General features: G+C 36.0%; 2 protein-coding genes across 2 annotated transcripts; both read right to left on the bottom strand.

The window, feature by feature from the left end:
• Window positions 1–4,911: 4,911 nt before the first annotated feature.
• On the bottom strand, window positions 4,912–14,347 carry LOC121415204 (cytochrome c oxidase subunit 5A, mitochondrial-like). The gene is made up of 4 exons (XM_041608368.1): window positions 14,160–14,347; window positions 8,403–8,641; window positions 7,318–7,450; window positions 4,912–5,480 (listed from the first exon to the last, which is right to left on the bottom strand). The coding sequence occupies exons 1-3, from the start codon at window positions 14,236–14,238 to the stop codon at window positions 7,319–7,321; spliced, it is 450 nt and encodes a 149-aa protein (XP_041464302.1). The 5' UTR covers window positions 14,239–14,347; the 3' UTR covers window positions 4,912–5,480; window position 7,318.
• Window positions 14,348–22,864: 8,517 nt separating this feature from the next.
• Window positions 22,865–62,143, bottom strand: LOC121415203 (E3 ubiquitin-protein ligase arih1-like). Its single transcript, XM_041608367.1, has 14 exons — window positions 61,280–62,143; window positions 57,299–57,451; window positions 52,452–52,520; window positions 43,363–43,455; window positions 42,546–42,601; window positions 38,805–38,978; window positions 37,169–37,211; window positions 36,518–36,667; window positions 33,564–33,616; window positions 32,379–32,436; window positions 28,470–28,553; window positions 26,664–26,840; window positions 25,635–25,747; window positions 22,865–23,612 (listed from the first exon to the last, which is right to left on the bottom strand). Exons 1-14 carry the CDS (start codon window positions 61,508–61,510, stop codon window positions 23,528–23,530), a joined length of 1,539 nt encoding a protein of 512 aa, XP_041464301.1. The 5' UTR covers window positions 61,511–62,143; the 3' UTR covers window positions 22,865–23,527.
• Between the last annotated feature and the right edge of the window lie 3,057 nt (window positions 62,144–65,200).

Below are 65,200 nucleotides of genomic sequence, written 5' to 3'. Positions count from 1 at the left end.
AGACCTTCTTTCAATGATTTATCTCTGTTTTCTACTTCACAATGAAAGTTTTAAACTTGTAGTAATGCTTAAAGGACAAGTCCACCCCAACAAAAAGTTGATTTGAATAAAGAGAAAAATCCAACAAGCATAACACTGAAAATTTCATCAAAATCGGCTATAAAATAAGAAAGTTATGACATTTTAAAACTTCGCTTAATTTCACAAAAGTTATATGCACATCGGTATGCAAATGAGGAGACTGATGACGTCATCCACTCACTATTTCTTTTGTATTTTATAATATGAAATATGAAATATTTTAATTTTCTCCTCATTGTCAAGGGAAACAATGATTAATTCCTCCCTGAACATGTAAAATTAGCATTGTTCAATACTATATGGTTCAGTCAAGTAGGTCCTTATTTTCAGGTCTGTAAAAAACAAAATATTGTATATTTCAAACAATAAAAAAAAAATAAATAGCAAGTGACGGACATCATATGCATGTCACTGAGTTGTGCACAGTTTTGTGAAAAATAGGCGAAACTTCAAAATGCTATAACTTTTTTATTTTACACCAGATTTTGATGAAATTTTCAGTGTTATGTTTTATTTTTCTTTATTTATTCAAATCAAAAATTTTCTGGGGTAGACTTGACCTTTAAATATAATTACTTGAGCACTTTATCTCGTGAAGTAAGAAAGTAGAAAATTGGAGGTCGGATGTCAGAATATACAAATAATGTTGATTATTTTGTGGAATTTCTTAGTTTGTAATGCAAAAGTCCAGAATATGATTTGTGATTTGTATACATGTAACAATGATTCTTGGCACTGTTCGAGGACATTGAAATTTGTGAGACATTTCCTATTTTTGAGCAAGCACCATGAGCGCCCCGGCAGTGGTGACTCGGGCGGATACCGGTGCTATACAAGAATCATCATCATCATTAATGACATTCTTAAAGGATGACACGTCAGTTGCTCTTGCGACAATTGCTCCGGGCTTAATTTCACCCTATTAAACCCAGGGATGAAGTTGGTCTTTCGATAAGTGTGTGGAATTAAGAGCGGAAAAATTGATGCCGTAGCAAATGTCATGGAACGGATTTGAACAGCCAATATTTTGGTGTATTTTTTTTTTTTTTTCATGCATGTTGTGCAGTATGATATTTAGGATTTCACTTTTTTTTCCATGAGCAACAGTGGTCAGATATAGAGGAAAAAACTAAGACAATGCTAGAGTAGCAGAAAAGTCTTCAATATTCTGCTCATTACAGTACTATTTTATTTTGTAATTCAACATAGAATACTATGTAAGTTATTTCAATTGAAAGATCCATTCCATAAGGTTATGAATCAAGACTGTTGGTCCTCTTCTCCTGTCTTTCTTGAAGAATATTTATAATTTTGCCTGATTGGAGGAGTGTCGACTGAATTTAATTAAGTCAAATTTTACAACTCTAAGATGTCTAAAAATGCATATTTGCAAGATCAAAATGTGTGTTTTGACCCTTCCATGGAAATATATCTTAAGCTTTAATAGCTTAGTGTTATTTAAAATTGAGTAAATTGTTTAATTTTCGGTCATATCAAAAGGCACCTTACAAATGAAATGTATTATCAAATGTATTTTTGTGGAAAATATTTGTAATTAGGTTGCCTGTGTTTGGGTAACCCGACACTTGTTTTTTATTGAGAACATTTTTTAGTCTTTCTTTCGTGACAACTATTTAAACAATATTACTTCAACAAATAGTAAAATTAACAGAATTCTAGTGCAGTGTTTTGTGACAAAAAGCTTTCCTTAAGTTCAATTCAATATTTTTTTTAATGTTTTACAGAGAAAAAGGAGAATATTCAATTTTTAACAATGAATTACAGTAGACGCTGTCTGAGTTGACCTTCCATGTGTGGAAAGTCTTTAACTTGAAGCATTATTTCAGATGAGAATATGCCAAACATGTAATAATAACAGAGTCATATTTCTCTTAAGTTGATTAGATTTATGTTGTCCAAAGAGAATTGATGTAGCCGGAGTTGCCTGTAATTATTGTAAGCATACATTAAATGAAACATTGTATGCTATGTATGTACATGTTCTTTCCAATACAAATCAGATTTGAAGAAAAAAAATTATTGAATGAAACCACTTTTCCCTAATACTCAAAAACTAATTTGGAAATATTTTCACTTCATAGATGTACATCAATCAGTGTATATGAATGTATTTTCGTCAATAAAATTTGTGAAATTATGAAATGGTAATTAATTTCAATTATGTGTATTTTGTCGAGTTATAATGCAAATATTCAGAGTAAAAAACATGGGTGGTAGTTGTTTTTGTTTTTAAACAAAATTTTGAGAAGAAAATCTCTGAAAGTTTGGACAAATGGTAACAAAGTTAGGTTAAGTCTTACCTTATTAAAACAATTGACTGTGTATACACCAACTAAAGCACTTAGCAGGGGCCGCAGAATGGTTTTCAAAGTGGGGGGCTGACCTTGCAAAAAATCACATTCATTTTTATGTTTTTGTACACAGTTTAGGAAAAAAGTGGGGGGCTTCAGCCCCCCCCCCCCTTCCGCGGCTCCTGCTTAGGTTGGCAGGTGATCATCTTCATCTCACATATTCATTAACTCATACATTAGCCGGTGATAAACTTTTACTGTGTCTGCTTCAAAATATGTCCACTGATCAATTTTCAAAAAGACATTTCGTAGTTTTAAAATATAATTCCTTTCATTGTAAGTGCATTGGGTCCTATGGGAAGAGCGCAGGCAGTATAAGAAATAACAATCTTACAGACCAGTGCTTCTCAATCTTTTTTTACTCGAGGACCACTTTGACTTTCAAATTTTCGAGGCCCATCTACATACCAAAATTTTGAGAGATAAGACTACTTGTCTCGACTCAAAGATGCACAATGATTATAGTGAGCATATTAGTACGTAACTTTATGATCTTCTGCTGCAGTGGCGGAATGAGCCCGAAAATTGAGGGGGGCTCGTTATGTCATATTGCGTACAATTACTTAAAAGTTGCAAGCGAACATCACAAAATTTGGAGTTTTATTACAAAAATCCAAGTTTGTGATAGATTTTGACATAGTCAGAAAACAATATCATACTTTACCCTTATCCCTTTTCTTTTCTTTTTTTTCTTGGTCGTAAATTTTTTTAGGGCAAGAACCCCCCCCCCCGGTACGCAAGTGTTCTGCTGTGAATCCGATCCAGCCTGTTTCCTTTTGAAATACTCTTGTGGCTTTCCTGAAGTCTGCAGATGTTTTGTGTTTAGGTTTCTCTGAAGCTTTGCCGGTTTAAGCGCCTTTTTTGACAATAAGTTCAGCACATTGGACACACTATGATGAATCCAAATTTTAAGTATTCAGGGTCATATTTTCTTACAGTTACCTTCTAAGACTTTACAACACTAGATTTCTTTCCGCCCTCACCCTTTAACTTTAAAACACGGTCCATTTTGATGAAAGTATGTTTCGTGAAATTTGAACATAAAGCTCTGAAGCAAATTCGAAGAAACTGCATTCTTAACCCTATCTAGGCCGAGGTAATTTGGGAGTTCATATGGCCAGGGGGGGGGCCTTCGAGGCCCCCTTTGAGATCTCGGCCGTCGACTGCGCGATCGTGCCGAAAATTGGCATGCGGGTTGCCTGGGACATAATCTACACAATTATATAGTGATTCATTTCATATGAATCGCTATTAAGTGATTGTGCTAATTTATGCATAATTAGTATGCGAAATCATACTTTTTCCTCTAACTCCCAAAATAAAGCTCCAAATTTACTCATATTTGGTATAGGAACTCTTTGTGGTGTTCTCAGCAAGTGTACATGAAAAAAATTGCGAGATCAAATCATTTTCTTATGTATTATATTGTTTTTTGCAATTTCTTATGTATTTCCATGTTTTTTGACCTTTTGTTTTTCATTGTTTTTTGTTGGTGACTCTGCTGAGATCATAAAAAGCATAAAATAAATTCATTTAGACCAGCAAAACTAAATATAATCATACATTTATGAATTTTGGTTGAAAACACAATTTGCATTGAATTTGTACATAAAGCCATTTTTTGTCTGACATGCACTTACATGTTGCGTAATTTTGGAACCGCGTACCTGGGCCACCCAAAATTGGTCTCAAAAGTTGCGCAAGACTTGAAAGTAAAAAGTCAGCGAGCGGCGCGGTCAAAAAATTTTGCACGGCGAAAATATCGCGCGATTCGTGGAGGGGGGGGCCTCTGAGGCCCCCCCCGGCGTAGATAGGGTTAAAGGTCCAGTAAATGGGCGACAATTAACTACATACACAGTATGCATGCACACGAGGTTCACATCAATATTAGATTGATACCATCATACAATGTGCAAGTATATTGCAACATGCATGATCTAAGCGTGCTCTGGCTTTGTTTGACCTACAAAGACCGATCAAACATTTTTCGGACATGAAATAGTGCATGTTAAATATACTATAATTTTTCCCCTAGTTTTTCTTCTATGGAGCTTCTCGCGGCCTGCCTGAGAGAGCTTCGCGACCAACTGGTGGGCCGGGGCCTACCGGTTGAGAAGCGCTTTTATAGACCATTTTCTGAATGCCTTGTCCAGACAACTATGGGGTCAAAAGGTGGAAGGATGATACCGTAGTTTCAAACAAACCGAAAATCAATATAATTCTTTTGATGTTCACGAAGCCGATTTGTGAAATGGCTTCTTTTTTTCTTTTTTTTTTACTTATCTCACTCAGAATTATCACATGTAAATGTTTGCATGCTTTGCTATTGTTTATTCTTCATAACCAGCAATACCAAAATAGAATCATGAAATCTTCAATATATTTGACTTGGGGATAGAAGGGGGGGGAATGTAAATAACCAATTAAAGGCAAAATAAAGACAAGTCCAGACACTAAATTCAAGATGACACCATATAATTTTTCATTTTTCTTCACATTAGACAGTGCTAACAAGACAACTGCACACATAAAATCTTGCACAAACCGATTCAACAGCAATCAAGCAAGAAATATATAAACTTCTGTACAATATGGAAAATATGAATTTAAGATGAAAAGAGACTTTGCTTTTCACTTCGTGTCTGACTGAGAGAGCATTATTGGATTTGTATATTTCATCTTTCCTGGCCTGGATATGTGAAGAATATATGCTCTAACGTGTTAGCATTAGAAGCCGTCACATACGAAGCTTCTTGTCAACACTCGCTTGTATTTAAAAAAAAGATATCATTTCTATTTTCTCACATCATTAGTTCTTTGTCACTGCCACCTTGGGTATTCATTCAAGCCTTGATTCGTGGTTGTTGAGTTCAGTAGATTCGTATACAATTGGGATTAAATTACATTCAAAACACACATAGACATCTATTCACTTTCTTCTGGTATGAAACTCGGTTGTTGCATACTGGATATATGCTGCGAATCTCCTGAGGGGTACAGCACGCTTTGATAGGATCCCTCCTGTACCTGTATCAGAGAGACAGGGAAAGAGCGAGAGAGACAGGAAAAGAGTGGGAGAGAAATGGAGAGAGATAAAAAGAGGGATGGGAAAGAGAGAGACAAAGACATGAAGGGGAGTGAGAAGGAGTGGAAGGGGGAGATAAAGAGTCATTAGCCTTATTGAAATTTCTTTAATATAAATTTGTCCTTATTCTAAAATTCAACCTTCAGCTTTAACCCTAGCATAACTAGGCTATTTAAGACAAGAATATACCGGTACCCAGGCATCACAGATTTGGTCTCAAAAGATGCGGAAGACTTGAAAATAAGTCAGCGAAATTATCCCTTGATAATCACTATTTTTTAAATACAGTTTTGAAACTCCTTAATTTTTTCAAGTTGTAAAAAAAAATCTGGAAAATAAGACAAACCATATGGTTTCATGAAATGCAGATGGGTTTGAAAGAGTAGAACCGCATTTCTTAAAAAAAATATTTTGTGGAATTACAAGTGACAGATATACATTTTATATAAAACAATTATAACATTTTAACCCCATAATTTACACAAAGTTTCATCCATTCATTGTTTTAATAGTGTTTGGAAATCATCAATTAATTCACTAAAATATAACTTCACACAAAACCTCAAGTTTTTCAGCTCGTAAAAATGCTGTGAACACTTGTACATTTCCCATCATGAAAAAAATTATAACATATTGCTCCCGATTGTATATATTGAGGTTATTTAATTATATTGTCCTGAATGACTACTTATTAAAAGATTTTTCATACAAAAGGAAGAATTTAGGGGCAATGCTCCTTCTGATTGATAAAAAGTTCTTTTTTTTATTCAGTCTACCTAGTACAACACGCAAGTGCCTGTACAACACACAAGTGTCCCGTACGACACACAAGTGTCCCGTAAGACAAAGAAGTGTCCTGTACGACACACAAGTGTCCGGTACGACACATTATTTTGTTTATAATAAATTGACAGAAATATTCAGCTAATAGCGGTTTCTAACCTAATGAATGTCTTAGTTTGATAGGATTATCATTATCATCAGCCAAATAATGTGATTGAAGAAGTCAAAGAGACATAAAGTAAGAAAGTTTGGCTTCAATTTAGAGATGTCCCGTACGAAACATTTTGAATGTCCCGTACGCCACAATGTTCTCGAAAATTATAATTTGCTTTATTTATTCATGAATGTTTATTTTGCTTTCTTTTATAGTTTCTATGAAATTTATCTGCCCAACTCACAGACTTTTGAGTACAAACATGAGGTTTCTAAAAAAGCCACTTTTTCTGTGTCCGTACGACACATTACTATTTTAAGTCTGTATTATACAGGATGTGAATTCAAGTCATGTTAAGTCTTGGCTTTTCTTACACTCTGGTAGTACTTGATGATCACCTACAGTTACTGGAATATTTTAAGTTTTTTCTTGTAAAAAAACTGTAAGTGTTCTCTAAATGTCCCGTACGACACATATGGAATCACCCATGTCTACATTTAATGTACAACTTATTTAATAAAAAAAAAAGAAGCTAAACAGGATAGGCTAAAAGCAGCTAATAAAAGTGACTGTGACTCTGGTTATGGTGCATTTACATGTATGGTTTTGGTTACACGACTTGCGCTCCTCTGGCATTTGTTCCGGTCTTACTATCTCAGAGGGCATGGGCCATGGGTAAGAGTTTAATAGGATTGTAATAGAAATTTTGGTTCAGAATAATGTAAAAATAAAGATTAGGATTTATCAATGTTTGGAGGTTAGGTTTCTCTGTTAACATGCAGATTTTTCATCAGAGTATTTGTCACCGGAGCAAACGTCATTGAACCATGGTTTTGACCTACCTTATAAGATCTTGGCAGGCTCTGGATTATCGAATCCCAGTTCTTCCGGTGTGCTGATGCCGAGCTCTTCTAATGTTGGTCTGATCTCCTGAAGGACGTAGGGATAGATGTTTTTGTGGCTGCCAGCCTTGTCCTACATTATTTGCAATAGAAAATAAATAAAATTCCTTTCAAATTTTAAATCCACCCAAAAAATAATTGATTTCGATCAAAAGAGAGAAAAGAACAAACATCAGTAATTTACATCACACTGAAATTTCATCAGAATTTGATGTAAAATACGAAAGCTAAAACATTTCAAGTTAAGTTCAATGTGGGTGATATGCAAATGAGAGATTTGATTTTTCTCTATTCATTCAAATAAACTTCTTGTGTGGGTGGAATTGGCATGTGAAATATTGATTCAAGCTCTTAAAAGCTTATGTTTTGTTTTGTTTTTTGCTATGTGACTATCTCCTTGAAAATGACATTCATACATTCACCAGCATAAGAGTCCACATGTTTAACCCCATCTAGGCCGAGGTATTTTGGGAGATATATATTTCCGAGCTCTTGAGACCCCTGCCATTGACCATGTGATCTAGCCAAAAATTGGCATGCATGTTGTCTGCGACATAATCTACAAAATTGTGTATTAATCTTTTTCATGCAAAATGCTATTAATTATGGTAATTTATGCATAATTAGTAAGCAAAACCATACTTTTTCCTCTTACTCCCTAACTAAAGCTCATAATGTCTTGATTTTTGGTTTAGAAACTCTTTGTGGTGTTTTTAGAAAATGTAAGTGAAAAACATTGTGACGTCAGATCAATTTCTTAAGCATTATATCGCTTTTAGCAATTTCTCATGTATATCCTGTAATTTCAACATTTTGTTTTTCATTGCTCCTTCAATGAACTTTGTCGGGGACTCTTGAGATCATAAACAGCATCAAATAAATCCATTTAGACCTATCAAACCACAAATAATCATATATTCATGATTTTTGGTTGATAACGCTTTTGAGCAATACTGTTGCATGCTTTCTTTAGCATGCAAGTTTAGCAAGTTTAGCAACTTCTGTAAAACCACAAGTGGACAAACCTTTATTGCTTCAAGAACTCTGATGGACATTGCAACGTCATTGAGCCTACGGCACGCTTTCAGTGCTGCTATCACGATCTTGGGTTCAGGCACCAGGTCGTGACCGTGGAGTTCATTGAGTCCCCGTCTGAGTTCCCAGTCATCGATGTCAGGTCGGTTGAAGTATGCCTCCCACCTGGCATCAAACTGTTCATCTGTTTCTTCTACTTTGGCAGAGTATCCCCTGACTTGAGCTGCAGCTGGAAGAGTAATGGAGAAGAACGTCATTGGTCGCAGTCACAGGGGAAAAAAGGAAATCATAACTTTGTCATTCCTATAACCGAGTTCTCTCGCTTAATTTTACATAATAGTTATATGCACATCCCAGTCGGTATGCAAATGAGGGAACTGATGACATCACTCACTCACTTTTTCTTTTGTATTTTATTATATGAAATATGATTTATTCTAATTGTCTCCTCATTGTCCTGTGAAACAAAGTTTTATTTTTCCCTGAACATGAGGAATTACCATTGTTTAACATTATATGGTTCACTCAAGTTGGTCCTTATTGTCAAATCTGTAAAAAATTGAAATATTTTATAATTCAAACAATTAAAAACCAAAGAAATAGTGAGGGACATCATTGATTCTCTCATTTACATGTGACTAAATTGTGTATATAACTATTTTTAGAATAATAAGCAAAACTTTAAAATGTCGTAACTTTCTTATTTTACATCCAATTTCGATGAAATTTTCAGCATAATGCTTGTCTGATTTTTCTCTGTTGCTTCAAATCAACATTTTTATGAGGTGGACTTCCACCTTTAAAAGACAGTTTCAAAATAACAATTTTCCTGTAAAAGGTTTTTTAAAAATATCTTCCTATCCGATTTCCGATCTGACTATTGCTCTAACTTACAACATTAGGATTAAATACCAACAATGTATTCTAGTGTACAAAATTTGGAATGCTTCTGCACCAAAATATTTGAAATCGCTACCAGTATTTGTCATCGACCCATTGTGTATGATACTAGACAAGTAGACATTCCGCCCAAAATCCGCCTACAAATTATACCAACCCTTAATCTGAATACAAAAAAATCTCATTCACTGCAAATTTAATATTCAATAAATTACCATTGTTATTGTTTGTACTAAACTCTTAACTTGACTCCCTAAGTTACTTAAAAAAACTTGTTAAGTTTATGGATCTTAGCAGTTTATGAAATTTGGACATAAGAGCAACCCTGACCATCCCATGCGCATTTCAGATCACAAGACCAAGGTCAAAGAACTTCGGCAGTGCTGGGGTATTTGTTAAATTGGCATCATTCCATGGATCTAGTTCATGAAACATAGACATAAGGTGGTAATCAAGTATTAATGATTGTTTAGCAAAAGTCTTGAATCACATGATCAAGGTCAAAGGTCATTTTGGGTCAATGGACATAGTATTTTATTATCATGTGAATGTTTTCTTTTGTGAATTATCGTAAGTAACGGTGTATTAACCGCACCCGTGTATTAACCGCACCCCCAACTTTGGACTAAAAAAAAAAAAAAAAATCTTCTCACATTTACATGCATATTTGAGGTACGAAGAAACAAAATCTAAGTTTTTTAAGATTTCAAAGTATCCAAAGAGATTACCGGTATGCAGATATATGCTGTTCTTGATCAATTCATCTACAAATGTTAGAAAGAAAGAACGGTCCCGACAATATTGGCAACTTACACACTCGCTCACCTCACAGTCACAGTGTACACACACAGCACTGCCATTACATTATAAACTATGATACAGTACAAGTCATGCCAGTACATCTTATCAAATTATGATCTGTGTCTTTCCCAGGCCCAGCGTAGGAGGAAGAAACATTCACATTTCTTGCATCACAATCTCACAATCACTTTCAGAAATTTAATGTCTTACTCTTAGCATGAATTTTGGATACAGGATTATAGGAAGGTTCAAGAAACAAAGAAATTGGCATTTTTCCATTTGTTTTTTACGGCTTCTTGCCGTCTCTCTCGTGCGTGGTTTACATGGTATCTTGTGAAAAGCAAACAGGAAGGAAAAAAAACAAGCTGGCGCGAAACGGGACTTTGAATAGCGCCAGCTTAAGTCGCACTATAACCACATTACAACGCAATCAGTCAGTCGGCAAGCCCCTGTGTTAATGAGCAAATGGGCCAGATTTATCCAAGTCCTCTCGTGGCTGAATTCATGTCCCTGCAAAATCTCGTGAATTGTGAGACTTTCTTTCTCAAAGAATTTAACCACTTTCTCCTGGAGTAAAATTGATTATTTTTGTACCATTGGGAAGAGTAAATGTTACTCTTTCATATTGGTTATTTCTTTTGAATAAAATATTTTGATAAATAAGTGATTTTTTTACGAGAAAAGATGCATCAAACAGAAATTTCTTCCTCTGTTTTCACTTGCAAATTGTGCAACATTTTGTGTTTTAGGTACCAACATTATTTATATCATCAGAAAGCTCAAACTCTATACTTTCTTACAATGTCACTCTTGATATGTGGCATCTTTTAGATGGGTCAGCAGCCAGCTTTTTCCATCAAGATGCAAGACGAGATTTCTAAAATTTCTGAGTAACATAAAATCCAGAGTTCTGATTGGCTGAATAATGTTTTCACAACAACAGGCGCGGGTTATTTGAAGAGATTACCACATGGTGAGTGTGACCTTGCAGAGGCCCAGTGTGGGGAACATTGGAATTTGCCTGGGTGTGTGGTCTCTGTGACCAATCAGAGTGCAGTATCCTTGTTTTTGAGCTGCTAAATGTACTTGGCCTATGAAAAGCTGGCTGCTGACCCATCTAAGATACATCTTCTTATACAAATTATATCATATTAAAGCGTAGATCTTCAGCTTTATTATGATTTGAAAATCATTTGTACTCAAACAGAAATCAAGTGTGAAAACAACAACATTTGTTGTATGAAAAAAATCATTTTGTTTCATGTTTTATATCAAAAGTTTTCCCTATACTACAACATTTTTTAAAGAATTCCAAACACATGACCTGAAAGAATGATTCTTCTTCTTTACAAAGATACCAAAAACATGAAATTTGGTTAATATTTAGAGCAGCAATGGCAGAATAAAAAGAGGTGTTTTGGTTCGCACCAAGCTCATTAACTATGCAAAAACCCTATAGTCATGAATATCACTTGGATAAAAGAAGCTACCTTTTCAGGGCTTGCCGACTGACTGCAATCTCTAAGCTCACTCAACTCTCGCTCAGCGGTGACAAAATATTACCGAGTATGCTTGGCGTCTCTTTAAATTCGCCAGGGAACTTCACTACTTTGAATCGAGAATAAAGTCAAAATTAGTGTCATGAAGGTGGGTGCGTTTGTTATGGACAACATTTAATTAATATTGCAATAATCGCTTCCCATTACCCGCGGCTCATACCCCTCTAAAAGACATTGCCTGGGCGGCTACGCCCGGCCACTCGATGTGTTGTGAACTGGCAGACATCGTACATGTACGGGAGGGGTTACGGCGGGCTGGCTCAGACCCGTCACCGTGTATAAACCGCACCCCCGACTTTTGCTTCTGCCCCGCCGAGAAAAAGGTGCGGTTAATACACCGTTACTTACGGTATTATTCAATAGTTGTTTTCAAAGTCTGCACAGCTCCTATATCAATTCGCGTAATGCAGGCGAGACTGCCAGAGGCATTCAACACAGAGCCATTTTCAGTTTTCCAAAACCATTCTTTTTTTTTCATGACTCACCACATGGTTTCGCATTGCAATTTGCCCTGCTTGTTTACTTATTCATTTCATGATTAACATTGTTTATAAAAAAATGTAATTGCTATTCCTTTCTTTTTTACTGCTTATAATTGTTAAATGATTGTTTGATTCATTGTAGTTCATTTTATGTTTGTTTGTATCTTGTGTATTAACTTAACTGGACGTTCTAACCATGGCCCTGGAAAGCGGGGTTGCTGCGTGTAATATTTTTCCTATGCAGCACCCCCATGAATTCTGGACAGTGAGACAAAATGGAGAAATGTTACCCAAATTACCCAAAACTTTGCCTAATTAAAGAATATGACAAAAAATGATTGATAATACAATACAAAGGATATAAAAATTGAAAGGCCCCATTCCCAAAAGGCAAGTGAAAATTATTTGCTTGGCTTTTAATTGTATTCTAGTCATGCTAGTCAGAATAGACTTGCCACAGCTGTTAAAATATTTATAATGGCTTCTTAATTTTTCCCCTTCCTCCCCTTTTTCATAATTTTTGTTTTCATTTTGTTTTATTCATTTTTTCTCATTTTTCCTGTTATTATTTTTTCTTTCTTCATTTCTTTTTTAAAATTTTATTTAATTCACTTCTTTTTTTAATCATTTTTGTTTGTGTCCCAATTTTATGCATTGTTCTAAATTTGCAGCATATTTTTCTATGATCTTCTCCTGCTAAACTATGCTGCAAGAGAAAACAAAAATAAACTGGATTTTGGGGCTGCATACTATACACGCAGGTTTGGGGATTCAGTGAGGAAATTTATTGTTTTGTATCTGAGTTTGTTATGCATAATTATTTACTTTACCATTATGAGCGTGTGTCTATATTATGCGTACAAGTAGATCAAAGAAAAAAAGACCACACAACCTGGGAACAATATAATTGACTTATTCTCTCTATCATTTCATATTTACAATGATAAAATAAATATTTTACCACAAATCAATTTGCAAAATATAATAACAGCAAACAAGGTTTACATACAAGAGTAACAAGATACACAAAGTGAATGTACATGTAACTTAGTGGTCGTGGCTGCAGAATTAATATTATAGAAGTTTGTTTTATGAATTTTTAATGTTTTTCTTTATATTTTTCAGGACACCAAACTTTTATATCAGGCCACCCAAAAATATAAAATGAAGGCTTAGGTGGCCCGAACGGGCCATCACCAAAAAAGTAAATGTGGAGCCTTGCCTAGGGAAATCCATATTTGCTTACATGTGTCTCTTATATGTATATGGAAGGGGCTTCAAGGCTAGACAAGGGGCACCACTGTTGTTTTTGTTCAGTCTGAAAATGACTGTGTTTTTCAAAGAAAATTTGATATTTCTTTCAAATTTTCAGATTTTGGCACACTTACCCATTAGAAAATAAGGAACATTATCAGCAGAAAGCTTTTGTGTAATAAGAATAATTCATGCTTAATCTTAAGTTAAAGTTTTAGGTGCACAGACATGGGGCTCCTGGGCCTGGCTTATTAAAGCACTTATTAATTATTGAACTGAACCAGATGACACTGGTCATTTTCTTGACTCGGCGATACAGAAAAAGACCATCAATTTATTGATTGCGTTAAATAAAGCATTCATTATTACAATGTACATGTCAGAGAAAGAGATTGTGAAAAAAATGAAAAAGTACTTCAGTTCAAATTTTAATTTAAATCCTCCGAAACAGCAGCTCCAGCTCCATGCGCTGCGCAAGCAGATTTGCTGTCTACAAGATTATCTGACAATACACTACTTCTTCAAATTTAAAGAACAGAAATAAATCATAATTTCCTTGAAAGAAATTTGTCCAGATAACGCTTTTTTCCACTTGCTGGTTCTTACAGTTAAAATCACGCAATGGCATGAGTGGGACTACACGCAATCATGGCAACGTAGACGTGTGTAGTCAGACAACGCAATACCGGTACCCGGTACCGGCACTAAACTAGTGTCAGGGCTCATAAAAGATTGATTTTAGTACCCTTACCCAGTGGTTGCTGTAAATTTCTTGGGATCACTGTCGACCTCACAGCTCCAGCTACTCTTGTGACTACTTGGCGAAACATATTTCCTCTAAATAATATGGAAATCTCAAGACAAAAACGGTGGAATTTTTCACGACGTGTGAGCCGGTGGAACTCGGATGGCGCTGACCTTTGACCGCCAGTAGTACCGGTTCGATATCGATATCGAGAGTTTGCGCTGCTGAGCTGGGGGGGGGGGGGGGGTCGGACTACTGACAACAGGTTAACATCACGAAGGGCAGCCATTATCTTACATATTTCATTATTATTCCATGGACCATAGACTACCTTTTATTCACCTTCAAACATTTTCAAACAATATAATTTTGTGTTATCTACTATAAACAGAGTCTGTCAAAAACATGCACAGAACATAACAACAAGATTATTTTATCTAATTTATATTAACTTTTATCATTTCTCATAAACCTAATTTCATTAAATTTGATTTTTTATATTTTCTCATTAAACTTTACAATTAACTTTAAAAAATGTTCTTTTCTACTTTATATTCAACATAGGGGACTAAAATGAACAAGAGATAATAGGTGAAAAGAATTAAAGTCATGTCAATAAGTTGTGAAAAGTCATGATCTCTGTATACCTACAGGGTTTCATAATATCCTACCAATTTGAATTTTACGTACTCCAGTAGTCCTAGCGATCTATTTTTATGAAAATATCCATTCCTATCCTAGCTATTCTTGGTCCAATTTCTTTCAAACTTTCAAAAATGCTGTTGTTTCTTATTCACTCAAATCATTTGGATACAAAGGATGGCTTCCACTTAAAATTTACTCAAAGCTTTATACAGTGAACCTCCCTGTATCAGCACAACAGTGCAATTCCAATTTGACAACTGCCCTGAAGCGCAACTCGATCCTTCCGATTTGAATTAGAACGGCATATTTACATTAAAAATTTTGATTATGGCTCTCAATGGGGGGGGGGTTGCATGAGCCGGATATAGCCCCCCCCCCCCGGCCACTGCATACCTCTGTATTTCATGTTATGTAGGGTCCCCAAGTACACAAGATTTTGTAATTACTGATGGAGTTGACCGGTTGAATAAATACAAAATAAATAAATTAATGGATAAATAAAAATTTTCCAATTTCTTGTGTTCAGCCCTTCATGGTCCATGATGCTTGCAAAGATCTATTAAAGAAGTAAACATAATTTTATCAAGGGGTGATAGACATAAAGGTTGTAACTCACACTGTCCATTTTGAGATTATGGTATTAAAATAAAGCCATTTTGAAAGCCATAAAGCCTTCATTCAATTGTACTTTACATTGCCTTAAAAGTAGATTCCAGTTCTGGTAACAATCTTAAAATTAACTTTTTACAGAATCTAATATAATGACCACCCAAGAGTCTGTTTGTATGAATAAAAAATATGTGCCAAAGGATTCTGGAAGAAATTGTGTAATTGCTGAGAAATAAGCAAAATAAGCGTGGATGTGGTCCCTTCCATCGGGTCTTTTTTCCCACGTGTGCCTATCTGTGTTGGTGATCTTCAATGTGAACATTTTTCAGTGTAGATTTTAAGATTTCACAAAGTTTAGTTTATGTAACTGTACCAGATCTAGATCCTCGATGATATACTGACAATTAAGCCTGGTTTTACAGACTTTCTCATGAAATCAGTGTTCTGCAACTACTGGCATTTCTCTTCAAAAGCAAAATAACACATCTCAATAGATTTGATTTAGAAAAAATGATCACACATTGCACTTTTCTCAGAATATCTCCTTTTGACTCTAGACGTTATTTACAATGAACACACAGAAACAATATTGTTTTCATCGGTGTATATTTTCATTGAAATGTCTAAATTTCAATATTTTTAATACAATGCATGGATTTCACAATGAGGCGTAAATATGCGAGGAAAAAACACAAACAAAAACAGTCAATGACTCATTTACCTGGTAAATACCACACACACTCAATTAATTTTGAGTTTTTCAATTACAAAGTTTATTTTCATATGAAGTTGCAGTCCTTATAATATTGAGACCCTGAAATGCAACATCACAGGCTTAGGTCATGTTCTTGTATCCATGGGTGAATTCTGAACAGATTAACTGCACTCGCTCACTTAGTATTCTTAAATTTACCTGTTTTAACTGCAATACAACTACTACACAGCCAAATTTTCTGCGTACATGACATTTTAAAAAATTTTCATGAAGACTCGTAACGAACAAGAGCCTATTTTTTGTGTGATTACATTGTGTCTTTATTCAATTAGTATATGCATATTAGGAAGGCTCAGTGGTATGAAGTAGTGAAATAATACCAACATAAATGGTCACCTTGCATGATTGGTACACTCGTGGCATTGGGGGATCCTGTATAAAGCCTATATAGGACTCACAGAAATAGGCAGTCAACAAATTAAGCTTTATATGTGATACATCACATCAAAAAGAGATACAAGTCAGGATATTTCAAATCCACTTTATTATTAAGATTAAAAAGAACACTCATGGACTTTGAAAAATTTCTGCTAAATAAAAAATTCAAATGTGAGCAGTTTAAGCCAAGTTTATTCCATTTCAGATTGCTATGGCAACCAAGCTAAGAGATAAAACCATTTTAGCATACCATCGTGAAAAGCACTTGTTCTTAATTTATAGTACCTTGACTCCAGGAAAGGATGAATAAGAAAAATGAAACGAATAGTTACTTTTATAACTCAACACCACTGGCATTTCAAGGAGTTCACAAACTTAAAGAAAAAAAAATCTGTGTCAGATTACAGCAGATGCTACACATATTATTTAAAATGATTTATAATACAATATACTTTCTAAGTTATTCTGTCATTTCAAAAACTTAACCGTTGGTTAAGATTTGGTGTAGAGGTTGCCGTTGCCACTATCGGAAAAGCGGCACCTAAAGTCTCACTCTGTTTCGCAGGTGAGACAAAAATTATCTTCATTTTACTTTAGAATGAACCAAATTGAATAAAATAATCTTCTAACAAGCAATTATCATCAAAACTTCAAAAGGTTTTTTTTTTCATATATAAAACTGACATTTAGGATGACTTTCGAGGCTGGTGAACTTTGGGAAATCATGAATCTGAGGATCTTCTTTAACAGGACTATAGATATTTTCTGCCATATTATATGCAAACGTGTACTAGTATATGTCTTATCATCATTCTATACAATGTACACATTTCAGTTGATTGATTCCCACAAATAAAAAAGAAGTACCAATACCAGGATGCCAAAAAGAGCAGATCAAAATAGTTTTAAAGACTGCAACTCCAGTAAGTATCATCAAATATCCTGCATCGATCTAACTGATATAGTTCATACAGTATCAATTTTATACACATATATGTGTGTATCAACCAACAAATATTTTTGCTGCACCTTTTTATACATATTGTATCATTCGTGTGACTCTAATTGACCAGCATTGTTAAGTCAGTAAACGGTATAAAAAATGTTCAACTCTCATCATATCTCGACATGCAAACAAAAAAAATTCAATTAAAAATTTTCTCATTCACACTCTTATCCAGGCTGTAAACTGGATTCCCCAAAAAAACATTTAAATAGACCGAACAAACTTTATACATATTCCTATCATGCTTATCGGCTTATACAAGCATGAGAACGGTAAACATCTCATTGTGGTAACGCTGAAAGAGGTTAAGCGTATTCTATTTAAGCTACATGCTATTAAACGAGCACACACACATATGATTTTCTGCAGACAGATAATGTCTAAAAACTATTATGCATTTATTTTTCAACGTTATTGACTCTTGACTATAAAAAAAAATCATCAATTCACTTCCAGATCTCGCTATAATTGCCCTAATCTAAATTTTGATGCTGAATTTATAACTAGATTCAATCAAAAATTTCAATCATATGTGAAAGTCATATAGGCATGAAATCTACAATTTTCATATTAAAACCTGTATGAATTACATTTGCATGCAAAATTTAAGATTATATTTGTTGCCATGAGATTAATAATAAATAGATCATAGATCATAGAAGAAAAACAAGTGAATCAAATTGTGATAAAGATATTCAAGGAATAGAACATGGAATAGGGGTCAGAGGAATACTGCTCTATTTCAAACAAAAGAAAACTGATTTTTATCTGTTTTCATATTTGAAATTCAAATTCATTCTTCCAAAAATAACTTAAAGGGGAAGTTCACGCCGACAAAAAGATATATATATATATATATATTGGCAACGGATTGAGGAAAAAATCCATTAAAGAATAAAAAAAAAGTTATTCGAATTTTAATTATTTGATTTGTGACATCATATGCAAGAGGCTTTCCTACATATCGTATGGTAAAAAAATGAATGAAATGTAATTTTCACTGAAAATTGAAAATGGGTTTCATTGTACCGTAAGAAAATCAATACACAAATGATTTAACACCACTCCTAAAAAGAAAATAAAGAAAAGTCACAAAAACCATTAAAGATAAATTCCAGTTTTGGTAACGATCTCAAAATGACTTTTTACAGAATCTAATATAATGACCACCCAAGTGTCTGTTTGTATGAATAAAAAACATGTGCCAAAGGATTCTGGGAGAAATTGTGTAATTGCTGAGAAATAAGCAAAATAAGCGCGGATTCGGTCACTTCCGTCGGGTCTTTATTCCAGCAATAATAATACACTGTCCCACGTGTGCCTATCTGTGTTGGTGATCTTCAGTGTGAACGTTTTTCAGCGTAGATTTCAAGATTTCACAAAGTTCAGTTTATGTAACTGTACCAGATCTAGATCCTAGATGATATACTGACAATTAAGCCTTGTTTTACAGACTTTCTCATGAAATCAGCGTTTAATGCAACTACTGGCATTTCTCTTTAAAAAATGAAATTCATGAATTTTATATTACATAACATATGGGGCAGATGCTCGTTAATGACATCACAAATCAAAAACTTGAAATTCTAACTTTTTTTATCTTTAATGGATTTCCTTCAAACCTTCATCAATATTTTCAAATTATTTTTTTTCTGCTATTTTTACAACAAAGTTTTTGTCAGGGTGTAATCCCCCCTGAATGAAAAAAAAAAACTAAAACAAACTAATTCTGATACGAGATATGACTAGTAAACCACTGTGCCAATGCAAGGAAATTTATGCAAATGATAGACACATGCTGTTCCTTTAAAGGAAATAAAATTTTTGTTTCTTGCTTTCTTTTGTAAAAGTGGAGCAAAATAAGACAAGGAATAAATAAAAAAGTAGATCGTGATGAACCAAATTTAAATGAGAACAAGATGGAATGAAAATCAAAAGAGACAGAAGTCGCTCGAGAAGGTGAAGATTGAAGTTGAAGACTTTCCTACAACGGAAGTAAGCGACTAAATCTAATGCTACTATACTACAAGAGCTGCTTTCGTTTTTTTTTCTTTTCTTTTACATATTGCAAGTTTGAAAGAATACAAATCCCATGGTAAATATGAGAGAACAATGCAATCGCAATCTCTTGATTCAGTCACATCCGAACGCTGGGATGAATAGGCAGTAACAGCTATAGAGTCTCGTAAACATTCCACGAGGGTAGCCACTCTTTTGGAGCAAACTGAACGTCAAACAGCTAGACGTCATTCATCCGGCTGTGTTCAGACCCGCGCCCATCCATATACAGATATAGGACAAGACTGTAATGTTTTGGGACTCCATTTCCAAGAAAATCTACGGGTCAATCATCATTATGCTTGGTTATATACATCACCTACCATTAATAGGGCAGAGGGTTCTATTTGATGTTAAATATCTCTTTATTCTTTAGGCTGTGGTTGATTGTAAATCATCGACCTTTTCCTTGTACAAGATGAAACTAAAATGAAAGACAACCCATGACTATCTCTTAAAATCAAAGCAAGTTTGATGAGAGAAGCTGGCCCAGCCGATCAGACAGTAAATGGCGGTCAGATAAACAAGACCCTTTGAGTCCTTGGCTTGAAATTTCACACAGAAGCACTCCCTTCTTGGGTCGTATATTTGCTACAATTGGAACATTAGCACTTTGTGAAGTTCCATCGTTAACAACAATCAGTGTGTACACAGCCTTTTGATAAACTACACTTCATCATAACAGCTTAACATCATCATGTTCATACAATGACATACACATGTACATACTAAGAGTAGTCTAGTCCAGTTCTAAAACTGTTTCATTCATCTTTTTTTGCAACAGATGCTGGATGTTGATCCGACTGTGCACAGGTGCATTGGGATATCACATTATCTTCAAATGCAGTCAGATTGCATTTTCTCTTCATTTCTGATCTGTTCTTTGATAACACTTCATTGTTTAAAGATAAATATCAGTTGATAACAATCTCAACATAAGTTCGAACAGAGCCTTGATTTTTTAAAGACTTTCTCATGAAATAATTATTTGCTGCAACTACTTTCTTTTACCTTTAAAGGCAAATTATCTAGTGTTTTCATTGGGAATCTGACACCATTCTAACATAAATCACCCAGAATAGAATGGCAATCATGACCAGCTGACGTCATGTATACAATGCCATAAAATCATCATCTCACTTTTCACCGGCCTGACAGTTGCCCCGAGGCGACACAGGCTTTGCCGAAAAATTTGTCGCTGTTCACTGGGTTTGCCTTCCCCCAGGATGTCCTCTGTTACAGGCATTTCCAATGCTTTTCACAAAAATTCTGGGATCAGCAAATAATAATCACTCCCCAATGGAAACCGACGCCCATCCGACTTTCAGATACTGCCACATATAGCAATATAACAATATTATTTGCCTCTCGTAACAATTTTCTCTCGTGCAATGTTAAACGGCAGCAAATGGAATTAGAACATATCCAAGTTAAAATTACAGGTAAATTCTGTCATCTATATACCTCTATATAAAGCCAGACGAGTATACATATCAAAGTCATATAAAACTTGTTTTTCTAAAAGATGGTATCCCCTGACAGCGCTTTTGAACAAATGCTTTAATCCTCCGATTCTCAACTGGAAAAGAAGGCAGCGCTTTGACAACATAGAGGTGATTTGAAACTTGAAAGCGTTTCATTTGCTGAGTCTTTAGCTATATAATTAATGTACAAGGGGAAAGATAAATATTGAGATCTCTGTGAGAGGAAGTGTAGTTTAGTATATTTAGTTCAACCTGCCAAAATATCACCAATAAAAAAAAATAACAAGCAATATAATATGAAATATCAACATGACTTCATCTATTCTAGATTATTCAATAATTTGCATTTTTGCGTGTTCTCTTACCTACAACATAAAAATTTGGATTGCTTCAAGTAACTTTACAATGTTAATCATTCCAACAAAACAGTGAAGCCTACTGCAGAAAAGCACCTACCTCATGTATCGTCAGGTACAAAACAAAAATAATGATTGAATGATGATGTCATCAGGGTGTAATTTGGATCTGAAATCAAATTTTATAGGGCTTTATCGGGGGGGGGGGGGGGTAAGGGGGGATATCAGGGTGCCCATAGAAAATTGAAAACAGAATTCCACGACTAAATTGCTGCTTTCCATGACTTCCCGGGAGTTATGTAGAATGTCACAAAACTGGGAAAAATGGAAATCATGAACACCAGTTACAATGGCACAGTATGAGAGACACGAAGAACTGGATAGCTGCCATAGCCAAGAGGTAAATGCAATTCCATGACTTTTCACAAACTTGCCAAATTCCCTGACTTTCCATGACCACAGATTTTTCCAGGATTTTCCATAACTGTGGGAACCTTGGATATCTTAGTAATATCTGTAGGATAGCTATTCCCCTATTTTCATTCATCCCAAAGAACATTTCGTATTGACCAAAATATCATTTTCATGCATATTTTTTGCAACTTACAAGGGCTTTTTAAAAACACATTTTGGGAGTGAATTGCAAATTTCTTGGTTCTTTGCATAGAGTAAACCAGCGGGTGGTCCCTTTTATAAATTGCTATACCAATTATCATGCTTTATGGAACCCCTAAATGTAAAACTATGCCTTTCTTCAAATCAACCAATATGACCTTGACTGGAGGTTTGGTGAAACTATGGTCCCCTCAGTTACACTAATGCAACCACTATTGCTTCGCGGCTGCACCCCTCGGGAAATAGAAGGATTCCGGCATCACTTTGGGAACCATAGTTCCAACCACCTCCCCTGGCGGCCATACACATTTGTACAACATAAGCCCCTACTAGTCAACAACCATTCTTTTCTTTTGCCACACAGTTTAAACATTAACACTGCAGCAGAAAGATCAACGGTTTTCTCCCAAACTGTCACAATCAACCTGATAACCATAAGTGGGTGATTTGAAGTTTGTTGTTAGCAACAGAAACTGGTTTGCCTGACCTAGCTCCAAAACTGTGTGTGGGTGATAAAGAAATGACGCTAATAACATCATAGAAATGTTTTAAACCCCGAATAATGCAAAATCCCTCAACACCAGCCTCGTTTCAAGAGTGTGCTGTCAGAGCTACCAACATAAATAAGAACATTTCAGTATTTCAAAAGCTGAAAATCAGTCATTTTGGTGAGGAAATCTGGGGGCGTTTCATGAAAGGACTTGTCGGACCTTTTATCCAACAAGTACCAGTTTATCCGACAGTTACCATAGGAACAGTGCCTCTCAGCCAATCAGAATCGAGGAAAGTTGTCAGATCTGACAACTTGTCGGATGAAAATATTGATGAAACGCTCCACAGTAGTTTAAAAGAAATACCAAAAGACAACACATACACTGAAACTTTAGAAATCAATATTTGCACGAAACCATGCATATTCTCATTTTCAGTACTAAATACTGAAAATCAGCGCTAGTTGGCAGCACTGTACTGTGGCTGGTGAACAAACTGGCCCAACACCAACAGCCAATGCTGAACTTCTAATTACCCTATACGACTGGGAAAACATGGCAAAGAGGTCAACGATCACCAACAGCTAGATGAAATGACAGATTCTTCTCACAGCTATTGCTCTTTTATTTTTTTTTTCTTCATTTTTTCTTGCTTTTTTTTTTTACATTGCAAAAAAAGTTGTTTATTTTCATGTGCATACAGGTACCTAACAAATTCTTAGGTTTATGAGTATATGAAATCAGAAACGGAAAAGGGTAACTCGGATGGAGTGGGGAACACAAACAAACTGAACGTTACGGATACATGAAGAAAAACATTACAAGTTTGTCTTTATATTAATGATATGCACATGACAAACATGTTTATTTTGGAAAGTATAGATGGAAGTCAATTGCTCTCGATACTCCTCTCTAAACAGGCTAAAATAGTCACTTCCTAGTCCGCTAGTCTGCTATTCAATTATCGTAATACTCCCAGAGATCTTTCTCGTAGCCTTCATGGACGTGTTCTAGTAACACCTTTCTCCTGCTCTCGCAGTACCTGGAATGGAATAGTGAGAAACAATGACCCAAATTATTCATCTCTTACATAATTATGAGAAAGTCTTTTTAATATATATATATATATATATATATATATATACACTTGGTGAATGCTATCCTTGTAAAGAAGAGTGCTCGATGTCTGTGATGAGGCAGAGCATGAAATAAAATAAACAAAGTTACACAGATAACGTGTGGTTCATCAGTACTTTATTGATTTGCTACTCGGAGTTTCACGCAGATGCGATCTTCAGGCAACAATAAAGGCTAGTGGCAATACCATTTGAACATTAACAATTCACTGAAAAAGCGCGCAGAGCGCGCAACCCCATTTCACGCATATGGAGCGCAAGGTACCATGGTAATTTAGCGCGCTGGGATGGTTCCACTGAGAAGAAAGAGAGAGAGAAAGAAAGAGCATTAGAGAGAGAAAGAAAGAAAAAGAAAAAGAGAGAGGGGGGAGAGAAGAGAGGAAGAGAGAGAGCGCGGGGGGGGGGGGGGGGCGGGGGGGCATGAAGCGACAAAGCAATCACTCCTAAATAAGAGACCGGAACTCATTTCTAAATGCCGTCATCAGAATAAGTTTTACTTGTGCAACTTCAAGAAAGAATTTTCGTAATCGCTTTGCATCTTCTTGCCTAACCCAGTTTCACTGGTGCATTGTCGCTTCATGCCCCCCCCCCCCCCCGCTCTCTCTCTTCTCTTTCTCCCCCTCTCTCTTTTTCTTTTTCTTTCTTTCTCTCTCTAATGCTCTTTCTTTCTCTCTCTCTTTCTTCTCAGTGGAACCATCCCAGCGCGCTAAATTACCATGGTACCTTGCGCTCCATATGCGTGAAATGGGGTTGCGCGCTCTGCGCGCTTTTTCAGTGAATTGTTAATGTTCAAATGGTATTGCCACTAGCCTTTATTGTTGCCTGAAGATCGCATCTGCGTGAAACTCCGAGTAGCAAATCAATAAAGTACTGATGAACCACACGTTATCTGTGTAACTTTGTTTATTTTATATATATATATATATATATATATATATAAGGGAAATAGACTGGGTTCCAGAAGAAACTGATCACACTTTACAAGAGCTCTGCACAAATCCCACTCTGTCAAAATGAACAATATTTTTACACAGGCTAGTTTCAATAATTTCTACTAAAGCCCGGATCAATAATTAAGAGATTGCTTCTATGGCAGAGAGGCTATAGCCCCTTACGTAAATTTTCCCCAGTTTATAGAAGAATAGTGATGGCGGTGATCATGGTGGTAGTGATGATGATGGAGGTGGTGATTGTGGTGGTAATGGTGGTGGTAGTAGTGGTGGTGGTAGAGGTGGTGGTAGACATGGTGGTGGTGGTAGTGGTAGAAGTGGTGATGGTGGTAGTGGTGGTGGTAGAGGTGGTGGTTGAGGTGGTGATAATGGTATTGATAGCGGTGGTGGTAGTGGTTGTAGAGGTGGTGATGATGATAATGAAGATGATGATAATGATAATACCGAAGATGATGATGACTATGATGGAGATAATGATGATGTTGACAATTATAATGATGATGATAATAATGACAGTGGTGATAAAGTTGATAAAATACGACAAGTGCTCATGTGACGATTTAAAGAAGAGAATATATTACATTATTGAAGTACCTACAAATATGACCAATACTCCTGATCTGATGTCAAGGGTTCATGAGAATATATGCAACATCAAAGAAAACATAAACCAACAAGTAAGACAGCTTTTCTTTGAAGTTACTTGCCAATTAAAGCTAAGTTTCTGGGAAAGCGCACAACAGCTTTTTGCTGGTATAATGCCAAGCTGGTACACAACCAATCACCTATGAAACATTTTACGTCCAAAGTTAATCAGTCATAGTGGCTGACCATATAGACGACAGAAATTACTCTCGGGTCTTTTTCATCAAAGTGGAGACAATGGCAGCGCAGGGATTCAAACTCACAACCTTACGGTTAAATGAGTCCGATGCTCTAACCACTAGACCACACGACCCTATAGTTTGACTCAAGTACCTTGATTTATCTTGCACTTTTTGCTTGATTTCTGCTAGAGCATCGGAGGTGATATCACGTTCGAGGTACTCTGATAACGTCTCCGTGGCATTCTCTAAGTCCTTCTGATTCTCCTGAAAAACAATACAGAAAGAATAATATTCAAATCATCCCCTTGGCAAGTTAAGTCCTTTGATCATTGAAATTTAATTGGTCATAACTTCATTACAAGTGGTAAGAGAACGGTACAAAGATGGGTAGTATGATTTTTAAAGAAGCATTCATTTTTTAAAAATTATATATATCAAAGAAAAAAAAAAGAGTATGCAATTTTTTAACAACATTCTTGAAGCTTTTAGAAAACATAAGACAGTACATTGACCAAGTAAATTCAACACAATAGGCATTGGCTTTGTTACATTTATGTAGGATGGAAAAATGCCCCGAACGCCCCAAACGGTGAAAAAAAATTGAATTCAAGAAGAAGTATTTGAGCTCAAAACAACCTCCATCAATATAATAATAATTATCATTATTATTATAAAGCACCAAATCCACTCTGTAGAATGCTCAAGGCGCATAAAGAAATTAAGTAAAAAGAAAGGTTTTAAGAATATTTTTGAAAGACTCAACAGAGATACAATTTTTCATGTCTTCAGGAAGTCTGTTTCATAGTATGGGACACGCATGAGCAAAGGATCATCCCCCCCACCAAGTTTGTGAAACTTTTGGAACCACAAGTAAACGAGATGTTGAAGAACGTAGAGAACTGGTGGATATGTAATAATTGATAAAAGGAAGATTGTATTGGGGAGCTGATCCATGAACGCAATGAAAGGCAAGCAACAAAGTCTTAAAAGTCATCTGACCCTTGCTAGGGAGCCAGTGCAGCGAATTCAGAATTGGGGTAATATGTGAGAATTTGTTTGACAATGTAACAATACGAACTGCAGCATTTTAGAGCTTTTGAAGCTGTGATAACCGTTTCTGGGGTAAACTGAACAAGAGGGCATTGCAAACATCAATATCTGGTAGCAAGTCACCATTTACCTCAAATATAAGAGACTGGTTGTTCTTTTTGAGGTAGAATGCAAAGACATAGGTGTACATGAGAGTACTGCGACATTGGCACAGAACGTCTACAGCTTTCTTCAAGAACTGAACCTCTATCCATGACATATTATGCTGCTGCATCTCCTCCATCTTACGTTTGATCTGGGCGTAGAGCTGGAAGAGAGAGAATTTAAATGCAATGTATAATCAACCCTATCTAGGCTGGGGGGGCTCGGAGGCTAACCTCAATGATTCACACAATATTTTCGCCACGTGAAATTATTTGACCGTGCCGCTTGCTGACTTTTTACTTTCAAGTCTTGCACAACTTTTGAGACCAGTTTTGCATCACTGGGGTATGCGGTTCTGAAGTGCATGTCAGATCAAAAATTGCTCAAAAATGTGACTTTGTGTACAAAGTCAATGCAAATTCTGTTTTAAACCAAAAATCGTAAATGTATGATTATTTTTAGTTTTGCTGGTTTTAATGTATTTATTTTATGCTCTTAATGATCTAAGAAGAGTCCCAAACAAATTTCATTGAAAGAATAATGAAAAACAAAAGGTCAAAAAACAGAGAAATTTAAAAAAAATTGAAAAAAACAATACATAAGAAATTGATCTGATATCGCAATTTTTTCATGTACACTTACTAAGAACAAAACTAGCGCTGATTTTCAGTATTTAGTACTGAAAATGAGAATATGCATGGTTTCGTGCAAATATCGATTTCTGAAGTTTCATTGTATGTGTTGTCTTTTGGTATTTTATACAAAAAAATTGAACATTTGGAGCTTTATTTGGGGAGTTAGAGGGAAAAGTATGATTTTGCATACTAGTTACACATAAATTTGCACAATCACTTACTAGCAATAATTTGCATGAAAATTACTATTCAATTTTGTAGATGATGTCAAAGGCAACCTGCGTGCCAATTTTGGTGCGATCGCGTGGTCAATGGCCAAGACTTCAAGGGGGGGCCTGGGAGGCCCCCCGGCCATATGAACTCCCAAAATACCCCAGCCTAGGTAGGGTTAAAGGCCACTGCACACCTTACGACCCGACTGGTCTCCGACTAGCTTGCGACTGAGTGAGGAGAGATGAATCGCAAGGCAGTCATAAGCCTTGACACCACACACCTTGCGATCCGATCTGCGACTCACGCATGCGCTTTTTGGCATAGCATCTGAGATATTGCGCTTACTATTGCATATGCGCGTTGTTTATCATAATACGCGTTATGCAACTCCGCTGTCTGATTGGCTGAAGGTTGGATTGAGCTTGCGATCCAGTCACAAGGATTCGACATGTCAAATCCTCCCGATTTTCCTTGCGACTTGTCTCTGACAGGTCTGCGACTGTGAAGCTGACAAGCGCTGTGACGTCACATCTCCCCTCACTCAGTCGCAAGCCAGTCGGCGACCAGTCGGGTAGTAAGGTGTGCGGTGGCCTTTATGACTGATAAACAATTCCTGCAAAATGTTCATTTTAAACCAATTCTAATTAAAGGGCATCTTAGAGTGATAAACAATATAGAGTGGTGCTAAAAAGTTAGTGAAACCCACCAGAAAATGTGAACATACCTTAAATGGGTTCTTCCATGTTTTTGATATTCAGTCGTGAACTGAGGTGATAAAATACTACATTCAATAACGTTTGTTTTCAAGGCTCGCTGAACACTGAAGCATTGTTGTCTACGTTCAGGAATCGGCACGAAGAAGTGCACTATCTGGTAGGGTTCACTAACTTTTTAGTACCACCGTAGAAGCAGTGGTGACACCACGATGAAATGAATGAACCTACCTTGTTCTCAAATCGTAAACTCTGCATGTGGTTCATGTAGCGATTGCAGTAGAACAGGTACCTCTCTAAAGCTTGCCTCGATCGCTGCGGAGAACAATTACCAACAGTATTTCTTTAGTTCCATTCTCCAACCTCACAGAACACGGCTTTCAAATGCAAGAACATCACCATCAGACTAACAAAAGCACATGTAAACTATCAATTTCAGCAGCAGCATGAAACTCCTGCAAAGGGCTGTCAATATAAAGCAAGCCATTCTTCTTCCAACTTTGTATCACGACTCAGTTACAATATCATTCATTTTAAATAACATTTTAAAAATTGCAATTTTTTTAATGTCAAGTGTACGGTAACAGTTAATTGTACTTTTTTTTATGAATGTTATGTCCAAACAAGTCACCTAAACATGCAAACTGGGCACTGGCCAGTCATTAAATTTTGTGATAAGTCGAATGCAAATCTATGCATTATTTTCAAATAAGTCATTATTCATAATTATATTAGGTGCACAGAATTTAGGAAATGGGCATTCAAGATTGTACATGTACATTATGCTGATGGGCTGGGCAACCTTGCAGGTATAAAAAAAAATGCTGGCATATATATATTTATATATATATATTGAATATTAAGTGCATTGGCAATACTTTCACATCGTCATTTACAACACATTGTCAATAACCAATTATCATTAGATGTCATGGAAAGCTGAGAACAGCAAGCAAAAAAATAAAAAAATAAAAACCAAACAAAAACAAAGAAACACTTATGAAATAGAAATCAAAGATGGCAAAGAAAGAAAACAAATGTGGGCCTAAAATGAAAGAAACATAGTTGTCAAACCATGCTAAAGACACAATTAACACAACCACTTTGTGATTTAATTTTGAATGTACTTTATTTTGTAATTTTATTTTACCAGTGTCTTAATATTATAAGAAATTAAATAAAAGTGAGCAATTCATTTCAGCACTGATGATGGAAGCGCAGTGGGACAGCGGTTCTGACTCTCGCCTTGCAATCAGAAGGCCGTGTTTCGAGTCCCAACATGACCTAGTACCCGTTGCAGAAAAAGTTGCAATCAATCGCAACTCTAAAAATCATGCGCAATATGATTTTCAACCAATCAACAGCGCGCATTTGGGACTTGCGTTTGATTTTTTGACTTGCGTTTAAACGCAACTTTTTCTGCAACGGGCCCCTAGGCCCTAGAGTCCTTTGGCAAGGCGTCAATCCACACTTTGCCACTCTCACCCAGGTGCTAATTGGGTATCGTAAGGAAACAACTTTCATTTTGGTTGGTTTAGCAAGTGTGCGCCTAACAGGTTGCTAAGAGCTGTGAATCCAGTGACCAGGGGGGTGTTTCACAAAGATTTAAGTATGACTTAAGTCGCACTTAAATGCCGACGTGTACAAGATATGCAACGCGTGATCTTATTGATAGATACGCATTAGTGCGTGTCCTCTTGAGACGATCTGACCAATGCGGTCAAGCCTTTCATACCGTACGCAACCCGGCATTTAAGTGCGACTCTAAGTCATACTTAAGTCTTTGTGAAACACCCCCCAGGTAATATTTGCGAAGGGCTTAGAGCAGTTGTGGATTGATAAAGCGCAATATAAAAGCCAATTATTATGATAATAGATACTGGTTGGTATTCTTAGCAATAATTCAGCCAACCCTGAGAAAAAATATGTGTATATATCAAGAGCATGATGCCAGTTTATGTATTCAGCAGGTAGAGATTTATCTTTATTGTGGATTGAAAATTGTATAAAAAAATAATTTTAAAAAGTTAGAAAAGAATTTTGTACATTCTATTTAATCCTTAATATTTTTTAAAGAAAATAAAACCTAGTATTCCTCAGCAACAAAAACCTTTTTCAGTCTTGACATAATCATTGTACGTTTCGTAAGTTTGATATTTGGTGGGGGGGTGGTATGCTTCCGGGCAACAGCTATTCTTTATGCTCTATCATCACCCCTGACTAGCATGTAGCAATGCTCCATTCTGTAGGCCTATCGTTTGTTTTTACCATGTGTAAAAGTCATTTATGTTTGTATTATGATTTGGTCAAATAAATAATAACAATCCTAGGTTAAGTTATTATCTTATTAAAATACCATGCGATGAGCACTGTATTATACTTTCCTGACAAGCATCACGAAAATGTGTTAAAAGTGATGATGATTGGTGTGACTAAGAACTAAGAAATGAGACTCACAAAACTAAAGAAACTCACGTTCTATTCGTATATAATTCATATACACATTAAGGCACCAATAGACAAATTACCGGCAAAAGAAACATAAATATTCTCATTAAAACATATAGAAATGTGGAAACATTAACATATTATGTAGTATTAAATAACAACAAAATATCAAAACTGAAATTAATTGCCCAGATAAATCAGCATTGTTGGTTTCTTGGAATGCTCAAATCCTAATTTCAGTGCACCACTCATAGAACAGTGCTTATTCCCGAACTTAACAATTTATTCATTTACAATTCTCTTGCCCTCAAGATGTATCAAATGCATTGCAAAAATCAGAGTGTGATGGTTTGCGAAACAATTCCCCCATACATTAGTTAAATGAGTAAAATTGAGTGTCTTTGAATACATTCCTTTTCAAAATATCATAAAACAAATCATTATCTCTTGTTTTAATGAAACTCTATCACGTAGAATCACATTAATAAATTGGAGCATGTATTTTGTAAAACTTGGCAGGACAATGAGATAAATATACATTATACTTTCATTCCCTTTTACTTTCATAATTATAATCATCATCACTGCTAGCCAGGGAAAACAATTGTTTGAACAATCTAGATTCCTGCGATTGTGTTGTTTCGATATCGAACCATTTATGGCCATATTTGTCTTGTGCCATTTGTCATGAGTAATAGGAGTGGCTGTGGTCACAAATAATGAGCCAGTTGACTTTAGTCGAGTGTCCCAGTTCAGGACAAACTCACATGCCCATCAACACAGCTGACTGACGATGCGTTGTCACCATCATGTCTTGAAAGAGTTACAATGTTTGGAATTCATTAGATTTCATGATAAAATTTAATTTATCTTGTACTTCGTTTTCAAATAATCAAATATCTCAAATCAGTAATCAACATCTGGCAAACATTAGAGGAGTGTAAAAAGTGGTATTCGGTTGCCAGTTGTTGGTAAACTGATTGAGTGCTTTCATGGTTCCAGATTTGCTCCCAGGCTGAATCATCATCATCATCACCACCATCATCATCACCACCATCACCGTCATCATCATCACCACCATCATCATCACCACCATCATCATCACCACCACCACCGTCATCATCATCATCACCACCATCATCATCACCACCACCACCACCACCATCACCACCACCACCACCATCACCACCACCATCACCACCAACACCATCACCACCACCACCACCATCATCACCATCATCATAATCATCACCTATCAATGTTCTGCAGTGTATACTGCATACAGCCTCAAGATGCAAATTTTGACAAAAGTGACTCCTTAATTGAGATTGAATTAGTCAGGAACCTGCTGACACCAAGGCCCTTATTCTGAAGTCAGGTTTAACTTAAACCATGGCCTACCTCTGTGCTAAACTTATGGAAAGCCAAAGATGTCACAAATTCCTTATTTTTCTCATATTTACTATGTTCTTTTCTAACTCGAGAATGGTGAAGAAAGCTTTCTTATTTATCCTTCCGAAACAGTGAAGAATGATTTGAGAGAAAAATGGCTGAAAGACACATTGAAATCCTACTGTTAGACATTTATGCCACTATTGGCTATCCATAGTTAAACCACAACTGTAAAACCAGAGTTTAAATCAAACCCGACTTCAGAATAAGGGCCCAAGTATCTGAATAAGAATAACTTACCGCTTGGTTGTTCCTTGCTTTTCTTGCATCATCTTCATCATACCTATTGCAGTTGTACCTAGATAATAGCAAGAAGATGCAAAGGTATTATGGTGAAATTGCATTTCTACTTGAGCTCTAAGAATATCGCAAATGGGGCAGCCAAAGAAGGCGGAGGGAGGGGGGTCTCTTTATTCAATGATTTTATTCATTTAACTTCATTCCAACCTCCTTTATTCCTTACTTCAACTCTAGTCACTGGGCAAGTCTCGGCCGGTCTAGCAGCTTTTGTTTTCGCCTCTACAAGCCTGTGGCCATTATGCAAATTTGGACTCCATTAAAGTGCTCTAAATAAATGGCTGGTTACTGTTAACTGGCTGGGGTATAAAAACAAAAACCTTCCCCCAAAACGTTGCTGAACTTTCACATTTTACATCTTTATATTCATCAAATGTGCACCTATTTCCCAAATTTCCTTGAAATTGTTTGATTTGTTTGAAAACTGTCAAGAAAAAGATAAGCATACACTTCTTTCTCGACTCTGAAAGATTGTTTTCACTTGATGCCACACTCAATCTACTACACAAGAGTCTACATATGGGACCACAATGGGTACCCGGTAGAAAGTGAAAATCATTGCAGCTTGTCCAGTATTGTGTGTGCCTCAATGACTGGCTTGATCACTACTCCCCAGGGAGCAAAGGATGTGCGTACATCGTGTGAAGGAATTACTGATTACATCTGATGACGGGGGTAATAATAAATTAGTAAAACCTATAAAGTATGCCCAGTGCACACAACATGACACGAATGCACTAAGATCTGACTGCAACAATTGGCCAATTGAATCTCGGTGCAATCGCATTGCAGGCCAGCGCACGCATTGCAATGGCTCTGCAATGCGCTGCTTCTCTATGGCCCCTCTTCTAAGATGTGTATGTTCTCTACACTGTAGCAGCGCAGCAAATTGGTCGTGACGTCATCATCTAGGACAAATCTGATTGGCTAAAATCATCAAAATCACAGGAAGATCTGACGTGTCAAATGTCCAAGATTAAGTCTGTGGTTCTTCTGCAACAAATCGGACCATAGTTGCAGTGTGCTGCAGGTTGGCGCACACTCTGCAATTTGGGTGCAATCGCGTCGCCTAGTGTGCGCTGGGCTATAAACACTTTATTTAAAAAAAAAAAATTATTAATATCTTACCATGATGATCCATGGGGCTCCCACGGTCCTAGACACACCCAACAGAAGTCAGCCTGAAAAGAAAAATGATTCTCAATAATTATACCATGACTTGTTCAGAGTATGATGTTCACACATATAAAGGTGTAGAGACTTTTATTAAATTGCAATATTCTTTTCTGGCAAAGGCCACTTATAGCTTTGTGATACCCTGGATATGGTCTCGTAGAACCTTGCAATGGTGCTTGGCACCAACCTTTCCAAGACCCTTTCCTCATTTTCCACGACCCGACATCTTGATGAATGAGAGCATATTTCTCTGTGAAAGTGAAAGAGGGAAAAGTAAAAAAAAAAAGGAGGCGGGGCACAAAAAAATTCCCAGGGCAAAGTTATTATTATTATAGTTATTATAATACGTTTTATAAAACGGATCCCAGACTCCATGGTCTTTGATTAATTCAAGCCCTGAAGGTAGGCTTCCTAAATTCGAGCAATTACATGTATATTTCAAGAATGTATTGCAATGTCTAATAATTGACAACACTATCTTTACATCCAAGTAATAGACATTTTTCAATCGATGGACATTTTTCAATCATTATGAACACAACACTACAACTGAACACTCAGTCTGATGTTACTCTTTAGTGTTTTATTACAGGACAAGTCCACCCCAATAGAAACTTGATTTGAATAAAAGGAGAAAAATTCAACAAGCATAGCACTGAAAATGTCATCAAAATCGGATGTAAAATAAGAAAGTTATGACATTTTAAAGTTTCACTTCAATTGACAAAACAGTTATATGCACATCTTGGTCGGTATGCAAATGAGGAAACTGATGACATCACTCACTCAATATTTCTTTCGTATTTTATTATATGAAATATTTTTATTTTCTCGTCATTGTCATGTGAAATGAAGTTTCATTCCTCCCTGAACAAGTGGATTTCCATTATCTTAACATTTTGTGGTTCAGGCAAGGAGGTCCTAATCGTCAATTTCATAAAAAATTGAAATATTGTAGAATTCAAACAATATAAAACAAAAGAAATAGTGAGTGACATCATTGACTCTCTCATTTGGATGTAACTGGCTCGTTCATATAACTATTTTGTTAAAAATAAGCAAAAGTTTGAAATGTCATAACTTTCTTATTTTACATCCGATTTTCATGAAACTTTCAGCATTGTGCTTGTCTGATTTTTCTCTATTGATTCAACATTTTTCTGAGGTGGACTTGACCTTTAAACATGTACAAAGACTATTTGATTTCTCACATGTGACTGATGCTATTTCTTATTTTGTCTACAATAGGCTACTATTGAATGCAGTGAGTGTGCATTTTGTTCAGCCTCCTTCAGCAGTCTACATTGTATCTCTTTGCTCATGGAAAGAAACAACTGTTGACCTTGACGGGAAAACTTGTGGGGAAATAATCACAATCCAAGCTCCAAAGAAGAGGGGGATCAAGAGAAAATGATGGATTCTCAGAGACGAAAGATCGCGTTTAGGCTCAAATCAAGCCTTTCAGATGCTGTGCCTCTCATTTTTGGATGTGTCAAAACCCCAAAACCAGATCTGCCGAGCTCTCTTGTCATCAGACAAACATGGGACATGTCCAACATGTAAAACAATGACGAGACCTGGAAACACATACTACACCATCTTTGTGGGAGAGTTCAACATCTGCTTTGTCAACCCAAGGACTGATGTATGTTCGCTATGAGCAATAATCTCTTCAAAGAGAGATAATGAATAGAAGAGTGTTTCCATCACAGAGCTACCTGTCCATTGCGCAGACCAAGGAAGTTTCATAAACCGCAGCAAAACCAGACGATTCCATGCAAATGCTGTCTTTCCATTTTATCAAGTAATCCGACTTTCTCCTGTCAGTGGAGCATATTATGCTAGATGACTTTGTATGATTCTCAAATTTGATCGAGCTTTTGTGGTTGTAGGAGAAAAAAAATCTTTTAACTATGTCCTGTACAGTCCTATCAAAAATCTTGCTACACACCAAAAGAGAGAATTTTTTTGCAGCAGCAGTCATAAAAAATAGTGGCGCAAATTGCGATGTGATACCAGGAAAACTATTCCCTGGTGTTCAAGGCATTGTGGAGCATGAACCTGGTGACAAAAGAGACGTCCCTGGAATGCAGGCCCAAACTATTTCTACTCATGGGGCGAACATGAAGGGAGAGGGGCCAACTGGGTAGCCATTGCCCTCAAACTCCTTTCTAGATTGGGGACAATTTAGAGATGTTGGCATAAAAAAAAGTGACCATATTCAGCAATTCCTGCATCACCTCTTTAATAGGTATGACAGGTGTCCCTGAAACACAGGCCGAAAAAGATATCCATTTCTACTCTTTGGGTGAACAAGAAATGGGGAGAAGGTCCAACCATGTGTCCAGCACCCTAAGCACTTTATGGATAGACACTCGTCTTGAGAGTTAAGTATTTAAAAGTGACCCTATTCAGCATTTCCTGCATCACGTCATGGGTATGATCAACATGCTAGCAACACAACACCGTGTAGAGAGCATGCATCTTTTTCCGATCCGAGGACTCTCCTGCATGCCTTCCGTCAGGGTGTTTGGGAAGCAGAAAGGAGACTTTGATGCACAGATACGATTCCCTTTTTCTTTTGATTTCCCCCAGGAGTTGGTAGTGGTAGCATGCATGGATGGATAGGAGAGCTTGGAAGAACTTGACTTCCATATAATTATGTTGCATCTGTATGCAACTGTTCTGAAAAAAATGTTCTCAAAATATGCATGAAATATGAAAAGAGATCATGAAGTCCTAGCAGAAAAAAAAGAATTGTGCAACAAATTCATCACTAAAAATGTCAAGGGGTCTGCACCAGGAACCCATACCCTATTTCAGAGGGTTCGATTTCATCGATGGTATGATTCATAATAAAAATGCCATCCAATGTGATTTATCGCAGGAAAATATCATGACCATACCTTGCAGTTCTGGTTGCGACAAACCATGTGATTGCAACCACCGTCCTTCTCTATGGTCACATGACACTTGGGACATTCTTTGGTGTTAGCCGCAATCCAGTTGGAAGTCTCGCTGTCATCATCACATTTTTTGATCCACTTCTTGAGCCACTGTGTATAAATAAAGATGAAAATAAGAATGTGAACACTGGGCAATAACAGAAGAAGGGTTAGTACTATATCGCGTATCAAAAAGAAGAGTGTCTTTAAGAATAGATGTAGCTACTGGGATTATGTTTAAATGACATAATATACAGAAACATACTGTGAGCTCTGAAGGTTTGCATGGTGCTAGAGTGGATGGCAAGGTCTGCGGTAACACCATGTCAGATAGTCCTTCAAAGGACCGTTGGTCATCTTTTTTTATGATACTTCTTATAAGAATTGTTATTCTTTATGTTTCAAATGCATAAGCTTTACTCTTCGTCATTGCAGAGTGGGGGAATAAATGGCAATTATTCAGTGATGCACCACTAGACTGAAAAAAAAACTTATATGGTAGAAAATAATTTAATGTTGTAATGATCATTGGGAGTAGCAATAAAAATAATTGAAATCTACATTTTTGTTTGATTTATACTACAAAACATGGGCTTATTCTTTATTACTTACTGAACACTTGACAGGATCATGCCAATTTTCACCACAGACAAAGCTAGAAAAATAAAAGTAAAAAAACAGTAAATGATGATCTTTCTTCGTACCTGTATATGCAAATTTTACAATTAATTAAAAGAAGCATACATTAAAATGAAATACACAATTTTGCTCCTGCGACAATTGCTATGGCTTTAATTTTGTCTAAGATATAGCGTAAGGATTAGGTTTGCAATAGGATTTATGTTAGGTTTAGGTTTTAAACCCAGGGTTAAGTTGGTCATTCAATTAAAGGAGAATGAAACCTTTAGAACAAGATAGCTTGTGTGAAAACAAAAAAATCAACGAAACAGATCAACAAAAGTTTGAGAAAAATCAGACAAATGATGAGAAAATTATGAGCATATGAATAATGCGATCACTAATGCTATGGAGATCCTCACATTGGCAATGCGACAAAGATGTGTGATGTCACTTAAGAACAAGTCTTCCCACTACACTGTACTTTATATTTCACTTAAATTGCCTCTTATTACATCTATCTCTAGATCATGTGTTCTTTCTATAGGAGGGCATGTACATGTAATACATATTTTTAAAGAATTCATCATTGATAAAGAGTTTGCATCCCCCTAAGAAAGAGCAAAAATAGACATTTTGGGGGTATTTCATAGTCCATCAGAGTAAAAGTTGTTCACATGTGACATCACACATCCTTGTCCCATTGCCAATGGGAGGATCTCCATAGCATTAGTGATTGCAATATTCAAACTTTCTCATAATTTTTCTGATTTTTCTCAAACTTTCGTTGATCTGTTTCTTTGAATTGTTTATTTTTTTCGACACAAGCCTACCGTAATTGTTACAGAGGTTTCATTCCCCTTTAAGTGTGTGGAATTTAGAGCGGAGCAATTGTTGTTAGAGCAAATGTCATGGAACCAAAATAACACGGTAAGAAAGAAATGCTTGCTAAAAGAGAAATATCAGGAAAGAAAACAATTGAAACCCCACTTTTCCTTTAAAACTGATACTTAAAACTCTACAACACCAATAATATTCCATCATCTTTTTGTGATTTTTAACCTGTGGTACAACCATTTGTCAAAAAAAATCACACCATGATTAGTATTTTTCTTTCATGTATGAACAAAAACTTAAGTAAAGTCCTAATAAGCTAAGTGGGGTAAATATTACATGGAACAGTCAATGACAGCTTTAATACACTGTACCTAAACTAATTGAATGACATTGTATGAGAGATTGTATTATCCATCATTTGTGTATGTACATGTATGTATTTGAAAGCTATTGGAAATTGAATTACGTTATAAGTATGCCAGCATTCATGGACCAATACAATTATCTTAAATGTTGAAATAAATCATTTGATTATTTTTTCCCTCAAGGTAGTTATTTAATCATTCATTTATTCATTCATTCATCCATCCATCAATAATCCATCCATCATTGATCGATCGATCAATCCATTCATCCATCGATCACTTGATCCATCCATCCATCAATCCATCAATCTGTCCCTCCATCCATCCATCCATCCATCAATTCATCTAACCATCTATCTATCCATCAATCTATCCCTCCATACTTCCATAAATCAGTCTATCCATCTAAATCTACATGTATAACTTACCAGCATGTATGTGAGCAAATACAGGTAACAGGGTGGGGTTCTATGTGGTTAGCTTTAAATGCGTTGGGGCAGTCGGGGGCGGGGCACCACCTCATTAGACGATTGCATTCCACAAAACTATTGGAAATTAGGTGCTGATACTTCAGTTTCACTTTGGCCTCTTTCACTAATTTCCTACAGAAGAAGAACAAAGGAAAATAAACATTCAAGAATATATATAAATGTATACAATAATGTATTCAATATTCAAATACACAGTGTACATGCATTAGTATACAGATTTGGCATAAATTGTATTATTTTTGTTACATTTGTTTTCACATTTCTAACATTATTCAACTTCTAATTCACAAATTAACCCCCCCCCCCCCCCCCGTAGAGTATTACAGTACTGAAAATGGAAATGGGAAAGCACAATACATGCACATGAAAGGAAAGAGAAAGAGCTTTCAAATTACCATAGGTTTCAGTTTTCAGAAACTAGTATTCATTCATTTCAAGAGGAGTGGTTTTGAAAATTTGAATAATTCATTCATAATGTGGATTTAAAGAGATTCATTATCTATCATTATGACAAAGAATTACAATGTACATGTGGTTACTCTTTCTATAATCGACTTGAAAAAAATGTATTGATCTTTGTGTAATTGATTACAACAAATACTGCAATGTACAATATAGAGTCCATAGGTCCAGCCTTTTTATACTAATCTATCAGCCACAGGTCATCTATTATCCTCTAAGTTCAAATTCACAAAGGAGAATCAGAGAAAATACAAAAAAAAGGGATCGTTAAAAACTCTATCCCTTCCAATTATTTACACCCAAATGTTAGCCCTAAAATCACACCTCCACTTTTTTTTTTACTTCTTTGTTCAATTTTGATTTTTTTTTTGGGGGGTGGGGTAGTCCCGGGATACCTTGCCATTTTTTTTTTAGGGGACATCACCATCATTCCCGACCCAAGTATCCCACTGTGTTATATGTAATAAGATTATTATATCCACATGGTATACATGCAAGAATAGTGCTCAGTAAACTTAATCTTTAATGTTTGCAGTTTGATTCATAAAGCTGTACTTTAGACTGAATCTGAGTCACAATCTGTCTCTTCTCATATCAATGGCGCTCATTGGCAAAAAGGCAAATCTCAAAGAGCTACAAAATTTGAATCTCTTAATGCATATTATGTCAAGTCAATTTTTTTATATTGGCTATTTTTTAAAGGAAAACTTATATATTTACATGTACATGTATGTTTTATAGAGTAATAATCACCCATTCATTTATTCGTAGTTTTAAATGTTCCCACATGGTACATCAGATGTAACATGAGCAATGAATGCCTATTAATGTACATGTATAGGCCTGGATAAAAACAAGTACATTGAAAATGTTTAGCATTCAATCGTCCATGCAGCTCCATGTCACTGTCACATATAACCCAGGGAACGCGTAGCGGGAGCCCAGGACCTTACGTGTAATTGACTATACTCACCTGACGAGCGTGAAGTATGGTCGAAATTATTCTCCGAATAAATAGTTAAAACAGAAATCAAGCACTTACCACGATTATATGGATGAAGGTCTAACGAGTGGCAGTTTCCTGACATCTGGGCACAAACTGGAACCTCAAAAAAACAAAAAGTTCTCTTCTTCTACCCCGTCTCGATCGGCCATTTTTGTTATGAATCGTAACAAAATGGCCGATTGAGACTGGGGTAGGAGAGAACTTTTCGTTTTTTTGAGGTTCCAGTTTTTTGGAGTTCCCTAGGTTATGTCGCATAGTACTCTCACACACAGACACACAAACAGTCCATGGATCTCTTTACATAAATATATTATACATGTAAATAAATATACATTTTGATCAAAAACCCTGGGTGACTATAGAGGTAGAGCCATAGTACATAGATAAAGATGTGTACATGTAGTTATACATCAGTAAGATTATCAACTGTCTTGGCATCAGCTATTCCAGTGCTTCACACTGATCTGCTCTAAAGAGGTGGTCCAGGCTGGAGATATTTATATCTCAATAAATAGTGTAAAATTCACAGAGCAAAATGCTGAAAAATTTATCAAAATCGAATAACAAACAACAAAGTTATTGATTTTTAAAGATTTGCATTATTCATTAGGTGGGCTGATGATATCATATCCACACTTGTTCTTTTGTATTTTATAATATGAAATTAGGTTTATACAAAAAATTTCTACCAATAACTAAAACAATTGGATTGACAACTAATTAGTTATTTATTGCCGCAACTTAATTCATCATAATGGAGACACATCATTTACACATGTACGAAAAAATGAAACATTTATGTTTTTATGTAATAACATAAGGAAAAGGAAAGTGGGGATGTGACATCATCCAAACTCATGAATATTCATATGGCGATGTGTATATAACCGTTTTCAGAAAATATCTATAAACTTTAAAATTCAATAACTTTGTTATTTGTAATCCTATTTTTATGAAATTTTCAGCATTTTGCTCTGTGAATTTTACTTTATTTTAGATATAAATATTTCCAGCCTGGAGTATCCCTTTACAGGTCTCGAAATAGGATTTTTTGGGGGCAAGGCCACTTTTTTGAGGGGCACTTTTTCACTGAGGCCAGGCAGCAGAGGGCACCAAGGCCACTTTTTAAGGGGCATGTAATAAATTATTTGTAGGTGTTACAGTTTCGCGGCGTGGGGGGGGCTTTCCATAGTCGATGTTATACATCAGATTCATTACCAAACCACATTACTTACTTAAGAACAAATTAACTTTACGCACGACTGGTGATACCTTCTTGAGCTACATGTAATTAAATGTGAATCTGATTAGCACCCAAGAAAGTATCACCGGTCGTTCGTAAGTTGTTCATAACTGACGAACAGCTTTATGAAACACTCCCATTCAAAGTACTGTACTTACGCATCGCGCGCGCTGGCCAGGACAGTACAGCGCGCGCGACATTTGTGTAGTACACATACGGAGCTCGCGCTCGTCCATTCTTATGCTGCAGCTTACATAGCATATGTAAAGCGCGCTAGCGGCCGGCCAGCTGTGTATAGCTAGCTCATCGTACGGCGCGGCTTTGGACTAGACTGCATACAGCACTGGACGTCGCTGGTAAAGCTAAGGTATTGAATACTTTTTGAGATCGGAGAAAAGTTTTCCTCGCTCAGAAAAAAAGGTGCAGACTTTCAAAAGGGGTACATTATATATCAGAAAAAGGGCACATTTATGAGAAAAAAGGGCACCACGGCCATATAAAAAAGGGCACATTTTTAGTGGCCGTAACTTTTAGCAAAAAGAAGAAGGGCATGACGGCCAGTAATTGGGGCATCGACGGCCATGGCCGTCGATGGCCGTTGATTATTTCGAGGCCTGCCTTTAATAAATGAGCAACCTTTTGTACGTCCGACCCCATTATTCTCAAGTTTTACTTCACTTCATAACTGACCAAGTCATGGTCCTTTTGAGAACATCACAGACTGTCAATAGAACCAGAAATCAGAGACAGAAAATTTTATGAAGGTCCCACATATAAAGGGATCAGACGTACATATTTTATAAAATTGCCCTCAGGCAAAAACGAGCAAAACTAAAAAACAAACAAATTATATCCTTTACATGAAGGTGCCTATTGGAAAAACTGGTACATAACGTATTATCTTTCATTCTGTACTTATGTACCTGAATGTTTCTTGATTAAAGTATGCGAATCATGTGATACTTACATAACAGTTATGTCATCTACAAGGATGTCACATCCATGGGCTGCACATGCTATAGTCTGAAAATTTAGAAAGGAAAACATACATGTATCCAGTCATCGCTTGAGGGAATTGGCCTTTCAAAGAAAACAAAATAAGGGCTTCATGAATCCAAACAAGGTTCCTGGGGGGGGGGGGTCCGGAGGGTGATGAATGAACACACGATAATGAAAGAAGTGGAATGCCACTGGCAGTCTTTCCTGCATAACGAGATTCAATATAGCGCAGCAGTGCTGACTATAAAAATAACTCAGATGAATAAATTTTCCAAAATAACATACCACTTCATAATAAAATACTAAGTTCATTGGTTTCAAATGACGTTTGACCTTGATCATGTGACCAGAAATACATGTGCACTGCACATGCAAGATAAGTGATATTTTATTTAATACCCATACCCATATTTACTTCTAAAGTTGCATACAATAGATCCATGATGACATTAAAAATTTTGGCTAAGATTTCAACATACCTGTACATTGTAATACAGCAAAACATGGTCAATGACCATATATAAAATGACCTTTGACCTCAATCATGTGACCTGAAACTTAGACAAAATGATCCTGAAGTGATAATTGATCAACCTTATTTCAAAGTTTCATAAATAGGTCCACATATTACATACATGAAGATATAATGAAATTTCAAGAACATTAAGTTTGGTTAAGATTTCAATATTGATGCCACCGCCGTCAGAAAAGCGGCACCTACAGTCTGCACTCTGTTATATGTAGGTGAGACAAAAAAACTATTACAAATTGTGCTTTTGACTTACTTGACCCATGCCTTCCTCCATGATCTTGGTTGTAAGATACTCCGTCCAGCAGTCTGCACAGAATTTATGGTTGCACTCGATGCCTGTCATTGACTGTCAAAAAATACAACACAAAAGTATTTTTAAATTCATTTTCGATAAATTTAGTGGTGTAATTATTACCGGGGGGGGGGGGGGGCTAATCGAATTATAACATGATAACTATCAGTACGTGCCCTGCCAAACTCTGGGGTCAGGGGCTCTGGAACTAATCTAGGTCTTAAAATGGGGGTCTCCGGAACAGCTCTTGGATCAATAATATTGCTAAACATGTAATGCTCTGGAACTGACCAATCAAATTACAAGGGTTTCCAGAACTCACATAGCATGGTAACGGCTATGGTAGCACACTGTCCAGAAAGAGAAACACAAATTTGAGGGTCTCTGGAATGGGGGTCAATTCCAATGGCTTTTTAACTTGTAAATGCTCTGGAACGGAAATTTAGGCTGAAAATGTGGCTCTCGGTCGCGATACATATATACAGTGCGTATCAAAAAAAGTTTACACTTTGAAAAAGTCCTGGGAATTAAGAAATACACAACACGTGGGTAATTTTTTCACATATAATCTTCAGTTGGGTCTCATCTATCCAATGAAAGTAAAAGTTTTGTCAGAATGTTACACTTGAGTGAGCACTGTCCATTTCTGTAAAGCTCGCAGAAATCTGTTTGCGCAGAAATGCTCGTTTTCATGCTGTGTCAAGTCGAAAGGACGAAATCAAACTGACACTACGAAAGATTTATCATACATTTTCCTTGCACTTTTAGGCAATTGGAATAAAACGGATACATTCAAGCATTTTGTGACAATTTTGCCACCCAAATTGAAATTTCAACACTCAATAAGCACAACCTTTACCCTATTTGTGCCAGCTGTATCGGAGGACATAACTGAATCCGAACAAAAGTTTACATCAAACATCTCCAGCATTTTTTCACTAAGTTTTTGTCATTGAAAGTTGGTTTACATTTCATTTTTCATTTAATACTTGTTTATCCACACTTTTCCCAAGCTAAGCAATGATTAACAAAATGAAAATCAAGCTTAAGCCATTTCATGTAAATCACAGCTCAGTGTAAAGCAAATATCGTCACGATGGCCCGGTGTGTGTTGGGGAGTGGGGTGGGGCAAAATGCACTCTTCGAAGTGTTTTGGGCAAGGAAACAAGTCAAACAATGTAGAAGATATCTTAAATCAATTTTACTAGCTAAATTCCATGTGTTCTTCATGATTAAGGGTTACTTTTATTCGCATAACTATTTCAAATTTCTGCGCAAATCATTTTTCACTAACTTTTCAAAAGTGAGTGGTGCTCACTCAAGCGGAAATATTTTTCGACAGTTATATCGTCATTTGCTTTAATGGACCTGTACCAATGTTAAAATGTGGAACAATCTTCAGGATATTACAAATGTATAATTTTACAGGATTTTTTCAAAGTGTAAACTTTTTTTTGATACGCACTGTATATTGTACGTATCATACATGTACATTATACTAAGTAGCCCCCCCCCCGGAATATTACCTCCCTATATGTACAGTATGTATACGTACAATGTACAAAAGGTCACTCAATGGTGTACACAAGGTAAAAAATGTGCGTCCAGCAAATCCTTACATTGCCCCCCCCCCCCCGTTTCCTACTGTGCCCCGTAAAGAGGGCATACATGCCACCCCCCGTCACACCTGTAGGATAATTTTTAAGTGCCTTGAAGATGTAATGTAGTGTACAATTTCTTAATATTCCACATGTATTCTTTCTTACTAACTCAATATCATACATGTAACCCTCTCCCCTTCCATACATGTGCACTGACTGTACATGCCCCCTCCCCCCTTGTCCCACCTGTAGGCTAATTTTGTAAGTGCCTTGAAGAAGTAATAAGTAATGTACAATTTTCTAATATTTCACATGTATTACTTATTAATTCATTAACCCTCTCCCCTTGCATGCGCACTGTACAAGCCCCCCCCCCCCCCCCACCTTGTCCCAGTTGCAGGCTACATACATAAAGTGAATTGAAATTTGATTAATGTACAATTTTTTATGTTCCAAATTATGTATTCTTATTTATTCAATACCTTAACCCTCTAGCCTTGCATGTGCACTGTACACATACAAAAAGGTACAAAAAGTACAGTGTACAAACATTTGCCATTAATAATCATTAATAGTACATTAACCTCATAACCACACTTCCATGGGATCGTAAAATCTTTTATAAAGATATGACAATTATAAAAGACGCTAACAATTTCCTGCAAATGCAAGGAAGTACCGAGATCACAGTCACAGTAATTTACAGTAGTTTATGGCCAAAATTTGGCTTTAAAGGTAAATGCCAGTTTTGGTAACGATCTCAAAATGACTTTTTACAGAATCCAATATAATGACCACCCAAGTGTTTGTTTATATGAATAAAAAATATGTGCCAAAGGATTCTGGAAGAAATTGTGTAATTGCTGAGAAATAAGCAAAATAAGCGCGGATTCGGGCACTTCCGTCGGGTCTTTATTCCAGCAATATAATATGCCCTGTCCCACGTGTGCCTGTGTTGGCGATCTTCAGTGTGATTGTTTTTCAGCTTAAATTTAATGATTTCACAAAGTTCAGTTTATTTAACTGTACCAGATCTAGATCGACGATGATATAGTAAATACTTAACCTCGGTTTTACAGACTTTCTCACGAAATCCGTGTTTTACTGCAACTACTGTAATTTAGCTTTAAGACACATTCACTATCTTTTCAGATAACATTATAATGATCAATCTAAATATGTATGCCTTCATGGAATTTCAATTTCAATTTCACATTTGGTTCACTTGGCACACGGGAGGCCAGTGTATGAAAACAAAAGAATTGAATTTTCACAATTCCTTGATACATGTATGCATTTGACACATGAGCAAAATCAACCAGTCTGATGCATGATAATACAACAACCCTTACAATACACATTTATTGCCTACTCTTTGGTAAAAGCCCACACATCACAAGACAGTATGTTCAATTGAGTTGATGGAAATACATGCTTATAGCATCAATAGGCCATGATTTGTGAGATAAGTTTAAGTTACTAATCTATAATTGTATAATAATTGTCCTTCCCAATATTTTCATTTCATTTATTGGTTTTTGCAACATTTTTCACAACAAAATTCTGGACAAGAAAATACATACATGTATCTGAAATTTGACATCAATATATTATAATGAACAATAGTTTTGTATACAAATCATCAAATATATCTTACATAAATGAAAAAAAAATATAAGTGGTATTCTCTATTACACAATAAATAGGATGGTTGCAAGGGTCGTCACAAAAGCAAAGCTTGAAAACGTAACAGCCCTGGAAAATAGCCAAAATAATTAATATCTATTGTCTTTAAACGTGCAAGTGCATGAGAGATGGGGGGGGGGGGGCAAGGGAGATACTTGGTCCTTAGCATGGAATTTCCCAAAGTTCAGATAATTTCAATAAAATCATCTAATGCCATTCATGTTACTTTAAAACACTACTATGAATTATTATTTAAGTAATATTATTTTTATTGTCGTGTTCCAATTGTAGATTGCATTTTTCATGTTACATGTGTATAGATTTATATAATCTGTTGTCTTTCTTATTTTGCATACGTAAACAAGAAGAATTTCCATTTATGGACAATAAATACAGTATTTACTCATATTGATACAAGTACTGAGGATTCTCTTTCTAAATTATAAAGTACTAGCACTATGTAGATATAATTATCAACTGCGTAACAATAATATGTATTAAGACACATTAGAATACTTGAAGCAATATAATTAGCCTTTTGTAATAGACACAATATTTCCTTAAGCAATGCGAGTGAGTCACCAAATAAATGCCCAAGTCAATGCAACTGAACATGGAGGATAGATAGCCTTTGGCTAGAATGTCAACAAATAGACCTCAACCAATCATTTTGGGAATTGGGGCTAAATTAGATTGGTATCAAAACGCCCAAGACAAATCATTAGTAAATCAGGGCCACATCTAGCAAAGAGTTATGATTAATCCGATCAATCTTAAATGTAAGTACATGGAAATCCATCAATGCCATAATTTTCCTTTCGGAAATTTGCTCAATGTCAGAGAAGCATACCGAATTGTCAAGAAAACAGTGAATGTATATAGGTCGTTTCTAGAAAACGTTTTGAAGAAACATGTAATAGATGTTGACGTTGCTGGTTTGTAACTGATCAGATCAATTGTAACTCTTTGTAAGGCGGACCCCTGCCCTGTCTTGCAAAGAGTTGCGATTGATCAATACTTGTAGGAAAATGCGTTACATGGTGTATGTCATATTCATTATAAATTTGAAGATCTGTTCTCTTCAGTTGTTTCAGTTAGGTTTACACGAGTCAAATCCAGATAATGATGTGTTACAAAAAGCAGAGACAAGTTGACAATTGGTATATGTAAAGTGATGCATACTTGCATACAACATGTACAGGAGGTTAATCAGGGTTTTTAATTTAGGGGATTTGATTCCTTTTCTTCTCTTCTCCCTTTCCTCCCTTATTTTATCCTACTTTAGGGAATTTTAGGGGGTTCAATTGAACCCTTCGACCCCCCCCCCCCCTTCCCCACCCCGGCTACGAGCTACACCCATACTTGTATCATTTTATCTATCAGTGATACAAGTGCACTGTGAAGATATACATGTACTACATGTAAGTAGAATAAATGTAGAATACATAAATATAGTGCTGTAAGCTCTGGGAAATACATGTACATGTAGATACATACATGTATTATGTCCCCAGCCCATTTGCACTCATCATGTTATCAACTAGAATAGATGCATATCATTCCCCCAGGTACGCAAGCACATTACCAAAGTGTTGTCAATGTCAGTCATTAGGTGGTTTCAAACCGCCTCAATCGTAAGAATCCCTGTTAAATTACAAGAACTTCTTTACGCTAAAAAATACCCATTGATTATTCCTGCATTCATACCGCCCTGAAACATACCCATCCGGATAAGTTCCTGAAGTTACAAGCATGCGCAGTATGGTCTGATAAGCAAGAAAAGCACAAGATTAAAAATTACTAGCTCAGCAGCCACCCCCACACGGCGCCTGTGCTCAACTACACGCTAGGCTAAGAGTTCCCGTAAATTGCTTTCACACTGCCAAAATACCTGCAACCATGAAAAAATACCCGTGAAATTCTCGCAATTTTGACAAGTACCTACTATTTCGTGGGTATTTTCTTTCAGGGAGATTTACACGTACATGTAATTTGCTTTCACATTGCCAATGTTACCAGGGGGCTGTTTCATGAAAGTTGTCAGCAATGACAAGTTGTCTTTCTCCGACAGTTACCATATAAACAGTCAGAGGCCAGTGCCTCTGAGCCAATCAAAACCTAGGATTTCACTGAAATTGTCAGCAAGTCTGCCAATTTCGTCAATGCTGACAACTTTCATGAAACACCCAGGTATTTTCTGATCTGGGTAAATTTCCTGATCAGAAAATACCTGGAACTGACCAACTTCAAAGCGGTCTGAAAACACCTACATGTATTAACTCTCTGTGCCACACAACCTGTCATATCATATGGCATTGTGTGTTTGTCATTAGAACCATAATAATTGTAATGCTGGGCCCCATCTAACAAAGAGTTATGATTGATCCGATCAATCGCAACTATGGATGGCCAGCAACGTCAACATCTACAGTATTATGCAGTTTTGTTAAAAACATCTCTAGCTATGATGCATATTCATGCATTCATTGTTTTCTTGAGAATTCACTGCACTTCTCTTTGCATACAGAGGACATTGTGCAAGTTTTTCATAGAAAAAATTATGACACTGATGGTATTCCATAAAGTTACGATTGATCGGATAAATTTCAACTCTTGTAAGATGGGGCCCCAGGTTTATTACTACCATCTTCATGTTCATGTCAAGTGGGTATGCAGGGAAAAAATGAATTCACCTCCACCCAACCATTACCATCATCCAAACATGGAGCTATTACAGATAGCTCCATGATCTAATACCCTTTTCATAAACCCATCCTCCAATTAGCCGCCTAAGAGTAATGCGGATAATTTAATAAAAATTGCGTTCAAAACGAAAATAAGCCGCATTATTTTTACGAGCGCCCGTCCTGAAAAAGGCGGATAATCGTCATGACAACTGGACACGCCCCCTCCGATGCGGTTGTGTTGGAAAAGAGTGACCTTGTGACCCCACCATGGCAATTATCCGCATTATTTGGAAATGCGTTCATAAACTCAAAATCTTGTCCCGATGCTGCCATTATGCGGATAATAGCAGCATCAAAATAATGCGGATAACTCTGGTCCTCCTCCAATTTTATGACCCAATTATGCTGCTATTAGCCGCATAATTGGGTTTATGAAAGGGGTATAAACTTCTCACTCCTAAATATACCTGATATGATAATGATTTCACACTTTCAGTTTCACGCCAGCCTTGGCCTGATAAAGTTCTCAGATATGCAAGTCATGATGAGCCAGAAACAATACTTGCATTTGATAATATGAGATGCCAATTATCTAGTTGTCTATAAATGCAGGCTGTCATGTAGCTATAGCACTGACCCGGGGGGGGGGGGGCACTTACATTGATGAGTGGATACCATACACGACCAAAAAAATTCGTAAGAGGGATGTCTTTTTCAATATAGGGCACGTTACGTACACTTATATTGGCTCTATGTCAGATCTGGATCAAATTTTCCTATCAAAATTCATATGGGATTTCATAAATACAAAAGGGGAACACAATTAGCCACATTTTTTTTACGCATCTCCTTATAGAAGAATCCAAACCATACAAAAAATTCTATACATGGGACTACATAATACATATATTGTTTTTTTACTTAATTTCAATTTGACAGAAAACTATTGCTTGTTTTGGACATTTTTCTTTTGTATAATCTGAAGGTCATCATTTTACATCATAAACAAAAATATCAAAATATTCATTTTACGTTGCCTGTAAGTGGATATTTCTCATGTCACTCCCAGGCATGGGTTTACGTTTTAAGTCGTAATTAATGAAATAATACACCAATTTTTTAATGTAATGCAGCATATTAAAGCCAGAACAACAAAGAATCCAATCAATAAATCAAAATCATGATAGGAATTCAAAATTCACAGAGTTTGAGCAGTATGTTTTCTCCTCAAATATGCATGTCCATTTCGCGTCACTGTAACCATGATTATGAATATTCATATCTCATTAATTCAGTGGATCAAAATAACAAATGTTATTATTTTGAAAAGCAGGTTTCAGCATCTACTGTCAGGTACCATTTCTTTGCAAATAACTATTTAAATATGTGTGATATCTTTGTTTGAATGCTAAAAACTTGTTTCTGAATGTCACTCCGTAACCGTGGAACTGCCCTTTTTGAGACCCCATGGTCGCGCGTGGTATCCACTCGTCAATTGAAGTGCCCCCCCCCCCCCTCTCCTCCGGGGGCGCTTGGTGCATTCAAGGACCCATACACCTCACCTCGGCTGAGTGTAGCACAATGTGGGTAGAATTTCTTGATGAAGGAAAACATGAAATGGCTGGGATTCAAAACCATGTCCCTCTGATTGAAAGATGAGAGTCGTAACCGCAAGACCACCACACCCCCAAAGAATTTCCACACAAAGCATGCATAGTCTTCTCGCCTATACTCACAAAATCACATATTTGCAAATAATCCTAACTTGGAGAAATCCTTGTGCATGTACATGTACAAACATTGGTTGTGTGTTTTCTAATGGGAATATTTACGATCACTGCGCTTTGAGATGGGAAAATTGCCAAGTATTTTTGTAATCCGGCTTGTGTGAAAGCACCTGAATAATTGAATAGTGAAGTGAGTTCAGCAAGGTTAATCTTCATTCACACTTATTTAGAGAGCAATGTTATGAGGAGGTAAATTTTGCATTGTGAAAGTGTCACTGGTGAAATTATAGGTAGATCTAGGTTAAAATCTACCATATATACTCTGGAAGTTTTGGAAACATCACAGGTTACTTGGGTGGGACCAACGTACGATGCTATCGCAAGTAATACCCATACACTGATACAGCATACACGCATGGTAATTGTGATTTTGTCACTATAAAATATAATAATAGCAGAAAAAGAGCCTAACTAGAGGAAGCTCACTCTGGTGTTACCCACAATGATAATAATGAATAATGAGAAAGAGGTATGAATCATCTACATACAGTCACATTCACCTGTTACACTTATTGATACAAAGACATTATCAAATTTCCTAAATCAATTTTCGGTTCATTAAGTGGCCCGTGAATACTATACACTTGACCGAGAAAATAAAAGATATCCTACAAAGTCATATTTTGTATAACTTCCCCTTTTTCCTAAATTGTTTGATATCAAACATTAATAATGTGAAAGATGTTTCATACATTTGCAATTGGATGTACGATTTGCTAATATGAAATTTATGTTCATGAATTGTTACAGGGTGATTTTCAAATGAAATATACATATAAATTGAAATTAAGCTAATCAATAACATTATCAATAGCACTGTATACAAATAATGAATGTTTGTGCAATGCACAGAATACTTCATGAGGTGAAAGATGAAATGATCCAATCAACGAGGAGTAGCAGAGTTGAATGGATCATTATTTCATCTTTCACCGAATGAAGTATTCTGTCTATTGCACAAATGAAAAGAACATTCATTATTTGGTTTTTATGACACCTAAAAACAGATTCTTTTTCATATGAAATTTGTGAATTTCAATGCAAAATATGCTCATATGCAGTGCGAGCTAGCTCGGTCCGTTGATTATCGCGCACATACAACATGCGCGCTGCAAACATGAGCGGTGCCTGAAATCTGGGTGCACGCGTGCAATGGACAAATTTGAATGGATCCAAATTGCACGGTTGATGACATCATTGCAAAATGGGCTGAATGAACGATACAACCAATCAAATCACGAGGATCTATCTAGGTGTCATATAAATCTAAATATTGAAGTTGAACTTACTGATCCTAGAACTGTTCTGAAGCATATTTCACAGTACTCTGTCACAGCAACCGATGATCTTGTGTTCACCTGCATTGAAAAACAGCAAGGCCCGTTTAGAAGTTATGACAATTCCACAAATACATTGACCCTACACTACTTTTGACCTTGTTCATGTGACCTGAAACTCGCACAGGATGTTTAGAGATAGGTAATTGCACTTATGTCTAAGTTTCATGAACTAGGTCCATATACTTTCTAAGTTATGATGAAATTTCAAAAATTTAACCTTGGTTAACATTTCGATATTGATTCCCCCAAAATGGTCTAAGTTCATTGACACTAAATGACCTTTGACCTTAGTCATGTGCAACTCATGTGACCTTAAAGTCAAGCAGAATGTTCAGTTATAGTTGATTACTCTCATGTCCAAGTTTCATGAACTAGGTCCATATACTTTCTAAGTTATGATGATGTAGGACTGTTATTTTGACATTGTTTCCTTTAAAAGTTATTTATAGTACAAGCTTTGGTATTTAGTTCAGCTTTGTTTACATTCCTGATGCTTCTGTTGTCATTTACATTTGACTTTCAACCTACTTCTCCTGTCATTCCTTTCCTATTCAGATGTGTTCATTCATTACATTCTCACATCTGATTCTTTTGTTCAACATTCTTATTATGTAATCATCCCAACATCTTATTCATCTCCATCCTCTATCTCTTATTGGCTATTTTTATGAATTGGACTTTTCCACTTTCAGTTGGCTTCTCCATTCTCTTTATTTTCATTGGTTGATCTTGTGTAATTTGAATAATTTTGTATGAGTTTTACTGAGGCAAGGAAGCCCAGCAAATATAGCAGTGCACTACCAGACTTCATCGAGTTAAGTTCTATTTTGTTCCCGTGTCTTTCGAGTTAAGTTCCCTCTTCTCTCCGTTTGCTTCTGTTTGATGTGTGATTGAGCTTATGTTACTCCCTTCTTCAGTTATTTGATTTCCCCTTAAACTGTATTTTCTTCAACCCTACAACTGGTAGCAGCGGTGTTCGAACCTCATGCCTCGCTTATCTGTTCGCCACAAACTTTCAATCATATTTCGTCAACTTTATCGTCATCATGTTCCTGTTGGAGAAACATTTAGCCCTTCATACTTCTGTTCAGCCGTTACCTCTTGCCTGATTGATGCTAGCCAGCAGCTCGCCTACAACTTCAACGTCAATGCTGTGGCTTGTCTAGTAGGATGATGCTACTACCAGCCAGTCTTCGCCTTTAGCTCTACGTGAGTGGATGAAAGCCTTGCCTGAGTACCAGCTCGGATCTTCGCCTATTGCTCTTCGTGAGTGGATGAACGTTCTGCCTGATTACCAGCCAACCTTCGCCTTTTTCTCAACGTGAGTAGATGAAAGTTCTGCCTGCGAGTCAGCCTCTCGCCTTAAACTACAACCATTGCCCGACTACATGGAGTGGATGATGTCGCTGCCTATTTTTCTTCAGTCTCTTCGGCTCAACAGTCTCCCAACTTTGCCTCATGATGCCTTCTAGCCTCTCGCCTTGCTTCTCTTCGTCGAGTGGATGATGCTGCCTTTTGGTCTTCATGTTGCTTTGTCCCTCTATCTTCGCTCGATGCATGACACCTTCCAGCCTCTCGCCTGTTACTCTGTCGCCTACGCATCTAGAGTTGATGACGCTCTGCTTTGATCTTCGAAGCCAGCCGCCACCTTTTGCTCTTCAGTTGCTCCAGCCCACGAGTGGATGATGCTGATCCCCTTGTCTTCATGCACACAGTGAAAACTTTTCGCCCCTAGGAAGGTCCGATATTCAACAACTTGAACTTGATGTCTCCATTTTAACACCAGACTAGTCTTCTCTCAAACTCTTAAACTTTAATTGGAACTTTTGGACAATTTATTTCCCTGATGTTGAGAACACTAAACAATTTTGTCACAGATTTTAAATTCGTTAAAAAAATTCTGATCAAGATATTTCTGTGATCATTAAATTCCCTTTACTTTAGATTTATGCAATTTTTGTTTATTCAATAATTTTGTATCAGTTTGATCAATGGAATAATCTTGCCAAATGTTTTAATAAGTTCTATTCAATCGGTTTTGTATAAAAACGATAGATATTTACTAAGATAGCCAAATTCTAAATTCAATTTAATAACATTTTATCAATTTTTAGACAAACTATGTATCCAAACTGATCTATTTCTTGATATACTGTAAAAGGCATATGATACACAAATTCCAGTATTTTATGAGTGTTTTCTTATACACAAATGAATTCGATTACAAAAAAAGCAATCAATATTCACTTTTTTATCAAACCCATATACATAATATTATATTTGATTCTTAACTGGAATTAATCACATGCCTTAATTTTGATTTTAATGTTAGGCTTATATAGAAACATTTTTTTAGCAAGATCATTCAAATTCTACAAAAGTATATTTTTGTTAATTGAATCAGATAATTTTCTTTAGGTATTGTCTTAAATTGGTGTCTTAAATGTACATAAATTGAAATATATTTACGATTTGTCAAATATGGATCAAGTGATTACAATTAATGTGCAATATATCAAAATCGTATTTTCTCAGCTCAATATTGAATCTGAATGTAATTTAATATTTTGATATTAGAGATGTTTAAATATTTAAATTTTGTCAATTTCTAAATCTGAAAATAATGTGAACTAAGTGCAATATATGAAATTGTAAAACTAAAGGAGATTATGACAAACAAAAATTTTTGAAATATTTCATTTGTATACCTTAATGCTCAAAATTATTTCAATTTTTAATCACTGTATATTTATTGAAGTTTTATCAATGATATTGCACAAAGTCAGACTTAGTTAAATGTTCAATTTAAATCATTTCTCATCATTTTTTACTATTGAAGTTTCATCATATTGTAATTTTACATATTATGCGAAATAAGTCTTCTATTTGTATTACTCAGTAATTTCTTCCAAATTTCAGTTAAAAATCTTAAATTTTTGATACCCCTATTTTAATGTCTTTTTTAAAGTAAAGTCAAAGATTGAACTCAATATACTTTGTCATATAATTTCAGAAAAATATGGCTTTATATGAATTCAAATTTTTGATTTTTCATAATTTCTGGTAATTATGTTATTTGCTTAACGTCATGTTTAATTTTTGTAAAGTTCAGTAGTATTTTATCTCGCACTTTTCAATGTTATTCAATATTCCTTTGAGCTACCATAATTGTTTTTATCTATTTGTCTAGTAGTGCTCTCATATAAGTTTTTCATTTTTTTTTGTAAGTCTAGGGGATACATTTTTCCAGTTGGCAAGACTGCATAATTTTAACAAAAACAAATCTTTTATAATTTGAAAAAAAATATATTCAAGATTATAATTTTTTTTCTTTTCCAAAATCAAGACAATTCTTTTTTGTTCTTTCTTAATTGATTGTATTTCATTTCATGGCATGCACGTATAAGATATACATTGAAATTATTTGCATGTTCATTATCCATTGAAGTTACACATGTGATGCCAAAAAGGAAAAGTTCAAAATTCTGATAAAATATTTTTTTCATCAAATTTTTCTATCCTCTCCTAGTCTTCACATTTATTGTAAATATGGAATTATGTCATGGTTACGTTAGTTATTTTTAAATACTTTTATGTAAAAAAAAAATGTTAGATGTTCAACTTGTCAAATTCTGGTTTTGCAGTTTATTTTAGTTCTTTACTTTTAAAAATTGAGGACAATTTTTTTGAAAGAAGGATGTTTATGTAGGACTGTTATTTTGACATTTGGTTTCCTTTAATAGTTATTTATAGTACAAGCTTTGGTATTTAGTTCAGCTTTGTTTACATTCCTGATGCTTCTGTTGTCATCCATTTACATTTGACTTTCAACCTACTTCTCCTGTCATTCCTTTCCTATTCAGATGTGTTCATTCATTACATTCTCACATCTGATTCTTTTGTTCAACATTCTTATTATGTAATCATCCCAACATCTTATTCATCTCCATCCTCTATCTCTTATTGGCTATTTTTATGAATTGGACTTTTCCACTTTCAGTTGGCTTCTCCATTCTCTTTATTTTCATTGGTTGATTTTGTGTAATTTAAATATATGCTAATTTTGTATGAGTTTTACTGAGGCAAGGAAGCCCAGCAAATATAGCAGTGCACTACCAGACTTCATCGAGTTAAGTTCTATTTTGTTCCCGTGTCTTTCGAGTTAAGTTCCCTCTTCTCCTCTCCGTTTGCTTCTGTTTGATGTGTGATTGAGCTTATGTTACTCCTTCAGTTATTTAATTTCCCCTTAAACTGTAGTATTTTTTTCAACCCCACAATGACTTTTCAAAAATAAACTTAACCTTGGTTAAGATTTCAAAGTTGCGACGCCACCATCAGAAATGCAGCAAAAAGAAGCTTTCTACCTAACAAAATATTTGGTTGCAAAGGTCTCTGCATACAAGCTCATTAGAGCTCGTACAAAGTTACACGCACTAAAGCGAGGCAATGCAAGCTAAATGTACGGTATAAAATCAAGCACTAGCATTGCACTAATGCTTGCGCAAGCTGCTTGCTGTTGCTCGTTGTTGCTCATATTCCTGCGTCCTGGCTTGCATTTGCTCGTCCATGCACTTCATTGCTCGCATTTGCTCATCACCACTCGTCTTTGCTCGTATGCATTTTGGTTGCGTCCAGTTGTGGACGTTTGTCTGCTTATTGGCCTCATAATTCTTTGTTTCATTGCATTGCATTGCGTTTCGACGTTTGTCTGCGTTCAGGCAATCTGCAGCTGAACGCAAGCCAACAACGCATAGGTGTGAGCCAGGCTTAAAGATGTTATTGCATACTTGATGTACCTTTGGTTGTTTTGCGTGTGTTTTCCTATATGGACTGATTACGTGTGCTTCTGTAAATACTGCATCGGGGTCTCCTCCATATAGCCTCTCCATTAGTTTCTCCTTGTCCCATTTGAAGTGGTTCAGTAGTATCCTGGTTACAGTAGCTGGAATCTGAAAATAAAAAATGGAAATGTGCAGATGAATAAGAATGCTAGGAAACTCAAGGATGCTTTCAGGGAGATTTGAAGGGGAAACATTACAGCTGATCTTCACGAGTAGATACATGTACTTTTGCTGAAAGTTGAAAATTAGAGACTAAAGAGAAATGATAAACTTGTGGTTTTAACAGATAATTGGTCAGTTTGAAGTATAGATTTAAAGCAGAATTTCACTGCCAATTATTTTTATGAGTTAAATGTTATTATTACATGTACATTAAAAAGGCAAAGGAAGTTCACAAAAAACCTACTTGAAAACATTCATGTACATGTAGCATGATTAATTTGAAACATTAAAAGAATCTCTCCCAAGTTTCCTTTCAATGAACAGTGAATTACAAATGTTAAATCTTAGTTTTGCTCATCAACCACTAAGTTATGTTTTGTCTACGGCTGATCTCGTAAATTAATAGTTTTGATCCTACATAGCCACATACAAGCTGTGTTAGCAATACATACATGTATGTATGTTAAACACCAGGTAAGTGTTTCATAATTCATAACGCTGCTCGTAAGTTACAAGCGACTTTACGAACGACTAGTAATCCTTTCTTAGGCACTATACTAAATCAACATCAACAAAAATTTTGGTGTATAGTACATGTACATGTATGTAAAAATTTGTAAAGTCACTCGTAACTTAAGAAAAACACCCACCTGTGGGCAGTTTCATAACGGCACGTCAGCTGTTCATAAGTTAAGAGCAACAGGTGATCCTTTCTTGTGGCAAATGATACATGTTCATTGGTGATTACTTAGCGAAGTTAGGGCATAAGAAATGTTCACCAGTCGTTCTTAAAGTCACTCTTAACTTACAAACAGCTTTATGATACACCCACTAGGTACATGTGTGAAGTTGAGATGTGTTGTCATCCCCCCTTTATTTCATTTATCAATTTCATCTGTCTGAATAATCTATTGCTTTGCTTCATGTCAAGATCCTCCATGCAATTATTCTGGCTGAATCATTCATTTGTAAACAATATATCTTATTTATAAATTGCCTTTTAATAAATGGCATTGCAAACCAGTAATGTGGTATGTTCTGATTTTTAAGAGATAACAGAAACCACACTATCATCAAAACAGGCTTTTAAATTCTAGTGTGATTTCTTTGACTGATAATGAACACTCTGAATAAGAAGACAGATACAGGATACAGATATACATGTACACCTGTATACATGATGTATGTACATGAAGTCACTTGAGTCATTGTTCTCTCAACACAGACTACTGTTTACCGGACTGTTCCACTGCCTAAGAATGGAATGAATCATTGTTTGGGTGCAGTGCGAGTCCTAATCTGGTATAGATACCACTTCCTTATTTGGTCATATCCTTATTTTGGGTAACCACCACCATGGTCATATCATATTCATGCATGGTTTACATGGAAATATCAAACTTTGGTTATCAAAAACAAAACAAAAAACAAGAAAATCATGCAATGCTGCCTATTATGAGATTTAGAAAAAAAAAATGCATTTTTTTAATGAAATCACTCTGCAATGACATACAAAATAGACCTACCTGTAAATGGGAAATGCATAGAACCAGCATTCAAAGACATAGTGTTTATTTTAACTTCCAATTTTTGACATGCCATGCCAGTGCTTTCAATTCTAAGTAGCCAAATCTACCTTTTTTCCATACAAAGGTCTGGGGAGCGTTTCATAAAAGAACTTGTCAGACGTTTTATCCGACAAGTCCTGTTTTATGCGACAGTTGCTATAGTAACAGTGCTTCTCAACCAATCAGAATACAGGAAAGTTGTCAGATCTGACAACTTGTCGGACGAAAATATTGATGAAACGCCCCCTGATTGTCATTACCACTACTGTAACTCATTAAAGGAAATCCAAAATACAAGGTGAGAAACCAGAGCAGAAAAAATAAAATGAGAGGAGCAATCTAAAACTTGTTTTATAAAAATCGGTTATAGGATCTTATGGAATAAACAAGAAATGTAAGTTTAAAAATTCTTGTTTTACATTCTATGGGGATCCTGACGATCCTCATTCCTCAAATTGGCAAACATGCTTCAAAATCGCTGATTTTGTGAACAACTCTCCATTTGTATTGTACACAAAATTTCAGATTTTCCCCTTTATTTTACAATGTACATATTTCACTCCTCCTGACATACGTATTGTGGTGTGAATTATATTTTCCCATGACATACATGTACATACTGTACGGTATGCTCAGGAGGCAAGATGCAATGAGAAAGATAATTGGGAAAATCTGAAAATTTGTGTACATAAGTAATTGTCCACAAAATTTGTGATTCTGAGGCACGGTGTCCAACTTGAGGTTCCCCATAGAAAGTACAAATTTTTTAAATGCCCATGACTTGCTCATTTCATAACCGATTTTGATGGAACTTGTTTTAAATTGTTCCTCACATTCTACTCTTTCCAATAAGATTGCTTCTCTTCTGAAATTTTGGTTTCCTTTTAATGAGGCCAGCAGGGATGACAACACAAACATTGTTATTTCACTATAACCATTGACAATTATCCTTTGACAATTTTTTTTAATCATTTTCTTTGAACCAATCTTTGCTTACTGCACTGGTTATTGATATTATCTAGAATACTAAAAATCACTCAATTTCATAATTTCTCTGGTACACTTAAAAGGGGGGGGGGGACAAAATCTCAATGACATTTTGGAAAACTTTTGGAAAATTGCCATTTGCACAAAGGTGTTTTTTAAGACATGTACATGTAGGCCTACATGGAACAGGAAGAAAACAAATCACATTTTTGTGATAGAACATGATATGAAATGAGGTGTGTGATGAACTGATGATATATCAACCACACAAATAAAATCTCTATTTTTTTAGGAAATGGAATTTGGGGAATTTATATCATACAGCATGTTAAAGGAGCTGCTCATCTGTACTATCACAACGTCAAAATTTAAAAATTCGCAACTCTGAACTTGACTTTGATAAAATCTTCACTAATATTTTTCTTGAAATTTTGTTTCACATGCATCTATAAAACCATTGTCAGGGTGAACTCCCCCTTTAAATAAGAATATAAACATTACCAAGAGAGGGTGCAAGATGCCTGAAACAATTTGAATGGCAATAGCTGAAAAAAAATTTAAAGATCATTATACATGTACTTTTCTCCTGGAATAACTAGCTATAAAAAATGCTCAACAATATCATTGACCCTTAGCAAAACTGGAAGCCTGACTGCTGGGATCCACAACAATCTTACAGAATCTCGGGTAAAGGTAAAAGCTTTAGACAGGCTTTACAGTGTACGTTTAAGTGCAGTCGGAGCGAGGCTTTGTACAAAATCTTTTCTCTGAAGGTTCTGGAAACTTTCAAGCATAACTATGTATATGAAGCTTAAATTGTGAAATGACTCATTTCACAATTTAGGCTACATATACGCATTATGAGCTTGGAATCGATTAGACAAGTACATATATATATCAAGACTAATAAGACCCTGGCAAGGTCATTGGTTAAATTTCCATGTACTGTACGTGATGAGCTGAGCTTATTTTAATTCCCAACCAAAGAACAAAAGATGCCATGAATTCTTGATGAACTCGGTTGCTGGATTTATCAGGTTCCATAATTCCAAGACCTGTACTTGTATGTATGTCCGACTGTCTGATAAGTAACAAGCAAATAAATATCAAGGAACCCATTCAACCATGATATGAGAATGGTGGTGATTTTATACATCACAGACAGAGACATTGATTCAGGCCAACTTGCTATAGGCATATAACCTTTTCCAAAATTTACCTTCACGACATTGTTGACTTCACGTATTGTATCGACCATTAATTGCACAATATCGTCCGGAGTTAACACTTGATACTGGAAATCATCAACATCTTCTCTATCTCGACTGTATGACCCATCGTCCTCCTCCATCTCAAAATGGTCTCCAAAGTCACTGGATCCTGCATCATCATCATCGTCATAACCAAGCTCATCTTCCTCTCCCATCATGAATCCTTCATCTTCCTCCATCTTTACTTAAAGTATGCTTACTTTTGTTCAAAAAGTTGAAATTGCACTAACATGCAACACTTTCTTAAGATCAATCACTAGATTTCAGTGATGCTCAAATTCAAAACTACCAATTGGGCTGATCTTGTTTTGTAAGTTTTTTTTTCACTCACACACACACACAAATATGATCGAGTTAACAAGTTAGTTAGGGCCTATTCTCGACTGAGATGAGCTGAGATCTAGATCACTGTTTTGGCCTTATCATTTACATGGTCATGGAAATTAGATTCACGTCTAACAAAAAATCATTCTCAAATGACATTGCTGCATATGCTCAAACTCCAAATCCAATCCGATCCAAATTGCACTGCACCAGTGCAGGTGCGCGGTGCACCACTGGCACTGCCCAGCCGAAAACTCAGGTCTGCTCCTGTGCTGTGTAATGGCCTGAACTCAAGCTCTATGCTGTTCAAAGTCGTCATCTGAATACATTTTCCATGAAGTCTGAATCGCAATATTTCTCTTACGCTCAAAATGTGTTTTTTTTCTATTTAATTGGCGTGGATCTGAGATACTTATCCGCTGGATCATGGATGAATGAAACGGGCACAGAACAACAATACACAAAACGTATGCAGTAGTGTTTTTTGTGTATTGCAATTGCAATAGTCTGGAAATCGGAGATTCAGGCTCTCTCATCTAAGGATATATATTTTTCAACAAAAATGTATTTTAATTAGTAATTTACCAATTTAATCCTCCAAAATATATATTTATAGTAAAATTTTATTTGTTTTTGGTGAAACACAGAATAAAAAAATTATTGACGACAAAATATACAAACTAATAGCGAAATATCAAATTGATTGACGTGACGTTCTGACCCGAGCAAATAATAATAATAGGTAAGTTTCTAACTTTGACCCAATGACGGAATGATAATGGTGCCTGTCATGTATTTTCCTTATATGGAAGTTTAAGAATTGCGACACTATATCTGTTCAATCAATAACGCAATTTACTGCAAAGCTGGACGTAAAAAAGGTAGAGGGTGTAATGGTGTAGTTACCGGGCCTGATTACTGCAATTTTATAACATTTTCCCTTTATTTTTAGGTAGCTCTAACGTTACAGTTAGGCAGGCCTATATCATTTAGCATATAATGAGGGTGAAGTACAAGCTGCATGTATGCAAGCTTAAAAAAAATAATCAGGCATAGGGCCTACTGACTAAAAAAGGGAAAATTAATAGGACTGTTTGTATAGGAATTTATGAACAGCTAGGATATGTCTCACTATACAAATAGTATGAACACGACTTCGTGCAAGCTGCCCGGCAAGCTGTAATTTTATACATAATCGATCAGTTCTGAAAACGGGACATTCTAAGCATAGGCGGATCCAGGGGGTGAGGGGCCCACCCCCCCCCCCCCTATTGGCGAAGCCAAATAAGGGGGAAGGGAAAGAAAGAAAGAAAAAAAGGGAAAACTGAGAGGAGGAAGAGTGAATAAAAAAAATAAATGAGGGGAGACTTGGAAAATAAAAAGAATATTTCATGTTACTATATTAATTTTTTGCTCGCTATTTGCGTTCGCATTGCCTGATTAACATAACTTGGTTAATATGGAGGTTATATAGGCCTATTAAGTTTGGAAGTATATATACAAAACATATACCTCGGAAATCAAACTTTCATTATTGTGATTTACAAATTGATTTATGAAAAGTGCTCTGTAAAAATGTCAGTTTTATGGTCTAATTATTAACATTTTCTGCTCGCGCTGCGCACTCGCAAATTTTGATTTATCAGGTACTTATTATTTTTGTGTATTCCATAAATTTTTCAAAATATCCCTTTTCAGGTCTGATTGTCAAAACGTATCAGCTAGCTCTGCATGCTCCAATTTTGATTGGCGAGTTATGTATGTGTCAATCCCCTTTTCATTACAGTTTATCAAAAATTACGGCTCGCGATTTATGCACTCGCATTAATTTCGCGCCCTCATTATGCATTGATAAATAAGATATCAATTAAATAATTATTCCTTTTTTCATCTCGCGCTCAGCAAGAGGAATCATAAGATAGTCATCGTTTTCATATGATGCCAATAAAAATGTCCCGGTCCTATGTCAAAACTCAAAGTAATAATAATGAAAAATATCAGCTTTTTATTAAGTGCGATCCATATCCACCTCACAATTTTCCTATAAAGTGCTTGAAAGATAGAGCTGAAATTGACCCCTTTTTTAGATCGGAATATCAAATATTTCAAGCTTGCGCTTCGCCCTCGCTTTGATTTTCATGATAAAAGATGAATTTGGAATGCTTAGATTCTGAAACACGTGCGCGCATCTGCTCGCGCTTTGTGCTTGCATCATAAATTTAGGAAGATCCCCTATTACTGAATAGAGTGTCCCCGTTTTAGGTCAGTCTAAATCTCGATTTTTTTTCGCTCACGCTTCGCACTCGCATCAATAATAATATTGTTTAGTTTTTTAGCTATCCTATTCACGATTACAAATATTGATTAATTTTCCATTCTTTATGTAGAAATTTAAAAAAAAATCAGCTCGCGCTTCGCATTATTTGATCGTTGAAATATCTAACGTCTTCATGTCTAGGTGCAAGCAGTCCTTAACAGGTATAGGGTCTACTATTTCGATCAGTTCAAAACGTGTATAAAAAAAAATTGCTGGCGCTTGGAGCTCACATTATTAATGTAAAGAAGATCCCCTATTACTCATCCCTTTCATGATTTACAAAAGATGGATAGAGTGTCCCGTTTTTAGATCTTACTCTCGATTTTTCGCTCACTCTTCGCGCTCGCTCGCATCAATTGTTTAGTTATAGACAATAGCGTACCTAAGATTTTCCACAGGGGGGCAAAACGTCCGCCAAAAAAATTGACAAGTAAAAAAAAAAGAAGGGTCTTCAACCACAAATAAGGGATTTCGTACAAAGGTCTTCAACTTCAAAGGAGGGGCCACTGGTGGTTCGTCAGGGGGGGGGGGCAGGGATACGTCCCTTGCATGGGTTGTGACTCGTCAGGGGGTAGTCTGGTATATGTACGCTACCATGTTCACGATTAGAAATATTGATTAATATTTTCTATTCTTTATGTAGAAATGTCAAAAATTATCAGCTCGCGCTTCGCATTATTTATAGTTGAAATATTAAACGTCTTCATAGCTAGGTGCAAGCAGTTTAAAGGTAGGGCCTACCTGTTCCTGTTCCGGATTAAGGGGGGTCTCCAAGGCAAAAACAAAGCTCGCGAAAAGCCATCGAAAGGGGGTTCAGAAATTTTGGCAGACCTTCGATAGGGTCTAAATCTCGAAATTTTCTGCTCGCGCTCCGCGCCTGCATCAATTGTTAACTTATATACCTATTCTGATTAAGTTACAAAACGTGTATAGAATTTCCATTCTTTAGGTAAAAATGTCAAAACAAATCAGCTCAATCAATATACCTATTCTGTTTAAGTTACAAAAAGTGCTTAGAATTTCCATTCTTTAGGTAAAAATGTCAACAACAAAATTTCAGCTCGCGCCTGGTGCTCGCATTATTTGATTGTTGAAATATGTAACGTCTTCGTGGCTAACTGCAAGCAGGATAGGCCTACCTTTCCGATCAGTTCATAACGTGTATTTAAAAAATCTGATCGCGCTTCGCGTTCGTATAAATTATTTAGTTGCATACACATCATTTTCA

The sequence above is a fragment of the Lytechinus variegatus genome, chromosome 5 (assembly GCF_018143015.1).
Source record: "Lytechinus variegatus isolate NC3 chromosome 5, Lvar_3.0, whole genome shotgun sequence".
NCBI classification, from domain to species: Eukaryota; Metazoa; Echinodermata; class Echinoidea; order Temnopleuroida; family Toxopneustidae; genus Lytechinus; species Lytechinus variegatus.
The sequence above is the reverse complement of the archived record's forward strand: the minus strand, read 5'-3'. Positions and strand labels throughout refer to the sequence as shown.

Coding starts and splice junctions, on each gene's coding strand:
- LOC121415204 (XM_041608368.1), bottom strand. CDS start 14,238: ATGTTTCGCCAAGTAGTCACAAGAGTAGCTGGAGCTGTGAGGTCGACA. Junction 8,642..14,159: donor AAATTTACAGCAACCACTGG/GTAAGGGTACTA, acceptor TTACTCTTCCAG/CTGCAGCTCAAGTCAGGGGA. Junction 7,451..8,402: donor GAGTTCTTGAAGCAATAAAG/GTTTGTCCACTT, acceptor CAAATAATGTAG/GACAAGGCTGGCAGCCACAA.
- LOC121415203 (XM_041608367.1), bottom strand. CDS start 61,510: ATGGAGGAAGATGAAGGATTCATGATGGGAGAGGAAGATGAGCTTGGT. Junction 37,212..38,804: donor ATTTGCTCACATACATGCTG/GTAAGTTATACA, acceptor TTATTTTTCTAG/CTTTGTCTGTGGTGAAAATT. Junction 26,841..28,469: donor GTTTACGATTTGAGAACAAG/GTAGGTTCATTC, acceptor TCTCTCTTCCAG/CTCTACGCCCAGATCAAACG.